The sequence below is a fragment of the Cololabis saira genome, chromosome 2 (genome assembly GCF_033807715.1).
Source record: "Cololabis saira isolate AMF1-May2022 chromosome 2, fColSai1.1, whole genome shotgun sequence".
NCBI lineage: Eukaryota > Metazoa > Chordata > Actinopteri > Beloniformes > Belonidae > Cololabis > Cololabis saira.
The window spans coordinates 37,016,627-37,087,795 of NC_084588.1; the positions used below are offsets into that span (position 1 = coordinate 37,016,627).

The window sequence follows — 71,169 nt, forward strand, 5'->3', positions numbered from 1 at the left end:
GTTTTGGAGCACACCCAAGATGAACCTGTCCAAGGCAACAGCAAGGAGATAAATCCAGAAATAAACCTCATCAGCACGACGGAAAAGGCGGTGACAGACATTAATATGAAGACAGAGGAGCAAAGTAAAAGTCCAGTTTCTTTTCAGAGTGTCCAAAAATATCCTGCTGAAAGTGAATCAAACATTGGCACACAACAGAAAAATGTTCATCCCAGTCACCAGGAGAGCTCCATGGTGAAGGAAGTCTTGAGGTCTGACTCCTTTGCCACACCAACTCCAGAGTCAAGTCCGCTGTTGAAGAAAAGAAACAACATTTCTCCCATACCGTCTGCTACTCCACAAGAGCTAGCCTCTGGAGCACGTCGCAAAATCCTGCTGCCCAAGGCCAGCCCTGAAGAGGCTGCAGAGACCACATCACTCACCGATGCCCAAACCGAGAAAAAGGAGGTACTGGTGCAGAGCAGCAAGCTCTCAACCAGTTCTGTGACCCTTTCCTTGTCTCCGGGCCTGTCTCGGCGGTCAGCTCTTCTTCAGCCACATGCAGACACGCTAACGTCTCCAGTAGAAAGGCGTTCTCCACTCTTGAATAGACGGAAGGCGCCTGAAACCCTAACAGTCGCCCAGCCGCTCACCGAGAAGATCCACGCTGAAGAGAAACCAGTGGAGAAGGATAAACATGACCAATTTAAAGGTAAAAAAATGTAATGATAATAAAAAAAACAAACAAATTATTGGCAAAATAATCAATGTCTTTAAACACGACATGCTACGGAGCCCCTAAAAGGACACAGATTTGTTTTTTTTTTTATATATAATGAGTTTTACGCGCGCGCTTGAAACCTTTATGCGCTCGCGTAAAACCTTTAAGTGAGCACGTAAAGTTATTCTACGTGAGCACGTAAAAACAAGTACATGGGAGTTTTGCTGGAACAGGAGACCCTCCAGTTGCGCCCTGCTCTGTTTATGAATGGAAATGACATTACAGGATTTAGCTGAGGTATATTTTAACCTGGGACTCCATTATAAGGACATTACCACTTTGCTTGCAAGTAAACAACTTTACGTGCTCACTTAAAGGTTTTACGCGCGCGCGTAAAACTCATTATAAAAAAAAAAAAAATCTGTGTCCCTTTAGGGGCTCCGTAACATGCAGAATGTCTGATTTAGTCAAATTTATGCTTGCACAAGTTACAGGATTTTAATACTCTGGCACCTCTAGTGGTTGCATCAGAAATTACTCTGTAGACCTGAAATGGCCCATTTCTGAGATACAGGCAAGGCTTTTTGTAAAACTATGGTTAGTTACTTGCATACATACGTCCACTAAAAGATTGTTTAAGGAAAATTGGACAGACGAGATCTTTTGCCATAATGCTTAGTGTAATCAGTTTCAAGTTTCAAGTTTCAGTTCACGTTTTTTTGTCTGATATGCTATATAGACATACAGCAGAAATGAAATTACAGTCCTCTCTGACCCAAGGTGCAAAGTACAAGTAATAAAATAGAATAAAACAAGATCAAGAATAAAATAAAAATAAAATAAACAGTCCAAAATTAAAGTGACATTAACTAAACTTGAATATTTACAGGGAAATGTACATGATATAATAAAATAGGGAATAAATAGATTTTAAAATAGATTTAAGTTCTTGGGGGGGGGGGGGGGGGGGGGGCGGTGTACAGTCCTAATCTGTAGTAGGGGGCAGAGGATGGAGTGACGGTAAAGCAGGGAGGGAGTTGAGTCTCCTGACAGCCTGGTGGAAGAAACTGTCTTTAAGCCTGCTGGATTTGGCCCGGAGATTGCGCAGGATGTTTGCCGAATCAGTCCACATTAACATAAAAAAAAAAGAAAAGAAAAGCACATAGTTATTAAGCATGATGATGGAAAGGTCATGATGTGTGGTTATTTTACACCCTAAGATCATGGCATTTGCTGTCAAAGCATTATATTATTGAGTTGAATGTGAGTTTCTCTCTCTGACAGCTAAAGTTTGACAAAATTGAGTCATACTACACCACAACGAGCCCAAGAACAACAGTAAATCTGCAACAGAATGACTGAAAGGAGAAAGTATTCAAGTTGTTTCAGCAAGTCCATACGCCAGTCGAACTGAAATACAGCAGTAGGATCTTAAGAGATCTGTGCAAAATTACTTGCGAGACCCCTATCATCATAGGTTACATAGTTTTTCCTACACATTGCCTCTGCCTTTTAGCAAAGTTTTGGCTGAATAAATAATGATCTTAAGCTTTCAATTTTTCATTTTTGTTGAAACTTTTGACCACTGTCAAACACTAAAATATTACCTCAGTTACACACAGATCCTTGTGATTGCCGCTTTGCAGAACATAAAAAACTGTGTGTTTATCACGTGGCCTGTGTTGGTTTTCCTTGTTTCCAGCTCCTCAGGTTATCCGTAAAATCCGGGGCACGGCCTTGGCTGACGGCTCGGGACACTTGAAGCTTTGGTTCCAGTTCTTCAACGTTCTTAGTGACTCTACCATCAAGTGGTACAAAAACGAAGAGGAGATTGCTCAGGTGAAAAGAAAGTAAGCTCTCAGAAAAACTCCAAATGAAACAGCATGAAAATAAATGGAAGACTTTTTGAAGTTCTTTAGATCCTTTTGAAATGATAGTGAAATGTTGCCCTTAGTTAAAGTGTAAAGTCATTATAAAGGATTTGGTTTGTTGTGCGTGTTCCAGAGCGGGGGATGAAACTCAGGCCAACCTCGCCGTTGTTCAGGCGTCCTCCGTGGACTCTGGTGTTTACGGATGCTCGATAACAAATGAATACGGAACAGCCGACACTGACTTCCTCCTCAGTGCAGATAGTATGTATTTTCATTGATATATTTTAATTTATCCATGTGTCAGTGGACCACAGCGTGACTTTTCTGTCTTCACTTTCACCGTTTTGCAGTCTTGGCTGGAATGTACCTACGTGAGGACCTCAGCGGTAAGATGAAGTTTATATGCTAAGATAAGTCATGTTCCTGGACTTTTTCCCGCAGATTTCTTATATTCTTGTTTCTTTAGTTGGGGAGGAAATCGAAATGACGCCCCTGATATTCACCAGGGGTTTGGCTGATTCTGGTGTTTGGGCAAACAAATTCTTTGGACGCATAATGATGACAACATCTCGCATTGGCGATGGCTGTTCTCATAAAGTCTGGAGAGCAAAAGTTATCTATGGCCTGGAGCCCGTGTTCGAGTCCGGTAATACGTGTATCATTAAAGTACGGAGCCTCCTCACCTATGGAGGCAAAGAAGACAGCGGTGTGTTCGAAAGGAACCTGGAAACGATGAAGCAGGTACTTGAGATGGTTTGATTTTGTCATTTAGCCATTGGGGATTTAAAAAAAAAAAACATTACTAAGGCCCGGTTTCACAGACAAGGCTTAAACCTAGTCTCAGACTAAAATGCTGTTTGAGCTGGCTTAACTTTAAGTCACTTGCACAGACATATCTTAAAATAGTCATAGATTTAGTCTGTTCTGGATTAAACAAAGCCAATTGCAAAAGGGTGGATTAGAGCTACTCTAGGACTAAATTTAAGTTTATATTAATCCTGCAAAGAGGCAGGTTTAACTTCAGCTTAGTACTGTTTGTGAAAGGGAGCACAGATGTTTTGGGAGCATGGAGTATTTGGAATATCTAAATGAAGACCAATATTCGCTACAGAGGCCAGCCAGACAAATACTTGTGGATAGGAGTAATCCATTGAATCAGTTTGATGAAATAACTTTCCGAAACCGCTTTCGTATGTACAAAGAAGATGTACTGGAGATAATTACTTTGCTTGAGCCTAGACTTTCCTCCATGTCTCATAAAGGAAGGCCTGTACCCAGCTTTCTCCAAGTTCTGATAACTTTGAGATTCTTGGCATCTGGAACCTTTCATCGTGAAACTGGTGATTTGTGTGGTGTCAGCAAAGCAACAGTGTGTAGAATAGTTCACAATGTCTGCAGTGCCATTTGTGAACTGAGAAATCTGTACATTAAGTTCCCTGATGCTGCTGAGCAAACCAACTATAAATCGTGATTCTACGAATATGGGAACTTCCCAGGAGTGATTGGCTGTATTGATGGATGTCATGTTGAAATCAAGTGTCCATCAACTCCTGATGCTGAGGAGTACAGGAACCGTAAGAACTGGTTTTCCATCAATGTTCAGGCTGTATGCACTCCCAATTTAGAGTTTTCAAACATTGTCGCCCGTTTGAAGGGAGCAACACATGACTCAAGGATTTTTCACAACTCTTCATTGTGTGCTCAGTTTGAGAGAGGGCAACATAGCGGAATACAAATTGGTGACAGTGCATATGCGCAGAGTTCCTATTTATTCACACCTTGGCCACATCCCACAACAACTGAGCAGCAAAGATGTAACAAAGCTCATATTCGCACTAGAGGGATGGTCGAGCGTATGTTTGGGGTGTGGACAAATCAATTCCAGTGTTTATGCAATACACTTCATTTTGAGCCAAGAATATGCTGCAAGGTGATCATTGCTACAGCTGTGCTGCACAACTACCTGAAGCTGTACAACTACCTAAAGCAGTATAATTGTCCTGACCCTCCAATGGAAGACCAGAATGATTCAGATGTGCCCATGCCAGTCCAACGAGGACTTGCACTCAGAGCTGCTTTCACATTGCAGTGCAATAGTGTGCTGAAAAATTAAATGAGAAACTCAACCAAGGCTGTCCTAAAATTTAGGTTGTGGTGACTACAATACTCACACTCTTGTCAAGTGTATTTCATTACATTACATAGCTATCTCATGCATCTTTCTTTGAACAACTCTCTCTTCTAATTTCATATCCAATTCGACCTATAGAATTCTCATTTTCATGTCATGCTCTTCTTTCAGATATTTCATTTTCTGCTCATGAACTTCTAAGGCTAACTTTTCATGCATTGACATCCTTTTTGGTCTCTGCTGGAAGGTTTTGGCAGCATCTTTTCTCTGGGATGCCATGCCAGATGTGGAGGGTGCACAGTCACTGTGCACTGGCTCTTCCACCAGGGTTAGAATAATATCCTCTGGGAAAAGAACACCGTTAGATACAAAAGTGTGGTTACATTTTAATTTGCATTGAATTCACTGCAAATGGCAGCCCAAGCATTGTTCTTCTTATGTTCAACAGCAGCACTATGCCCTTTACTTTCAATAACAGCATGATTTCCCAAAATTAGTTTAAGTAGAGTTTTTTTTCATACTCAGTATAGTTCTTTGAGCGTGTTCTTTTAGCTTCAACCATGTTTGGTGTCAAAATTCCCTCCAGCAAAACTGTCCTCAATTCCATTCCAGGTTTTTGTGAGCACCATTAGGCTAACAGACTGTGCTCCCACTTAAGCTAATGAGGTGTTCTGCTTTAAGCTTACTCCAGGACTCCACAGTCTGGGACTAACTAAGACAAATATAAGCCACGCTCATGCAAGCCACTTAAATTACCTAGCTTTACTAGTCTGACTTAGGCCTACTCCTGGCTTGATATAAGCCTTGTCTGTGAAACCGGGCCTAAATATACTAGCAGTTCCAGCACTAAGATGAGTCAGGTGTCATATCTGTCACCCACACAGGATTACTGACTCTTAAATCAAATTGTAATTGAATAAATGTGATGCTTCAGGTTGAGTGTATCTTTACTGGCCCTGTTCCAATGTTTTGTGCACAGGTATGTAAAATTCAGAACTTAGCTCGGGAATACTGCAAAGTCTTCGCTGCAGAAGGAAGGGTCCTAGAAAACTTTGGCCCAACTCTTGAGTGAGTACAATCAGTTTACTCTGGATGAGAAAGTGACCAACAAACACAGAGCAGACGCCAGCGATTGTTTCTGAAAGCGACTTACATTATGACCCTCTTTGCTCGTGCAGGGTGGTTCCAGTCTATTTGATGTATCGACCAGCGAATGCTGTTCCCTACGCTACAGTGGAGGCAGATCTCCCAGGAGTGTATAAGAAATATTCAGTCCTCCATCATTCAGGGAGATTAGACATGAGGACCGGTTCAGAGGTGGAGCAGAAGTGCTGCACCTTGCAGCACTGGATCTTCCAGTGGACTAATGGCAATTTGCTACTCACTCGACTGGAAGGTGAGCTGATACTCATGGCATTAAACTTAACCTGCGAAAAAAATAAAATAAAAATGCCTACATTAATAAAGAGAATCAGATCAAACAAGATTTTTTTTAATGTATTTATTTTATTTTGAGTTGTAGAGTAAATCCATCCATTCATTTCTATTAAAATGTTGACATTTTAAAATATACTCATTTTAGATTAAATATATTTATCTCATTTTTTGCCATGATTTCTTGTGCAGACGAATCCCTGTTCAAAGCTGTCACACCTAAACATGTGACCACGACAACAAAGAGTAATTGCATGTTGTTATTCCGCAGGTGTTGACACCAAGATCACCAATGTGGGAATATCCGTTAAATCGACGGGGTTGGTATTTTTGTGCTGCGATGCTTCTAAAAACAAAGCTGTAAAAAACTCATTTTACAGCCAATTTACTTTTATCCAGATCATGACTGTAACATTTACTTCTGCCGTTTGTTGTGTCACTGCAGGCATCAAGGTTTGCCTGTTGAAGGGAATCCCAAAGTTTTCGAGCAGTTTGTCTCGCAGCACAAGTGCAACTACTTCTGCGGCCTGCTCGGCCTCAGGTCTCTCAAGGTTATGGACTCTTTGTCGACGCCGTCAAAGCCGAAGGGGTCCAAAAGCCCCTCACTTCAGCGAAGGATGGCTGCTGGCTCCTCCAGCCCCCAGAGCACCAGGAAGGCAGCTGGCAGCCCCAGGCTGACTAGGAAGGCTGAACAAGATAGAAGCACAACCCCCACTAATCCAAAACCAACAGAAGCACCCGGAGTGGTTAAGATGCCATAAAAATAACCACACGGAGGAAGAAAGAGACTTCATGATGACATGGCTCAACTTTTGAATCGTAACAGCCACCATTCCTTGCTTTTTGCTGTAATACATCTCACTTGTGTGCGGCATTCTTGTTTTAACTTTACAGCTGAAGTGTGTAACAAGAAGCAGAGTCCTTTGTGGATTTTTATTCTGTTGCTTAAACACCATTAATCCCGTTGAAGATTGTGGGTGACAATCTCAGGTCAGTGTATCTTTACGCTATGAATGTGTGACATTTTGGGCTTAAGTGGGATTGATTTTTACAATCTACATTCATAATTTTCAAGGTTATCCTTGGCTACTCTTGTCAACTCAAGGGAAAACAACTCCATAAGTACTGTAGTAAGCTTTGACTGAGGTCACACAACAGGAAATGTTTCTTTTTCTTGTTCTTTTAGGAAAGTAACAAGCCAAATGTAGCTTCACATGACGCTGTGTTTACAGTGGCCGACATTGTTGTGTCTTTATGTTGTTACCTGACTTGTTTACTTGCTCTTAAATTTTGCACTTTGCATTTTTAGCAACTGCACCATTGAATTCAACTGGCTGAACAATAAAAGATATGGTTACACGTGTGTGCTTTTTAAATTCTTACTGCCACTCTTGGTATAAATATGCATCTGACATCAGCGGGCTGAAGTCAGTCCCTGTCATCATTTTTTCTGCATTGAGCTACATCGTTTTGATTGCTCACGTTAACTTAGAAGACTTCACGTTTCTGTTTGTCTGATGAGCATTAAAGATACACATTTTTATGTGGATGATGCTCCTGACAATTTGTTGGTTTATTATAGTCCTGCCTGATGATATAACAAAATATGTGACAAAGAGCACAGATGCAACACATTACTAAGATAGCAGCTATCTTATTTTTACTTGAGGTAAAAATAAAATATAAAAAAACTAAAGGAGCCAATCAAATGTCACAAATATTGGAGGACTAAGTGTTGTGTGCAGTTTCACAGAGTGAAAGGCTAACTTCATCACGATAATCATATGTGATTTCTAGTCATTAGTGACTCATCGCTTATGCAATCAGTAGCTTCACACGTGTGTGATCAGTGCTGGAAGGCCTTTAGTCAAAGACGTGTACGTCATGTCACCCCTGACGTTGTCCCGTAGAACGAGAAGGTTGGAGGGGTTTGAGAACAAAAGAGATGACATATTGTGTAAATAGAAATATATGAATAATTCATACTTTTTTACCTGTTTATATCGAGTATTTTTCATGCTTTAGCACCACATGTATGTGATTTTAACATTAAAGTCACACATTTATGAGGCCTACAGAATGTTGTAATAGGTAATTGCTTACAGTTCAGGGGATAAAGGTATCTAACAACAAAGTTTTATCTGACTGTAAAAGGAACAAAAACCTGACTGGTATGTTTCCATGTATCTCCAGTGTGATCAGTCGAGATGTCACCAAACTTCTATTTTAACTTTAATACTTGATTCAGTGTGACTGAGACGTGAGATCAACATGGAGAGCATCAGGCCCTGTGACACAACACTCCTGCCACCTACTGTCAGTTAATCATCATGCCACTGATGGAAAAACTTAGACGAGCAAAAGGCTTGCTCATGTACAACAATCAAACTGAACTTCAATCTATCTACGTAATTTTTTGAGGTAATTTGTGTTTTATAATGATACTAAATTGGCTAAATAATTACAATGGCATGCAGTGCCAGCAAAAAACTATCCTCTGAGTGGCCCAAATATCAATTCAAATTGATAAATGAGGTAAAATGATCCCATTTTAGTCCAGAGGTCACTTTGTATGAACTTTTCACAATGTGAGTAACAAACCTCTTAGAGGAGCAACGGCAATAATTAAACATGATACGATAATCACGATGTTTCCTCCAAGACATTAAAGACCAGAATTATGAGTGAAGAGGGGAAATTACAGAGAAAAGATGTATTGGCACAGCTCTTGGTGAGTGGCTCTGACAAAACGCAAAAAAAAGAGACCACACATAGTGATCGCAACATTAATACCCATAAAAAGATACAGCAAATGAAAGAATTGTCAGTCTCCAACCGCAGACATTTGGCATGTACATTACAGGCCAAAGCGATTCCTATTACATTTAATAAGATATAATCTTGAGTTAATGTGAATATCCAGCCCTCAACATGCAAATCTTAAGCACATTAAACACATTTACAGGATTCAAACTCACATTCTGGTTCATTAGGAGGCAACATGTAAAAATATGCCTAACATACCTCATTTAGAGGGTTTTGACGTCATCATCATTTGTAAGAGAAAATATCCCCCATTTCATTAAAGATTTGCGTTGTTATGTAAAGTAAAATCTAAGCTTTAAAGTAATTAAACAAACACAAAAAAGAGGAGGGGGCCATGGAGCCCAACTGTGGCAATATATGTGCAGGGGTCGCTGTAAATCTGAGCCCATTCCGTTGAACCTAATTTACCCCTATTACCATGAGCAGACCAGTGCGGTTATGACCATTTAGGAAGATTGTATGAAAAGGATCACACGTTCCTAAATGCCACAGACAAGATGGCATTTGAAAAAAACTTTTATCTCCACTTCTCCAAAAGTCGCATGCTGCCGCTGGTCTCAGTGCCATCCCTAAGTTGACCGCAGTGCTATTTTAATCTACCATAACCGAGCAAGCTGTAGCTGACCACGATATTATGACATTCTGATAAATATCGCACATTGTTTTCTCTCGAAGAACATAAAGGCTAAATCAGATTGCAATCTCTGTTGGCTACATACTCTACCTTGTGGAGGAAGGGGAGATAACAATGCCAGATGCATGGAACGGAACAAAATTTTGCACAATTTAAAATGCAAACAGTTTATTTGATACAGTCTTTTAAATAGATGAATTTGGCAAAAAAAAAAAAAAAAAAAAAAAAACAGTTTTTACAGAATTGTGGGAATCTGGACAGCTTTCCTACTAAAAATACTTCAATGAATTACCCTTATTATGTTTTTTTTCCCCAACATCATTCATAATTCTTACAGGAATGAGTTATTAATAAATAAAAGCACAATGATCACAACTACTGTCCTCCTCAGAGTGGGAAGATCCACAACTAAAGACCATGCAGTAACCACAGCGCCTTTATATACTATATACACTTCGAAATTCTTTGAAAAAAAAAAAAAAACAGATTTCATGTTACATATTAAATAATGACCAAAGAAAACTGAAAAAAAAGACAAACTCAAGGTTCAATCAATGTGATGAAAAAATATCCCTTGACTTTGTAAGGCCTTTTGCACAGTTCCTAGCATCTGTAGCTTAACTTGATGATTGAGTTTCAATCTCATATACAAAACATTTATCATCAACCACTGCAAGTCTTGGTCTCTGTGTTTGCTTAAGCCTGATATGCCCCTTTTAATTAACGTGTAAGTAGATTTTAACAAAATCAGACACATATCTCACCGTGCACACCAGTTTATTAATATTTACTATCAACAGGGCTGATGATGTCAAAAAAGCTATGAAAAGCTTTGAAGTTAATTTTGGATTCAACAGATAGCAAAAAGACCACTGCCGAACAGGAAGCTGCAAATCACAAGCTTGTTTCGGTTTTGTACATGAGTACAAATAAGCTGAACCCACGTTTGTTTTAACATTGTAATCAAGCTCAACTTTGAACATAGCTGCAGGATAAATCTCAAATGCTGAAGTTTAGTATTTTGTTAAAGAGCAGCTATGTTAGCTTGCCTTTGCGCTATCTGGAAGTAAAATTGTCCCATATTATTTTAGAAGCTGTTAAACAGACGTTAAGGCTCATGTCATATTATTCTGACATATTTAAATTTTTTTAATATATTTAAAAAAAAAAAAAATTTGTAAACAAGTTGGCTTTGTCTCAATTTCGATCAAGAACACGTACATTACAAAAATCATACACAAGTGCATAACATGTAAATCCGTGGACTTTATTTTCATACTCTGTGGTTTTTATATGTAGGATTGTTCTTCTGGTTTTCTTGCTTGTGGCTTTCTGATGTGATATTTTCTTACGCATCAGTCGGAGCCTTGTTTCAGTTTGTGGCTTGATATTGTTTGACAGTTTTATACTCTTGATTGATATCCTCAGTCATCCTCCTCTGTCACCTGATTTCCATTTCAACACCTGTTACCGTTTCTCATTAGCTTGCGAGCTTTCACTCATCTGATCACTTCTCACCCCTTTTCCACCAAACCGGTTCCAGGGCAGCCGGTTCACAACTCGTTCAACTTGCGAACCAGCTGAGAACCGGTTTGTTTTTTCATAGCTCGGGCTCTAAGGTGAGCCATGTCATCACATCACTGTAACGCTGCAAACGTCAGTTACGTCACTGCGTTCGAATTGGTGCGAAAATTGAAGCAACAACAACGTATTTGCTCTAATACGGACTTGGCCATGGAACCGGTTTGGTGGAAAAGTGCACAGTGAATTTTCCATTGTTGTTTGGCATTGGTCAGGTTTGGCATTGCTGAGGCAGATTTGTTTTGGTTAGTCCCTTATGTTCCGCCCTTCGCCTAATCTTTGAGCTTTCTCGTTTAGATGTAGCTTTATGCTTTGTTTGTAGTTTGTTTGATTTATTACAGTGCTTGTATTAAAGTCTTGGAACCACTGAGTGTTTGCATTCTTCCATCAACTCACCTTAGAGAATCAACCAAAGACATGATCAGCAGCACAGCTGTTGTTCCAGCTATCGCATGTGTTTTATTAACACTCCTGTGTGTGAAACTGGGAACATATATGCACGAGTGTGGATCCAGGAAGGATGTGAAGACACAATAGCTTTTACATGTACCAACTACAATAAGCACATGTGCAGCACGTGCTCAGTAAAATTGTCATTTATGTATTGTCTTGACTGGCATAACTGTCAAGTGGAGCTCTTTTAAAATGTTAATCTAGAAAAAAAACTATTCCCCCATTATCTATACTCACTTCAGAAGGTTCTACTTGAGCTTATCTCAGCTGTGTTTGGGCAAAAAGCGGGACACACTGTACTGTTGAACCCAGTGTGACCTCTGTCCTATATTGAGTTTCACAGCCAGCCAAACTCTCTCTTTTTATTCTATCCTTCAAGGAACAGACAAGTGCTGTACTTGAACTGGATTCAATACACTGAAGTGTGAAACTGAAAAGGACGTATAGAGAAAAATATATTGATTGATAAATAAAACAATTCCAGTCACGTGTGAATCAGGATGACCAATGTAATACTCTAGATCTACATAAATGCACAGGTAGTATTGTTAAATAAAGTAAATATTGTATATGTATTAAACACAATGATGAGGCAAGTTATATGGCTAGAATGTAAAAGAAATATACTGTAATAAGTATCAATTGGGTAAATAATACATGTCACAACATTAAAAACATCCAAAAATATATTCATATGGAATTGTAAAATACAGTTTTCTTAATTATTTAGGTGATATTTAAAAAAATACAATTGATCTGCCAAAAAAATGGTACTTTCATAATTTGTAATATTTTAATACATGAAAAAAAAAAAAAACACTGTACCATCTGCACTGATTGCTATTGAGACAGAGTCAATATCTGTTCAGCATGATTACATACAATTTTAGACAGCACTGATTTCCTGACTCCTGACAATTTCGGTTGAGTTAAAAAGGAAAGGAAGTCCACAGTGATTAACGAGTAACTGATCTCTGCAGTGTGAAGTGAACTTGACAGCTTCTGCTTTTTCCTGCATTTGGATGTTCACACATTAGATATGTGCTGCATACAACTGAAAAGTTTGGTTTCAAGAGTATACGCCCAGTGCGTGTGTGTGTGTGCTTGCGTGCGTGCGTGCGTGCGTGCTTGTGTGTGTGTTTGTGTGTGTGTGGATGAATATAAACATAAACTAAATGCTTCAATATTCTTTTTTAACATTGCCACTGATGACTACTTATCCTTTGCTAAATGCCTTAAAATTCAATGAAAGAATAATAAAACTTTTAAAGCAAGAATTAGTTTTTTGATAATACAAACTTTCATCAGAGCATGTCATAGAACTTTTCAATCTTTATGTGTTTACTGAAAATGATTGAAAACCAAAGCAGAACAGAAATAACTGAACTAAGTTCCTCTTTTGAAATTAAAGTAATAGCAAAAATATAAAAGATTACTCAAATGCAAACATAAACCTGAATGTTCCAAACACGTCACATGTTCAGTATGTGCTTGTCATAATCTCCACTGAGCTGAGTCAACATCACGCTTGCAGGTCTGTGGTCATTAATCGTGTTATCACTTACTTATTCAAACAGACTTCCTTTAGGAAATTAGTGGAAAAACAGTTATTGTCCAAGATTTGTTTTTTGTTTGATTGATGAGAAGTGTTAATTAAGGTTGCAGTTGAAAGTAAACTCACCTTGTCTCACATGATACACACTTGTTTGCAGAGTAAAGTTTATCCCCTTAAAAGGTGGCAATTCAAATGCCATGAGTTATTAATTCACGTTATTTATTGGTTGGTGTTTCCTAATGACATAATTCATCACAATATATCACTCATAAGCATTAAATCCTCTATTTCATTGCTGAATGCACATGGACTACTGTGTTTGTATGGTTAGTATTTAAAGCTGCTCTCCTTATCATGTTATAAATTAAGCTAAAGAGCCAAATATTAACTCTTCACTAAAAATCTTGTTTAGTGAAATGGTTATGTTTCTTGCCTCTCTGACTGAGCCTTGCTAACCAAGTGACTGATCCCTCAGCTTTTTAGCTTTGACGATGCAAAATGCAAAGTATGCAAAGTATTTTAAAGATTGATTAATCGACACACATAACCGTTTTACAGTTCACCTCGATGCTTCTGAAATGAATATGTTCGTAGCTACTACTGATGAACCTTTTGTCCTTATAGTCTCTTATTTTGTTTCTTTTTCCAGTCGTCGAAGTAGCTGCATCAAAGTCCATCAGGTACTGAAATTAATTGGCAATATATCCAGGGTGTAACCTAAATAGGACTAAGCAGGTATGGGTGATGGACAGATGGATGCTCTGTCAGTTTCTCTTATTATATTATATATTTATATATATATATATATATATATATATATATATATATATATATATATATATATATATATATATATATATATATATATATATATATATACCCCTATATATACAGTACTCAAGTTGTAAAAAAAATCAGGGGGGATGGTGGATTTTATCATATGGGGACAGATAATTTATGCTGATTACAAATAATATAATATATTACAAATAATAGCACTGAACAAAACACCTGCAGAAATACTGCAGGAATGACATAGCAGCAGTTAAATGCAGCCTTCTGTAAGCTTTAAATATCCACTGGGCTTACACATCAAATACATCAAAACACAACAATAAAAAACTGTTTTCTGAACTTATCAATATGCCTCTGTTCTTCACAGGATAAGTAAAATGGATCACTGCAAAAACTCAAAATCTTAACAAGAATATTTGTCTTATTTCTAGTTAAAATTTTAGTAAAAAAATCTCATTACACTTAAAACAAGACTTATCACGGGAAAAAACAACAATTTTCACCTGTTTCAAGTATAGATTTTCACTTAAAATAAGTAGAAAAATCTGCATGTGGAACAAGATTTGTTTGCTTGTAATGAGAAGATAAATCTTGTCCCACTGGCAGATTTTTACTTTTTTACTTATTCAAAGTGACAATTTACTTGAAACAGGTGAAAATGGTCAAATAAGTTATTTTTCTGGTGATGACTCTGAATGTTGAAATAGCAGTAATAACACATTAACACATTCATTGATGAAATGGCATAAGGGATGGAAAGGGGCCCCCTTTCCATCCCTTATGTTCAAAAATCATCACGGTCAATCATCAAAAATCATCACGGTCAAAATCATCCCCCCTTTAAGTTTTTATTTCAGGGGGGATGCCATCCCCCCTCAACTCGAGTAGTACTATATATATATATATATATATATATATATATATATATATATATATATATATATATATATATATATATATATATATATATATATATATATATATATATATATATATATATATATATATATATATATATATACATGCATTAGACCTGTAACATGTGATATGCTCTTTTTTACTCTTTCATTGCTCTTTGGTCCTCATATTACCCACATCTGGGATATTTCTTGATCACATTTTTGAAGGCCCAGAAGAATTAAACTGTTACTGCGGAATCGGTGCTCCTTTTTTCCTTTTACAGTAGCAGAAGTGAGTTCTCTCGGGCAGAGTTGTGAGGTGTTTGTTTTTAAAACCTCCTCTGTCTCAGATCTCGTATCCTGGGCTGACAGCTCACCACAGCGCTCGAGCGCGGGGCGGGACTTCCGCTCGCCCGCACCCGGAAGTCCCGGATGCGAGAGCCGCTTCTCTTCTGCATCCATATGCTCTCTCCTCCGCGCGCTTTCATGTGATTTGGGTGCTTTCTCCTACACAAGCATTCGCAAAAATGTTATCCATAGACTTTCTGGACGATGTCCGTCGCATGAATAAGCGACAGGTAGGTATCAGAGGTTTATTTTGAGCTCTTTGTGATTGAGTGGAGCTGCGAGCTAACCTCAGCTAGCCGCCGAGCGCTCTAACAGCTTCATGAGTTTTGAGAAACCTACTAAGTGGAATGTGTTGTGATGTCGTTTTTTGTCTTTTTAAACTGGAAGGATAAATGAATAGTATAAGCCGTGTAAAAGCAATGCTTCCTACCATATTGATTAGCTGCTATTGTTATTGAACCGTCAGCCTAACGACAGAGACTGACAATTAATAAAACACTTGGTGATTAAATGTTATAACTGAGTCTCTCATCAGCACCTGAGCTGTATTATCGGGAAAAGAGTAAAAAAAAAAAGAGAGAGGACAAAAAAAATGTGTTTAAGCAGAATGGTTCCATGTAAAATGTTGTGTTTTGTTTGCAGCTCTATTACCAGGTGCTGAACTTTGGTATGATTGTTTCTTCTGCTCTGATGATCTGGAAAGGACTGATGGTTGTCACCGGCAGCGAGAGTCCCATCGTTGTTGTTCTCAGGTAAGTTCATCATATGTGACTTTGTTCCTGTTGTTTTCACATGCAATTTAACATGTTTTAGGCACAGATTTGAGAGAGTTGAGGACCAGAGAGCTAGACTCCCCTTGTTGTTTCCATCCTGAGTAGGGCTGGGTATCGATTCAAATGTCAAGAATCGATTCCGATTCTTAATATTCAGAATCGATTATCATGATTCGATCCGATTCGATATTGATTTGGCTTAGTGTTATTTAAAATGTTTTTTGAGCTGTTGCCTGAATTATATGACTGTAAAATAACTAGTGAAATAATAATTTCACAGTAATTATTGTGAAATAACTAAGAAATAAATAACTCAAACAGGCCTTTCAATATCCATTTAAAGTGCAAAAAAGAAAGAAATTGCAACAGTTCATGCAGTAAACAAATCATTTTAGCTTATCTAATTTATTCTGTCACATAAGCCCAACCCTCCTCCCTTAAGTAGATCAATTTGAATATGAGAATGAGTATACATTTCCATGAAAACTGCTCATTCAAATGGATAAAGCAAGTGGAAAAGAAACAACAAAAAAACCCATCGACTGTGAGCTTGAGACACACATTATTTAGTGGTATTTCCGCCGATTTAAGCCGTAAAAGGAAATAGTGTAGTGTGTTGTGGTTACCTATTGCATTATGGGTGTTCTTGTTAGTTGCTTTGTACTGCTACTGTATAGTTGGGTACTGTCAACTGACAAAATGTGCATGGCAATTAACACATTTTGATGCCAGGTCAGACATGGTACTCAAAAATCTACACAAAGTGAATTTTTGAACACAACCCGTGTGTGGAAAATGGTTTACGCTAGTATTTTTTGCACCACATTTTTTGTACATGAGGCCCCTGGTCTGTCTTGCAGTGCACCAGAAGTAACCTCTTGACTGAAGACACCATTTTGCTTAACCACTGGTCTGGGTAGAGGATGGGCATTCATTGTACTGTGTCCAGCTCACCAATAGATCTAACATTAATTGTTTTATTGAAAAAAATAAAAAATAAATATTACACAGAAAAAGTTGTATAAGTTGGCAGGAAGTAAGTTGCAGTAAAAAGTTGTGAGCACATCTGATGAGGAATGCACACACTAGTCGGGTTTCCATTACACTTTTTTGCAAAGGAAATTTGAAACTCTGAATTTGTAATTCAAGGTAAAGCTGCAGGGGGTCTGTGTTTCCATTGAACAGTGTTTTTTCAAAAGCGTAATTCTAGTAACTCTGTATCTGGTCCTGCGAGACTGCCCTTCAAAACAACAAAAAAAGAAAATCTCAACATTGAAGAAAATGGACAAACATTTTGACAAATTATTGCAATTGCTGCTACCACGTTTAAGAAAATAGTTGGATGATGACTGCAGCGTAACATCATTCAAATGATTATTCTGAGGCAGAGTAATGAATGATGATTAAGTAGTGTTGTAGCACAACTGCATGGTATAAATGAGGCCAAAAGACGCTGGAAACTAGATTTTGATGACTTCCGATTGACCGGTATGTCACATTCAGCACTGCCAGAGATCTGGAAATGTGCAAAAAGCGTTTCACTGATACTTTTGCGATAAACTTGATTATCAATTTGCCTGAAAAACCGTCTTGTGAAAGTGTAAAAAGGTTTTTGTAATATTTGGGAGATTTTTCGATTCAAAGCCGTTTCCATTACATGGGAAAACATTAGGATCTGAGCCCATTGCAGATCTTTGTCTGTCACCCAGCTTAGTGTAACAGTTGTCATTGTGAGGTGGGGTCCCTGTGGCAAAAAACCATCCACTTTGGCTTCACTGTTCGCTGGATGCCCATAGTCAGGGCGGACTGGCCCAAAAATCTATAGATATGACATCAGGATCCGTGAGTTTCAGTTTTCAGCCTTCCCTTGAAATCTTGATCTCAATGCGGTGCTGTGAATTTACCCCTGCTTTCTGTAATGAGAGTACCCAGAGTTTTCTCACTTTTCTTCACTTCTGTCTTCTGGTGGGAAGTTCAGAGTTTTAAAAATGATTTGACTTGAATTGAGTTCTATCACCGCCCATTACAGCTATCAGGGCAACAAAATTTACATCAATACAAATCAACCGCCTTCCCTCCCCGAAAGGAACAAAGTACATAATATCACATACCTGACCTGAATAAATCCCGTAACTGCAACATTATATTTTATTTTTTTTGAAGATATGTGAAATATATTGTATACATCACCTCATCAAGTTTCATCAAGTTTTTCTATGAAGTTCACTGAAACTTTTTTCTTTAAATTCTGCAGTTGTCTAAAAGGCCTACTGTAAAACATCCTTTTAAAAATGATTTGTGATAGCATTAAATGCAGCTCAACAGGTAAAGTAGGTTGTCTTCCAGCTGGAAGGTCGTTACATTTGCTAATAAAAATGAAACATGCTCATTTGTTTAATTCCAGTGGAAGTATGGAGCCAGCTTTCCACAGAGGAGACCTCTTGTTCCTGACCAACCGGGTAGAAGATCCTATCAGAGTTGGCGAGATTGTTGTCTTCAGGATAGAAGGCAGAGAGATCCCCATAGTACACAGAGTCCTGAAGATCCATGAAAAGTATGAATGCATATTTCATTACAGTAATTTGCCCATGATGTTGGGCTTTTAGAGTCAGTTTTATGTTTATCAAACCTGAGATTTAAATTTTTAATTGGGAGTTATTTGGTAAACTTATAGGAAATTATTTTTAGAGACAGTTTAAAATTGGATGAAGTCTAATCCAAAGTGAATGTTCTAAAAGAGACTTGGTGTCTCTTGTGATTTTAAAAATGGTTTTGAAACATATTCACAGGGAAAATGGAGACATTAAGTTCTTGACCAAAGGAGACAACAACGCAGTGGATGACAGAGGGCTTTACAAGCAGGGCCAACACTGGCTGGAGAAGAAAGACGTGGTGGGACGAGCACGGGGGTAAGGACATTGGTTGAAGAAATAAGAAAATGATAGCCCCAATATGTTAAAAACATATTAAATACAGATGAAGTAGTCTATTGTACTTAACCCTTTCAGATACAATATCTCATTAAAAAAGGATTTCTAAAACCTGAGTGTTTTCTTTTATTTAGAATAAAAGAAAACACTCACTTTTATCACATTTAAAGAAATTAAAGACATGCAATAAAACCATATGAGGGGTTAACCCATTGACTTTCATTGTACATGACTATTCCCCTGTGCAGTTAATTATTGAAGAGAAATAAGTATTGATGTGTCTTGACAATGATTATAATCCTTGTGGCACATCAGGCTTGTAAGACAAAAGCCCTTGTATTCTGCTTCAGGTCTGATTTCCCAGCAAAACATTGCATCGTACTGAGATGATCATTGTTGTCAAATGAAGTGTCCCATTCATGTGAAGACCATGTAGTTTGGCAGTTATTCTCTATTTTTTTTAGCATGCCCCTTTTAGAATTAAAAGGCTTTTGCCCAGTCACTTAGCTAATCTTTAACAGTGATCAAAAGGTCTTCTTTTCATTTTCTTCTCATCTTTATACTATTTGGTTAAATATTTATATTGCATTTATGGTTGTAAATTAGAAATGCTTTTAAGATATTTCTAATTTTCATTATTTTAGTTTCAGAAACTAGGGGTTCCCATTTGTCTTATCGATTGCAGAGAAGCTTTTAGAGTGTAGTGAGTTATTAATCAGTCACACTCAAATTCTCGTTCAGCAAGTTTTCCTGCTATGGAAGATGAGTTTTCCACACAATGAATACTAATAAATGATTAATAATGCCAGTTTTTCAGTTTATTAAAATTAATTTGTTTATTAAAATAAAGTGAAAACACAAAAATAAAGGCTGCATCTTTAAGTTATATGCAATATGGGATTTGTTTTCAAACAAGTGATATGCTCATATTTTCATACTGATTTTGCCAAATTTCCCCCTGACTGTAGAGCGTTATAATTTTTTTTTTTTTTTTTTTGGCCAATACATATACTGACCCCAAACTATTGCATCTTTAATATCAGTGGGGTTTTTTTTAAATTTGAAATCTAGCTAAAAAAAGAGTAGCAACAACAAAACATTCCTTGTTCCACTCAAAGACTGATGACAGTTACAGCTAACTTTTAAGTTTATATGTTTTCTTCGGTTTTTGTTATCTATGGACACAACTAAATAAGATGACTGTCCTAGATTTTGACACGTAAAAAAGTAAATCTTTATGAATTATTTTCGTTTTCCTTTGAAGAATCAATATTTTGGTCTGCAATAAAATCTATGGTCAGAACTTCTTTAGTAGATCTGAAAAACAAAAAAAAAAGTTTTACTTAAATCCTAACCTCTGCGCTGCCAAGTTCTCCCAGTTGAAATGCTGCGTGATGAATAGACCGAACGATCAGATCATCTAGCATGTTGTTTCAAACTGAAAAAATATGGTTGGCAAAATGTGTGTCGAAGTTAACCTGATAAAAGCGCTTTTTCCAAGGTTAACTTGATAAAAGCGGTTTTGTGTGACTAGTTGTTTCCACTCAAAACTCCACAGAACAAGTGTAGATTACGTAGTTTGCTCAACACTTGGAACAGAAAAAAAGGAACCAGAATTCTCCTTTAAAGCTTACGCCTAACAACTGAATGAGTGGTCTGCAATGCAAGATTTGCCATTTCATTGCCTTTATTTTGTTGATTTAATTGTTGTGGAGTTTTTCTATTTTTAAATGTACTTAATCATATAATACAGCAGTAAGATCTTTTGATAAGCACTTTTCTCATCTCCAGGTTTGTGCCATATATTGGAATTGTAACCATTCTCATGAATGATTACCCCAAGTTCAAGGTTAGTTGGCTCCTGTTAATCATTTTAAACTACCAAAATGTCTTAATTGTTTCAGGCTTATAAATAATGTTTCAATCGTATGTTTCCATCCCACAGTATGCTGTGCTCTTCATGCTGGGTCTCTTCGTCTTGGTCCATCGGGAATGAGGTGCCTAAATTTCTGCCCTCGAGAAGGATAAACAACGTCCAGGAAACCTCAGTCATGCCTTTCAAAACAGAACTACATTACACTTTGTCAAACCCAGCTGGCTTTTTTGTACATTTTGTTTGAACATTTTGTAGAACTAGGGTGTTTACATATGAAAAATACAAGCTTTAAAAGTATTTTTGTGAGAGAACTAGTTTTGGTTTAGTTTGAAATTAATCTTTATTTGTAATCTTAGAATGTGCAGCCACATTCTTGGAAACAAATTCTTGTTTCTTTCTTATTAAATCCTTGTGATCGAAAAATATGTTACGTATTTTATGACAATTGAATATGAATATTAAATATGAAATCTGGTTGCCATCCACAATGTATTGTTTAAATTTTTGCCTCCATTTTATTTGAGCCCTTATTAATAGATCTCAGTTTTTATGTAAATGAGTCTAGTTCATTCTCATAAAACAGTATTTCTTCTGTTTCCTGTGGTTTATCATTTCTGCATATGTTTTTGAAAGACCCCACGTGGGAACATGAGTTTTGTATCATTGACACTGTTGAGGAAATACATTAAAATCGATCTTTTGAAGCAATTTTGATGATTTAATATAAAAAGTCATGTCTCATATAATTTGAAAAAACAAAACAAAAAACATGTGAAGATTTCATAATAAATGTATAAATACAGTATTTTCTGGACTATAAGCCGCACCTGCATATAAGCTGCATCTGCTCTATTTTTAAAAAAATAATAAAAAAAAGATGTACAAGCCGCACCTGCATACAAACCGCATCCGCTCTAGTTAAAAAAAAAAAGATGCAAGCCGCAGATATTTATGTTAGATTAGATATTTACTACATGTACAGAAGGATTTTGAACTGTAAATGATGTACATGTTTGTACCTAAATAGATCCTTTCCCAACAGTGTCTTTTAACACGGCAGCAACTTTGCTGATTAAAACGGGACAGAACCAAGAGAAAATAACCGGTATTTATGTATCTGTTTGAAATCTGCTTCTACCTACTTCTGTCTGCTAAAGAAGAAGTAGCGTATTCTTCTTTGCATTTATTTTGTCTTAGTTTTGATTCTAATTCCGGTTAGAACGCCCCGAGCGTTCGAAGAAAAATCCACAGAATAGCTGTACCTTTGTATAAGCCGCATGGTTGAAAACCTATGAAAAAAGTAGCAGCTTATAGTCCGGAAAATACAGTAGTTGCTTTTTATTAGGCTAGCTATATAACTCACCATCCAAATATTGTGAAATCATCACCAACTGATGAAAACATTTGAAATGATGTGAGATTGGATTATTTTGTGTACAATTTGATTGGGTGCAGACTGTCTGCATGTGTCCACCGAGTCTGATGCTGAAACTTTGGAAGTTTGTGTCCGAAGTCCAGACTGCTTTACTCCACATCTGTAAATGAAGCAGCGGACAGAAGCAAGAACAATTGTTCCAAGCATTTCTCAACAATTGCCTCATGAATAAACTAAAGAGGTTCGATTTGGCTCTACAATCAACTGTTTTGAGGCTCGGTTCATTTAACCTATGAGCTGTGATGTTGAGGCCGTCTCCTAATTAGACTGACATTCAGGCACCGCGCAGAATTTATTAAATCTCAATATGCGTGTTAATGTCAAAGGTTATTAAAAGAGCAAGACGGAAGCTGCAGCTCTTCCCCGATACCTCCAACTTTAGCACCCTGAAGTGACGGAGAGGCCATCTGTCTTGTCGGCTCTAAATTAGCAGTGAGAATCAGCAGGTCCTCTGATGGTGATGCAGTTGCATGTTGCAACTGGCCAAATGTCATGTTGCTTGCTTGGTGTAAAGGGTCCAAATTTGGCCCTGGGGGCGAGGGAACCACGTGACCCCTTGACCTCTTGGTCCATAACCACGCAATTTACACTATTAGTCCAGAATCTAAGAGGAATGACTTCAGTGTTTGGCAGTTTATAAAGCTTTTTACAAAACATATTATTGCTTTTAGTGTAATGCGTAAAAAATAACATTGATTATGAGCTTTGGGTGTATTTGTGATGATTAAACTCAGATAAACACCTACGTTAACTCAGGCGAGCCATCCTCAAAAACGTCCACACTGAGAATATACAATTTCCCACTCGGCTTCCCGCAGTGATGCTTCTCTATTCTGCTCTCTGCGCGGCCAGATGCGGTTTGGTGCGTAAATTACGCACAGCCGGAGACGCGGTCCGTCCGTGGGAACGGAGACAATGAATCCACCGATTTAATCATAATTTACGTAGCAGGTTGAACAAAAGCTGCACGCAACATAAACAGAGCCCACCCCGGACAGGAGAGCCTATAAAAGCGTGGTGCGTCTGAGAGAGCCAGCACTCACAGCAGCATCTGGAAACTTCACTCTGGAGGAGAGCTCGACACTCCGCCTTAAGATGAGAAGACTCACACTGAACAATGTTTGCCAATCAGGCTTATTTACTTATTTTTTCTTGTTTGCTTTCATGTCTTTGACCACTGCAGTTAGTTTCGACTTGACTGAGCTAAGGAATAAAGTTGCAAAAATCAAAGTGAATCCCAGAGGCAACCTTTGGGCTACAGGTAAGATTTTATTTATCTATTTTTTAAAGGGGAAAAAAATGATATATAATATTATATATAGGCTATATGTGCTTTGGATCATTTAATGACCATGCTGACTCTTAACCCTGAATCTGATGTCATTGGAGGTCTTCTTATCCACATTTCATCACATAATGACAAAGAGAGCCTAAAGGCTGATTTATGGCGTCTGTGTAACGCGGATCGATAAATCAGCCTTAAATGAGTGTTTGTCTTGGTTTAACAGGACATTTCATGGGCAAGAAGAGTGTGATGGACACACCTCTGCTGGCCTCACAAGAGGACCAGGGCACGGGCACTGTTGGAGTGCGCGTGCCCGCGGAGCAGAGCGCGCTCCGGGAGCTTTTCCAGGAGTTTCTGCGCGTTGCGCTGCAGGCAGAGGTGGACGCGCAGGAGAGTCGCTCCAGAAACCCAGTGAGTCGCCGCGCAGGCTGCCCCAGCCCAGAGTTTATTTGAAATACGACCAGGGGTGCAGATCCGATGTCAGGATTGGGGGGGACACCAACGTGATTTTAATTTTAAATTTTTTGCCAATATGCAACTCACCATAACCATAAATTGGTAAAGGCTCGCCAAAAAATACTGCACAGGGAATCATTTATTGTGCTTACCTTTCTTGTTTATTTGTCCTAAACAGCCAACAGTGTGTGTCACTGCTTACTTAACTGTTATAGGCCTATTCGTAAATCATAATTTTAAGGGTTTTGGGCATGTAGTGTCTACTCATCTCAAATTCTTCTCACCATTTTCCTTTTATCCTATTGGACTACTTTATGCATGATCAATTGATATATGGATGAAATATGGAGCCCTAAACAAGTTGTTTAAACTAACCGATCATGTTTTAACACAGTTATGGTGGTAAACAGTTCTAAAAAAAAAAGGACCCATTGCTTTCATTCTGTACACCTAAAAACGCACTGTGGATGTATTATTTTTTTAGAAATATATTTTTAATAAATATTCTACATATTCAACCTTTAAGTCTGAAAATACATTTGTTCAATTTTGAATAATTTAGGGTATTTTTATTGGTGGGGACAATCCATGTTTTTCAGAAATTGGGGGGGACATGTCCCCCCCGTCCCCCCCCGGGATCTGCACCCATGAATACGACACCTCAGCAAGGTTCGTTCCATGTTTTGATTTGATCTTCTGCACCATTTGTTTCAGGAGGTGGACTTGTTGACGAAGATTTTAGAAAGCTACATCCGAAGCAGAAAGTGATGCGGAGGATGGCAGTCATCTGGATGCGAGGTCACCTGGCCTCGTGGTGTAAAACAGATAAATCACAAACAGTTTACAATATCCTGCTCATCGACTGTAATTTACTGTGACTGTCGTAATAATCCATTTGCAATCAGCTACAGCTTTTTTTCCCCTTCATTTATTTTGCTGGATTTTCTCATGGCATTGTTTATTTAAGCTATTTATATCAATAAAATAATTATTTGCAATGCGTTGACTGATGTGCAGTACATAAGTTATACATGTATATTTGACACCTGATCCCATAATGCACAGGAAGCAAACTTGTGGATACATACAGCCATGGGGCTCTTTTGATTGTTCCCAAAATGTATCTGAATGAACATGCTTCAGTCTGGGCCCATAAGACTTTAGTGAGAGAAGTTTGACTCAACTTTATGATCTTTCTCTTGTGAATAAGATTGCATGCATTCCAAAAACGCTCCAGGTACTTTACTTACAGGTCAGACTTAGGACTTTCCTGAACTTCCTCAATTGATTTTCCTCCACATGGGGTTTGGTAAACATGCCCTTCATCTCTTACTTATAGGCCTGTATAACGTTTCATTGCTGAGCCTGAGCAAGACCCTTTTATGTTGCTAAAGTGTCCGAAATAACCCTTATATAAATCCAAATGTGGGCAGCTTACATAAATCATATTTCTTACTTTACTCACTTTTTTCCACAAGGAATCAATTTTGTTTGTACTTTTTCAGTCTTTTTCATAAAGGGATGATCTGGTCTCTCTATCAATAAAAGAGCAGTGAGATGGCCCAGCTTTTTTGCTATCTGTTTAAGACCACTTTCGCTTATGTTTACACCTTATAAGACATAAGGAAGTCAAACAGAACAGTGGCCTCAGAACAGTGTTCTGAGGCCCTATGTTGAGTTTTGGCTAAAATGATTTTTGACAAAAGTGTGCATGAAGGTTAAAGTCTTTGTAGTTGCAGTGCTTTTGACTGGAATTATGTTATGTGGTGAGAGGTTTCTTTGTTGCAACATTTTCTGCCATAAATGGGATCACGATCATCTTTAAACTTCACATTTTTGCATAAAACTACAGAATTTGCCCCACGTAAACATCCCTGACAAAGTCTTGCTTCTGCTCTGTTTAAAACAGACCAATGTGCAGGTCCATACCTGTTTACACTTTTTTAACAATTTCTTTTTTGGCAAAAAACTGCCGTGAGATTCTGGAAATGTCAGGTGTACACTGTTGCATGAAAGTAGGTTGTAGAAAATTGGATTCAATTTAATAAATGAACCTCCACAGCAGGTTGCAAAGAATTCTAGGAAAGTAATTCACACACCTGGGGCTTCATTGTGGGTTCAGTGGGGAAACTGAATAAAAGAAAATTCATTTTCTCAGAAAAGGTGAGGGCAAACATGACCCTTTTCTGCACATAACAACAGTTGTGTGTGTGTCTATCTGAATGTCAAGAGAAATTTGCTATTCAACTATAACTGTTATCTTTTTTCATGAACTTGAAATGGCAGGAATCTGAGTCTGCTGCAAGGAACAGCCTAATTGGCTTATATATAAACGGTATATGTTTTTGTATATGGAGTGATGACTGTGTGATGATAATAATAATAACAATAATAATAATAATAATAATAATAATAATAATAATAATAATAATAATAATAATAATAATAATAATAATAATAATAATAATAATAATAATAATAATAATAATAATAATAATAATAATAATCTTTCCTGACATGTAGAGTTGCAGGTTGAGGCATGTTGCTGATTCCTGGTGTTGATGAAGGTGATGTTTCCACGCAGCATGTATTTCCTGAACCTTGTGGGAATGACTGATTCAATTTTGCATCTTTTTGCTCTGTGTTCACTTGAGTTTGCTCCATTGCTCATATAAATATTTCATTCTTGCATATGCTCAGATGTAATCCTTCTTTTTATCATCCTACACACATAAATAACACTATGTTTGCTTTCAAAAAAGGAATCCATGCTTGCCAGGTAGAGGATAGAGATTATAAAAGGTAGAGATTATAAAAGAAAATATTAATGAACAGAAATTATATCACTCAAATGTTCTTTTTGGTTAAAGATAATGAAGCTATGGGGTTAAGTTGTAATAAGGCATGTGGCTTAGACAAAATCAGTGCCGAGCATCTTAAATTTGCTGATAAAAAACTTTATGTCCTGCTTGCTATATGTTTTACTGGATTCCTAGTACACGGCGTTTTACCTGATTCTATTTTATCTGTTTTATTAGTGCCTGTCATCAAGGATAAAGTGGGTAAACTTAATAGCTCAGAAAACTATAGGCCTATTGCCTTGGCTAGTATTTTATCAAAAATTTTGGAGAAAATTTTAGTGAATAGATTGGAACTCTATATTTTATCATCTGATAACCAATTTGGTTTTAAACGAGATCATGGCACTGATTTGTGCATATTTGCCTTAAAGGAAATAGTGGATAAATATAGGAAACTAAACTCCACTATTTTTATGTGTTTTATTGACGCATCAAAAGCGTTTGACCGTATTAACCACGAAAAGCTGTTCAGAAAATTGAGTGTGAGAGGTGTTCCTGGTTACCTGGTCAGAATTCTGGTGTACTGGTATGCACAGCAGACTATGAGAGTTCAGTGGGGAAGCTCTGTATCTGCTCCATTCCATGTTACCAATGGGGTTCGGCAGGGAGGGATTTTGTCACCGGTCCTGTTTAACTTTTATATGGAGGACCTTTCTCTGCAGCTGAATAAGTGTGGAACAGGCTGTATGATAGGTGATGTACTTGTCAACCACCTAATGTATGCGGATGATCTTGTTATTTTCAGTCCATATAGTGCTGGTCTCCAGCAGCTGCTGAGGACATGTTCTCAGTACGGGTCTGAATACGACATTAAATACAACACAAAGAAGACCAATGTGATGATTGTCCGTAGCCGGGGAGATAGAAAGTTATCGTTTCCTGACTTCTTTCTGGCAGACTCTGTTCTCACCGAGTGTGACGAGGTGAAGTACCTCGGTCATTTTATGAGTAAGGATCTCTCTGATGACAGAGACATTTATAGACAGTGTAGAAGGATGTATGCCCAAGCGAATATGCTACTGCGCAAATTCAGCATGTGCTCAGAGGATGTTAAGATTTTTTGGTTTAAAACATATTGTACATCCCTTTACACTGGCCACTTGTGGTGTCAGTACAAGAAAAGAAGCATGCAGAGGCTCACTGTGGCTTATAATGACTGCATGAGGCTGCTTCTTAGAGTCCCAAGGAGCTGTAGTGCCAGTCATTTGTTTGCTAGTGTTGGAGTTCCAACCTGTGCTGCTGTGCTACGGAAGGTGATGTACAAATGTATGTGTAGAGTATCTAACTCTATAAACAGCATCATCACCTGCTTAACAAATCCTGCACTCAGCTCAGTCAGGTTCACATCCACGTTGTGGAACCACTGGCGGTCATGTCTATACACTTGTGCCTGACACTGTCGTTTTATTGTGTCACTGTTGTTCTTTTTTTTAGTCTTTTGTTGTTGTCTTTTATATTATAGGTTGTTGTCTTTTATATTGTGTATTTTATATGTATAATGTTTTTTAATGGTACTATGGACCTCTTCTTAAGATGTGTCTTTAATAAAGTATGAATTGAATTGAATTGAATTGAATTGAATTGAATTGAATTGAAGCAGGTACAATTATTTAGACTTTCAAAATCCCCTTACATAAACATCTATCAGGTTGGAAGGAGTGAAGCTAAACTGAGTTTCTTTCCTGACAAACTGATGATGTTGTTTATTCTAAGCTTCTGGCAGGATAGTCAAAAACATATTTGTATTCTTAATACAGAGAGAGTGTTAATGATGAGATACACAAAACAAGCTTCAGGAGGGAGCAGTCCTTCTGTCTTCATCACCCTCACATCCTTTGCTTTGTCCACTCAGAAAATTACCATTGTTGTAATTGCCAGCAATGAAATTTCACACATCAAATTAGTTTACCATAAAGTGGTAATGTCATGTAATTTTCAAGATCAAAAGCCCATGTGGATTGGCAAACATGTTGCAGGTTGCTGTGACAAATAACCTTCTCCCTCTATTTTTTTCACATTTTGATGAGGAGCAAGTGATCAAGTGCTATTCTGTTTTCGTGCATGTTTCCTCAACCGCTCTGTCTTTCTCCAATCATGGCTGATTGATACGATGTGATCCAAAGTTATACACCTCTGTGCTTTAGAGACTTTAGTGAGATATTGCCTTTGTTTTTTCAGTGTGCTTCTTTTTATTGTGCTGTTTTTGATGGCCAACAGGTAAACTTGATGGATAATCCACAATGAAGGTGTATGCTGTGGCAACAAATGTAATCTCAGCTTCTTCTGCTGTGTGATAGTTTCACTTTAGTTCAGTTTAAACGCAAACATGCTGGCAGAGACAAATGTGGTACGCTTTCACTCAATAAAATCAAGACTTCTGCCACTTATTCAGGCCATTATTGATTGAGTACCTCAACTTATTTTCAATTGAATAATCTATCTTGTGTTTGAAGGGGACCCATGCTTGACATGGAGGCACACATCTTGTTTATGTTCCTTCATATTTGCCTACAGAAAGTATGGGTGCACTGGCTGTTTATTCATGTCAGCCTGAAATTGAACATCTGAAAAATTAATATTTGTCAAAATAAGGATAATCATATGCTTGTTGGATACCAACTTTATTCGCTGAATCTTCCTGTGAATTGAGCATAATTGTAAAACTAGAGATCACACACTGCCCCCCTCTGGATTAAAAAAAAGCGACACAGCAATGACAACCTGGTACAGAATCTCCCTACAATGATTGTTTTCTTATTATTTTTAGGAGGCTTGAAAAAAGATGCAGAACAGAATATTATGAATACATTTAAATAATGTTGTTAATGAAAAATTAGTATAAGTTCTGGCAACACAGCCACAAATAAGAAAAAGCTGATGATTTAGAAAATCCAAATTGAAAATTGCAAGTATTCTTACATTTAAATAGATATTAACTTTTTACAGATAATATTTGTTTTCCTTTTCTGCTTAATTTGTCAATATAAATCTATCACAATCAACTACCAAAATTCTCCGTCTATAGTGCATAATATCTTTAAACATTTCAAGGAATCTTCTGCTCAAAAAGGGCGCAGCCTCAGCTTGACATCTGTGATCTCTGATCCCTCACACGGCTCTGCACAACAGACCGCCATCATGGAAACCTTTGTCAATTGCTATGATGTGCATGGAGCTACATTCACAAATGCCACTTAAAATGAGTCAATATTGACATCTCTTTGCTTGGAGGCACTTGGGATAAACTATCCTATAGTGGGCAAGTATAGCCTATTGAGATTAGATGGATCAGTATTCCAAATCTTTAATGGGAAAAATGGGTGTCCTATGCTCTGAACCAATGACAAAAAAGGACTATCCACACTGTTATTACCAAAGAAAATAAAACAAACTACTGTAAGTCAAAAGCACTACTCTGTGATAGTATGGGATTGTGTCATTGTCCTTGGTAACGGCCATTTACACTTATGTGATGGCAGCATAAATACATTTGAGATTTTAAAGCAATAAAACCGAGAAAGAAAACGACTAATACCCCACACTTGAAGATGTATTAGTAATCTTGAAATGCAAAAATGGATATACATAAATTAATTAAAGTTGACAAAGCATTCATGAAATTTCTTAGATTCACAATATCTCCAAAGAAACAAAAAAGTAAAAATACATTTTACATTTTCTTCTCCATTCTACAATATTGTATTTCTTTCAAAGAACCCCTTCATAAAAAAAGAAAATGTAAAAAAAAAAACTGAACACATCAATTTTTTAAATGTTTTTATTAACGTTAAAATTGCTGAGATCAAGTATTTTCTGTCTAACAACATTGTTTATTGTTTATTGGATGGAACATGAGTTTTTACTGTTTCAATATAGTGTTAAAACATGCAATTAAAGAGCTGAGACTGTGGAATAACCTCACAAACAAATAATAAAGCAAATAATCTCCCTTAAAGACCGCATACAGTACACTGTTAACACCAAAATGAAGTATAGGTCGTAATGGGTGGTATTGTTAGGATCAGCATTCAAATATCTTCACTGGGTTTGTTTTGAATGATGATGTCACAGTAACACGTGACCTTGGGCTTTTTGTTTCCGACGATTTGATTGGTCGAGCCGGGAAGACTCCGCGCGGTCGAGCAGACCGAAGCCATTTTATTATTTTAACACCAAAGGTGCAGGTGCACCGAAATTATTAAAACAGAAATAGAACAAAAACACATCTTGTTCACACTTTAGCAGCGACGATACCATGGGACAGTGTGGCATCACGTCATCCAAAACCGTCTTGGTTTTCCTTAACCTCATATTCTGGGTAAGAAAAGCGGCAGATGTTTCTCCGTGTGCAGCATCAGAGGGAGGGATGCAGGGCTCTAGCTTGCAGACTGCGTCAGAGATGCTCTGCAGGCTGCAGCGTATCCATGCTAGACTTGTCCTGTGAGGCCCGATATGTGCAGCCGTAGCATGATATTTGTCTTCATCGTGAATTAAGAAACCCGTGACTGCAGGAAAAGCAGGATTCAGCCTGTGTTGTGTGTATGTGTGTGTATGTGCAGCTGCACGTCAGAGCAGTGATGTAATGCTACAGCCGCCAGGTAACAACAGCTGCTGAACACCTACTCCAGTCAAGGGACCAGCAGAGCTGGATAAATAACCCCCCCAATAAAGCACATTAACTATTTTGGCTAATTCCGGCACATTTTACATTGGTTTAAATCTGTTATTAATGTGCATTCTCCCTGTAATTTAAACCTTTAAATAAATAAATGAATAAACTGGAAGTTAAATACCTTCGGTGGTGTATTCTTGTACATATGCAAGTGTAGGGCTGGGTATCGATTCAAATGTCAAGAATCAATTCGATTCCGATTCTTAAGATTCAGAATCGATTATCATGTCAGAATCAATATCATTCGATATTGATTTGGCTTAGTGTTATTTAAAATGTTTTTTGAGCTGTTGCCTGAATTATATGACTGTAAAATAACTAGTGAAATAATAATTTCACAATAATTATTGTGAAATAACTAAGAAATAAATAACTCAAACAGGCCTTTCAATATCCATTTAAAGTGCAAAAAAGAAAGAAATTGCAACAGTTCATGCAGTAAACAAATCATTTTAGCTTATCTAATTTATTCTGTCACAACGCACACATATTGCCATGAAGCACCTGGCATTTTTCAGAAGTGTCATGACAAACTGTGTGTCCGACTACTGGGATTAAAGTTCACCTGGCGAAATTGATGAAAAAAAATAAATAAAAATTGATCTTTAGACATAAGAATCGATTTTTAGGAATTAATATGAGAATCGATTTAGAATCGGAAAATCGATTTTTTTCAACACAGGCCTATGCAAGTGGTGAACCTGTCTCTCCCGAGTCTAAAGGTGTTTTTTCATGCCTCCCGTGTCTCTGTGTCTCTGCAGGCTGCAGCTGGGATCTTGTGCTACATTGGAGCTTACGTGTTTATCACGTACGACGACTACGACCACTTCTTTGAGGATGTGTACACCTTGATTCCTGCTGTTGTTATCATAGCTGTCGGGACTCTTCTTTTCATCATCGGCTTGATTGGTTGCTGTGCAACAGTGCGGGAGAGTTCATGCGGCCTGGCAACAGTGAGTACTGGCTTTACTGAAACCTACATCTCTGGGATTTTACGGGATAAATCACGTAAATTACAATTTGCAGGTTTGTCTTAAATACAGGGATGGAGATCTTTTTTTTTTAAGCTTTTTTTGTTGCTTTATTGCCTAAAGTAATTTTTTTATACTGTTAGTAAACAGATGATTTAGAAAATCCAAATTGATTCTTACATTTAAAGCGATATTTACTTTTTACAGATAATATAAACCCAAGATTTTTTCATTTTTAATTTCTCCATATAGATCTATCACAATCAACAACCAAATTTCTCCGTCTATACTGCATAATAGCTTTAAACGTTTCAAATAATCTTGAGAAATGTCTGCTCAGCCTCAGCTTGATCACAGACCATCATCAAGGAAACCTTTGTCATGCCCTATGATGTGGAGCTACATTCACATGCCACTTAAAATTTGTCAGCAATATTGAGATGAAATGCTCAAACATCAAAACAAAAACTATACATAATCTCTGGATGCAACAGGGCTCTAACCCTCCCTGTCATTCACTGTGAGTGAGCCTAGCACAGTCAACATCAGAGATCTTGAGATCAGAACAAGCATTTACCGATCTTGCGGTTTCTGGGGCAGGTCTGAAGGAAGAGGGTTGAACATTTTAAATGCTTTCAAAATCTTGCTGACTCTTACTTTTCTTTCCAACATCTCCTTCTCAACCTTTTAACCAAGGTTTCAGCTCCTTAAAAGGTCTCTTTTCAAAGTGGTTTTATGGTAATGGGAGACTATAAATCTATAAAAGGGCCATCAACATTTAATATGAACGCTTCAGGATTCCCATGTGTTTGATGTCACCTAAAGTCTTTTCTCCACTTCTCTCTTTACTCGTAACTAATATCTAATGCAACTACAGCTCATTTGTAAAACTTGTAAAACACAAATTTCCTTTTGACTTTTGATTGAATAGCTATGAAGAAAGTATTATTTAAACTTATGCTTCAATTTTGGATTGAAGGAGTATTTTTTTTCATTTTCTTGGCCCATCTCTTAAAGTCTGTTTACTTTAAGAAGAGATCTAATAAAGCCCTTTACATGTTTTTATTGGCATCTGATTCCTGTTTTAAAACAACAAGCAGCTTGTGCTTGAAGATTAGAGGGGGGGAGTTGTGGATGGCATTCATTAAGCTTATGTTTCTATGTAATCTCTTCTGTGTTTATCTTCATGTCAGTTTGCTGCAATCCTCCTGTTGGTATTTGTGACGGAGTGCGTGGTGGTGGTGCTTGGCTACATTTACAGGGCAAAGGTAAGTGTTGCCTGCTGAATTATTTTTGGTGTGGGTCAGAGTTTGCATTTCCTGTATCTGCAGAATGAGGGGAAAAACGAATGTGGGTTTAAGAGTTGAAGATGAAATCACAATCTTTTTAAAAATAGTTTCCTGTATTGTAGGTCGCCTTTCCAGTTGATGTTCAACTGTTTTTTTTCATCTGTCACAGGTAGAAAAGGAGGTGAATCACTCCATCCAGAAAGTTTACAATGAGTACAGTGGCACCAACACTGATGCTCCCAGCCGCGCCATTGACTACGTGCAGAGACAGGTGAGGGACAACCAAGGATCCATTCAACATGTGCTCCTTGGTGCCTTTTCGTGGCTCATCGTTCTTGATTACCCTCCCTGTAGCTTCACTGTTGTGGGATTCACAACTACTCCGACTGGAGGAACACCCGCTGGTTTAAAGAGTCCAAGAACAACAGTGTCCCAGTCAGCTGCTGTCAGCCCAACATCAGCAACTGCACAGGCACTCTGACCCGACCAGCAGATCTGTACCAAGAGGTACACACACACAATGCAGCTGTGAAGCTCTTGCTTTGCTTTATCTCAGCTATTTGCACATACTTGAGCTGTAAACTGTTCTCTGGTCCTCTTTTCTATGCATCCTGCTATGTTTGGAGCGTGTATACAGGACTGTCTCAGAAAATTAGAATATTTAGATTTTCTGTAATGCAATTACAAAAACAAAAATGTCATACATCTTAATCTTAAACTGTAAGCCATAATAAGCTATATTAAAATAATAATAAAAGGCTTGCAATATTTCAGTTGATTTGTAATGAATCCAGAATGTATGACATTTTTGTTTTTTTAATTGCATTACAGAAAATAAAGAACTTTATCACAATATTCTAATTTTCTGAGACAGTCCTGTATTTCTGCAAAAGTCATATAGTACATTTTTTTTTCTCTTTCTGTCCTAGGGTTGTGAAGCTCTTGTTGTGAAGAAATTAAAGGAGATTATGATGTATGTCATCTGGGCTGCTTTAACTTTCGCATCTATACAGGTGAGGAGTAAAAGGCTGAAAAGCCTTTTAGATAGGATGTGGTACATGCTGCATTCACTGCAGGTGAGAAGAGCTCAACGGTGCAAATCATGTCTATGTTGGGCAGTTGTTGCTATGCAACATTTTAGGAAGTGGTAGGCGCATATAAACCTTTTTCTTTGAAGTTGCATGCTGTATCTTTTTACTTGTCCTTGAATAAAGCTCTTTCTGGTCAGTAGGAGGCCAGTGTCAAATTTGCACCATTCAACACAGAAATGACAGAGTAACAGAGCTCCGAGGCGTGTGCAGCAATCACCGCATCTTGCTGAAGGCTGATGCTCAGATTATCTGTTTCAAATATATATTCTTTATATCCCCATTTAACACTGACCTGCTGCCATCCACATAATATAAAATGCTGTGCTTAAGTCAGTGTAGTTTGTATGCAATTAAAGCAGTAATCTCTGTCAGCACAAACGTAGCTTGCAGCAGCTCTGACCTAATTGTGTCAAAGTATTTCATGTGTGCTTTTGTGTACGTTCAGCCACACGACAGACCACTGAACATAGTGGGGGATTCAAAAATGTGGTATATCCTGTGTGGGTGTGAAAGGAGGGCAGTATTGTATTCTTAGACAATGCAGTTACGTGTGTTTGCAGAAGAGAAAGTATCCCAGTAGATGAGGATGCTTGTTGAAAGCACGTAGAAAAAAGCATATCTAGAAAAAAGGCAATTAGTTCTTCCCTTTTTGTTCTTGATTTATTACCTATAATGTCAGTTGTCAAGTTAACTTGAACTTGTTTTGTGTGTGTCTGCAGATGCTGGGCATGCTCTGTGCCTGCGTGGTGCTTTGCAGGAGGAGCCACGATCCAGCCTACGAACTGCTGGTCACAACCAACAGCTACGCATGAAGGATGCAGCCGACCGACACAGCACAGCACGCCGAAAATCAACAGGAGCATCATCGGACATGTTCACAGTAGATTTCAGCTGTAGTTATAGGTTATAAGCTCAAACACACACTGCACAACTCAAGATGAAGTAGCAAACACTGACAATGTGGTTTGGGTGGGACGGGGCTTAAAGGGGAAGACCAGTTATTTATTGACATCCTTTCTAAGTTAATGTTCTTTTCTTACAAAAAACGGATCATATAAAAGCCAAAGTTGTATACGGCTACTTGGGATTACCCTCCTTTCTTCTTTTTTTCCCCCTTTTTAATTGTGGATTTGTAAAATTTCCGTTCATTCCAAGAGAGGATTATGGAAAGTAATGTGGAGCTTCAGTGTGAATATGTCAATGGGAATGTTGTATAGAATGTATTATCGTGTGTGCACATTTGCACTATGATTGCAGCTCTGGGTAAAATGAATGGCTGTTTAGATGCATAAGCTATGCTGAAGAGGAAACTTGTACACTTTAATTCTGGTTTGAACAGACCTTTTTGAAAATGTACAATTATTTTCATTGTAGAACAGCTCCAGGCTTTTTACCTCGGATGCTACAACCTTTCAGTCAGTGTTTCAAAGGTAGACTTCATGCACTAAGACAGTGTTTTTTTCTCCTTGTTTTATATGTTTTTGTGTAGCTCGATATATTTAGTTTTTTTTTTTTTTCCTTGAACTATGTTTGCTTGAGAGAGATCCTCACATTCGCAATCAGGTTGTGATTAACGTCTGTTTTGATGTGGAGCTTCTCCGACTCAGGCTTCACTACTGAGGCATCATCACTACACACTGAATTGTGAATCAACCTTTTATCCTCCAGTGCTGTTCGTAGGATTTATTATCAATGCTAGCTGAGGACTTGTTTGTGTAGATTCTGTTTCTCAAAGTCACAAGTTTTCTGTTTAGTTTGTTAGTTGGAAACCCAATGCAACATATTATGTCACATTATTTTATACATCTTTGTGAAATTGTGGCCATTTTAATATTTTTGAAATGCTAAGTTGACACCGTAGTTGTTTAGCTAGTGATAGAGAAAAAAAAGTATGATTAAATAAAATTGTGTTTGACTGGAGACAGACAAAAGACAAATAAACTCAATCATTTCAGCTGGACTGTTTTAATTGTAATTTCATCCTCATTAGACGACTTCATATTCTGTACTTCAGTCATCTGCATCACATTAGCTTTTACGGTGGTGGTGGATGGTTTATCCAGAAGAACCGATATTGTGGACAGTGAAACGTGCAAAACCATCATTTGACTTCTGCAGCTGATATTTATTGTACTACACTAAATTAAACCAAATGTTTATATGTACTTGGGGAGTCATTGCATTTTAATTTAATAACAAAGTACATAGGACAAACTAAAATAACGAACTGCAAAAACGTTTAATCTAAGTATCTGATGTTTATTCATGGTTTAATTCAACTCAACAGACAGTCAAACAACAATACTGAGTTTTCTTAAGCAGAGAACACGCATGCAACACTTCATACATACTTATATACAGTATATATATATATATATATATATATATATATATATATATATATATATATATATATATATATATATCAATGCAGATACAGTATGAGCATATAAAGACATTTGCAATTTGCTCAAACTTCCTTCTGGAAGTTATTTCCAATGAAGTAGCAAATACTGAGTCACTGATGATCGTAGAGTAGGCCAATTTATAAAGCCTTACAAAAACTCGTCCGTAGCGCTCAGTTGGTTGCCTCTCGCGTCGTGTGTGCACTGATGCATGTGCTTGCTTGTTCTGTCCCAGCATTTGCATCTTTTTCGGTTTTCTTAGTATGTACTTGTGAACATGTTGGAGGTGCGAAAAATGTGTTTTAGTCACACCCAAATATAGGAAGTCCCTATTCCATAAATAAACAGCGACCTATGAGTAAGACCAATATGAGTTTAAGCTGGGATAAGTCTTCAGAAAAAACAATATATTAACATGATTTAGAAATGAGAGAAATGTGAGAGTGTCTGCATTTGTTTGGATCTTTGTGTGTCTTTGTGCGCTTGCATGTTCAAATTTTGCCCAGATAGTTTCCTGGCACGAGTCCAGTGGGCCCGTTCCTCTCCACCGTCCACCAGCCGTCTCCTCCTTGCTGCAGCACTCGGACCACGTCCCCTCTGCTCACCGACAGCTCGTCCTGTTGCTGCTCAGTCAGTGTAAAAACGGCAAAACCGAATAACAGACCCATGTCATCTAAATGTCTACATCTGCTTCTGAATAATCTCAATGTGTCTCTTTGAAATGCTTGGTTCATTGCAAGTTTGCAACAGTTTGACCAGAAAAAGGCAGTAGTTCTCACCCGTGCCTCGTAGTCATAGAGCACGATATAGCACCCTTCATCTGCTGGAGATGCAGGCAACGCCGCCTCTACCTGGACGCCTGCAACAAGTTCATATTCACTATCTGCTGACTCACCTGGAGGCAAGGGAAACACAGGAAGTTACAAATGTCAGATACTAGCTTTGTGTGCAGTGTTTGTATGTTGATTCAAGTGTGATTTGTGTAACCTCCTTTATTTGGATCTGATAGATTCACTGTTGTGTCATGGGACTTGTTCCCTCTTTAATGTTTAGGTTTTAAAAACTACAATTTGTTTTTCATACATGAGTGTAATCATCCATTGTCTGATTCATATTCAGATATCCTGAATATAAAGTCAGTAGTAATGAGTGGCTGATTACCATATTTACCATCTGAAAATGAAGCCAGCGGTGATCGTGGGGGTTTAGGGCTCTCAGTGTTGAAGGACATGGAGAGTCTGAGCAGCGGATCAAAACACCTGTGTGATCCAAACAGAGACACATGTCACACAAGTGACGACAAAAAACAGCTGCCCGATTCTTTCTTGTTGTGGTAAAATGGGATAAAAAAAAGAATGACTCTAAACGTATTAAATTTATCATGGACCATGAAGAGTTCTGCACCACTGCTTTGTTAGCCTTTCCATCAGATTTGACTACATTAATCACCAAAAGAAAATTATATTGTTGCATAAATTGAGGTTGAATAAATAATAAACAATTAAATTAGTGCAAAAAGTTGATGGCTCTGTTATGAATGTACAGGGGGTTGAACTTGTAATTTCACCACAACTGAACTGATGAAGTTAAATACAGCGCTGGCAGCTAACACGGAAAGACTGCAATTCAATATGTGGGGTGCAGAGATGCTCCTTCACAGTAAAATGCCCCAGGATTACACTATCTTGCACCACAGTCCTCTTCTCTTCGGCCTTGCTGCTCTGTTGCAGTCTCTGTCTAGTCTGAGTATCACTGGAGCTTCGGAAAGCTCAGTCAACTGATCCCACACGGTAAACAACTTTGAACTCATCATGGTTCATCATCACAGTAGCTGTTGAAAAGGGCCACAATAACCAGCAGGGATCCTTTAACCCAGGCATCCACATTATGGGAGAAGTTTTAATTCTTTTCATAGCAAAAACCTCAACAGAAGATCAGAAGTCACTCATACGTTGTGCTAATCTATCATGAAGCCACACATGAACTAATATTCCCACATAGTCTGCATGTCACATGGGTTATTCATTCACCGTGGTGTCTCTTGATTCCTCCTCATGCTAGTTGTGTCTCCCCTTCTTGTCAGATCTTCCTCTGAGAAACGAGGTTGACCATTGCTTGTCCCGATCCTCTCGGTTTGGTAGTAGTTTTCAAATGCTATGGGCTCTGAAAGAGGAAGAGACCCAGTTGGAGAAGTCAAGCATTGCTTTCTGTTTTAGTATCACTGGAAAGTGAAAGGGTAGAAGTTAAACAGCCTTCTGAACTCCACTATTCTGCTGTGCTACCTCTTTGTGACGCTGTGAAAGTGGAAGTGAAAGCTCACCCGGTGCCCTTGATCCTGTGCTTTTCTGGAGTATGAAGGCATTGTTGTCCACGGTAATGTCACACTGTTCCAGGGCCTTCCTCACCTCCTCGTAAAGCTGGAGGAGGTTGAGGAAATCAGTAAACCAGCTAAACCAGGACCGGACATTGTTCCTGTTCCAGGTCAGCTGTGCAAACATGTTTGTGGTTTAAAGTATTTCATTCAGTGCAGCTTTGCTAAAGATGAATGATGATAATTATGAGCAAATAATGAGAATGTCTGAACGTTGTTTCAGTCCACGTATACATACACACACTAGTATATTCAGTTTGATGTTGTTCATGGTATAACATAAATGTGTGGTAGAATATCCCAGTATTGTTTGACCTGTTTTGGTAACCGTGATGTATAGTCAGCAATTAACATCATAAAATATAAATTCATTTGCATGCTTTCTAAAATAATAACAAAATAATTTATTATAGATAAGGAATAAGTGCCCACCTCATCGTCCTTGACGCACTGCATGGAGTAATGATTGCAGTGGTCCCAGAGAGCACACCTGAGCACATTAATGCGATCCCCCTCTAACTGCTGGAATACCTAAAATGCACATTTCAAAATTTTTCAATCGTTGCATTTCAAACTTATCAATGCACTAGGAGTGAGAGTGTATCTACAGAGATGAATGCTGACCGTGTGAGCAGCACTAACTTTGCTGGCGCGGCCTTAAAAGCATTTGACCGAACGAGCCGTGGTGTGTGTTTCAGCGTACAGTGACTATGAATGTGATTTTTGGTTCTTTCTATGCAACACAGAGTGCAGGTTTTCGAGTTATCAGCTAAAGGAGGGCATTATTCTGGCACTCGTTGTGGTTTTGCATTTTTTCTGTGAAGTTATGAGCCTGAATGCAGTCCTGAATACAGGAATTTGTCATTTGTGGTACCTCGCATGTGCTTTTGTGTGTCTCTTCCGAGTCTTGGCGAACGGTTTCTAGTTGATCAATGTTGTTCAAATACTGCTTCTCTGCAAAAATAGAGCACATTGTCATTATCATTATCATCAGCGTGAAAAGTCAACCAGAACAATTAATAAAAATTGCACGTTTACGTGTCCTCTTGATGCAACGGATGCATCAACAAACACATGAATACAGTGAACCACAAATGCTTGAAAGTCAATCATGGAACCGTACCTGCTTCATTGGCTGCTTGTCTGCATTGTTTGGCCCTGTTACGTACCTGTGAACAAAATATTAATCTATATACATGTGTAATGTTGGACTAAAAATAGTTCTGTTCATTTCCCTGAAAAAGTGCTTCAAATGAAGGAGGTGTGCAGTGGTAGCACATGAGCAAACTTCAGTTCCTCCTTGCTGCTCTTTCACAACTGCAGAAAGGTTCCTCTAATAAAATTACCCCACTTTTAGCTGGAGACTTGTTGCATATGTCCAGAACTGAGCACATTGTCATTTAAGAAACAGATTTAGGATATGATATTGCTTAAAGGATAGCATTGCGATTCATCTTAACAAGGAGGCAAGTTGCAACACAAAGTTATTGTCAATGTAATCTTGTACTGATGAGCTACTCCCTTGTCCCTTCCTGTTTAATAAAGATTTAATAAAATTATGACTTGAAAATATGCCCAAAAGGTTTTACTTTTCATGGTAATGTCTGAGCTGACTCATACATTTATTGTACCTTTTCAGGATTTTTGGGAGCAGCATTTGCTTTGTCAGCCCCCTGCTCTGCCTCATCAGCATCTTTGCATTTTGCCTCATAGCTTTTCTTCGACTGGGACAAAAAGACAAACAGAAAAACAGAAAGCTCAGGTTACAAAGAACAGAAACAGCGCCTGTGTCGTTGATGAAGTCCTGCTTTTCTTTTGAGACGACACAAGTACCGTACGTTTTGTATTGAAATTTGGCTTTGCACACTTCAAAAGTTCTTATAGTGACTGTAGTGGCACTGTTGGTCTATTATATTTAATACTTAAATGGATGCCTCTCAAACCTTCATGAGCTTAAAAGACATGGCATGAGTCCTTCACATAATTCAGAAAGGCTGGCAAACCTCATACGGAAAAAAGCTTAACTTCAAATTATTGGTGCTAAAGCTGGCCTGTAGTACACAGCATTAAATGTGTACAACACTTTTGCACTTTGGTTTGGTTTCTGTGCAAGAAGTGCCGACATGGTGAAATGTGTCGTTGGTTTGAGCTTGTATTCGTTTGGTATGGACTGTTACATAAAACATTAGAAATGGTGCCACAAAAGCTTCCAAAGTTTTGCTTTTGCATTAAAAAAAAAAAAAAAAAAAAAAAAAAAACTCACTCTGGTGCAGAAACTAGAACATGAGATTTCAGCAAGAAAAATCAGCTGCATGTTTAATATTATAAGCTCATTCATTGGTTTTACCACGCCAAAGCTCTTGCTGTCTTTAAAATGCAATGAGTTCATCTACAAGCTTCTTACCTCCATAGTCTTCTTGAACAACAGAACTTTTTTCTTCTGAACTTTCTCCATGATGCTTTCAAACTATAAACAGAAAGAACGCATGAATGGTGATCTTCATTTCTCACTTAGCAGATAAATACAGTGTCTGAAATAACTTTTAATGTACACAAGGACAGAATATAACTTTAGTTCCCTGCCATCATTTCCATCTTAAATGACCCTAGTGGGAACCAGATGAGACACCCATTTTGAGCCCATGACCATTTATGGCTCATGTGCCAACATGGACAATCTCATATGGGCACATTTTTCAGACCATTTGTGTCTCAGAAGGGCCCTTGCATACAAATGTTGGCTGGCTTGTGAGTGAACTGTTTATGAAATTCCAGTTTTCCTTGTACTGGTTGTTACAATGGCAGTTTATTCATTTTAAAGGTAGGGTAGGTGATTGTACACGATTTCTAATACTTTTTGTCACTTTCAGTAAATATCCCCTCTCCATCTGCTACCTGCCACCTTAAAAGAAAAAAAATAACTTTTTTATACACAGCCCTGGCTTCAGAAACTTCAGAGTGAAGGCAGCTTGTCCCCCAAACCACAAGAAACGTTGCTCCGGTCAGTCACAAACAGAGGGATGCTTTGTGTTTGTGCACCTTCATACCTGTTTTGATCGATTATGACATTATCCTTAAATCACACTACCTTACTTTAAATGAAAACACTTTAAAAACACTCAAGTTCACTAGTTTCGGGTATCTGCAGTTACAGTCATGACTGTTTTGAGGTGCATATCATTTTTAGTATCAATAAAAACATGCAAAACACTTTTTAGGGACATTCGTTTCTCACTGTCGTGTTTTTGTTCAGAGTAGCATAAACTGTCCAGTACCTTCTTCCTCTGTTCTTTCTGGCGTTCTCTGAAAGTCTCAATCTTTTTCACCTCCTCTTTCAATTTATCGGATAATTGGATGTGAAAGTTGCCGATGTTCTCAATCTCTGCAAAAAAAAGAGACTCCATTCAACAAATCATTTCACATTTTGAAGACAACTTGGGTATGATACATCTGTAAGACCAAAGCACCCACGTGTTTTCAGTTGCTCCATGGACGCTCGCAACGTGCTGGACGAAAACAAAAAGGTACTCGTGATCAGAATTTATTTCTTTCAAACACTGAAGAAGAAGAATTAGTTTTTATTTCTGTTTAAAAGAAGGTGAGGTAGATTTAGGTAATCTTCTTGACACCTCTCAAACTTTAAATAGTCTGAACTTCACACCTGAACTTCACACCAGCTACACCAGAGCAATACAAGAGCAAGATGAAGATTCAAACCCAAACTCTGCAACTTTGAGCTCCTTTACCATTATTATCCCCTTAGCATCTCTCACAATCAGGGATATTTTACTTTCAATGATCACAAATGTTTCTTTTACCCGTGAAAATGAACAGGAAATAAACCACAGCTCATGACCTACTGTGTGTTGATAGGGGGGGTGCAGCAAGCATGCACCAACACAGTTTCTCTATTCTCTTTCTTTCTTTAAATTAGCTCTGCTTCACACATCTTCCACTGAAAAAAAAGTGCCTTAATGTTGCCATGTCATGTTGAGCGTCATTCTGATACTTGAAAAAAACTATTCCACCAGATAAGATTGTATCTGTTATTTTCGTTATTCTGTAAAATGACACCTCATCAAAGCGGGTTATTCTCTGAATACAGAAATGCTGAACTAATTTCTCTATATTTTGAAAATAAAGCGATGCTTTTCACCTGATCTCTGTGTGTCCAGCAGCTTTGCGAGCAATAGTCACCAGTTCCTTTCCGTACCTCTCCTCCGCCAGTGCTCTGTGCAGTTTTAACAGACAGACATATCATTACGGCACCATTACAATCTTGGTCACAAATGCATGAATATAGTCATTTTTATTTAATTTTTTTTGTGATCATTGCATAATTAAAAGTTGACTGGGCTCTTAACCCAACTTTAAATAATCAACAACACACAAAGTCGTTATCTGTTGAACAAAACCAAGACAAAATTCAGACAAAATGTGAGAAAAACACTCTTACTGCTTCTATAGAAATAAAGGAAGTGATTAGTACTGCAAATCAAATGTACTTAATTATTTAACCATCAGCCAGTAAGACCAGTGTCCAGTGTTGGCAGTTTGCTGATCTTAGATATTACAGAGGTAATTATTACTGATCAACAGTCTGGGAAGGGTTATCAGGCCACTGTGAACACTTTGGAGTCCATCATTCAATATTAAGTAAAAATTATGTGCAAGTGGAAAACATTTAAGACAGCGGCCAAACTTCATTAATGTGAAAACCTTTACTGTGTGAACACGGAAGCATTACTTCCATATTCTTTAAAAAGGAGGTTAAAGTGTGGTTTAAATTTGCAAAGATGTATCTAAAAAATAAATAAAACGTGACAAGAATAAAAATAGAAACCCAAGTCCCATGGAGTGGAACCTTTTGATTTTATATGGATTGTTTTATTGTAGCAACCTCGTGTGACTGCTCATAGACAGAATGACATTGACAGATGTTGCTTGAGCCACCTGCTTCTGGAAGACAAAACATTTGCCTCTTAGAAGCAATCCAAGAACATTTTCATGTGTGAAACAGCTACTCTAATGCAAGCTCACATGGGTTGTAACGGTCTCTCCTTGTAAATAAGATACAATGAAATGCCACAGCCTTTTATCAACCCATCACATGCTGCGTGTTGAGTGACCGACTTCATGGTCGTGAATTCAACTGTGCCTTAACATTCAAACATATCTTGCTCCTTATTTCAGTCTCATCAGAAATGGTCTCATGCATGCTTTTAGTCCTGCTTAAAAGACATCATAGCTTTCTTTCTACAAGCTTTGTTTTGGTTTATGTGAATTGAATTTTGACACAGTGTATGGTGTCATTTGTTGTTTTTCTGATATTTTATTTATCTCATTTAAAGGCATAGTAAAAGATGAAAAAAAAAGTAAAAGATGATAAAAAATTATGTTCTGACGCATAACATCTTGGAAACATTTTTCTCTATCTTTTGACCTTAAACCCCCATTTACACCTTTCAGGTTGCAGCTGAGGCGTCTGAAAATTTGCCCTTTCACATTAAAAACACTGACGGTGTTACAAAAAATAAAGTTCCAGATTTCAGCTGCAAGAATCAGCCATGCATTTGTCCTTATGATAAACTCATGAACAGGTTATATTAAAATGATGATGCTTTTTTGTCATTAACTCAGTGATTAAACATTTTGGTCATCTAAATGCATTATTTTACTTTTATTGCACAATGAGAACAAGAAAAATCGCCACTAGAGACTCAATATGGAGCTATTTATTTTCCTGGAAATTGATTAGAGGATACTGTGAGCTTCAATTTCTTGAGTGATGCTGCTAAACATCTCCAGTGATCACAACAAAGACTCCAGTGGCCACAAATCTTTGCAAAGCCATTCATCACGTGGCAGACTGTGTGGTGCTGGACGCATGTGGCCTTGATCATTTTATAAACTCCACTATTTTAATGATCCATTTTGGTTTCAGTTTACTGAAATACAACCTCATCTTGAAGACGTCCTCCACATCTTTGCACATTTGCCTCCCATCTCGTAACCTCTGGATCAGGGCATCATAGCCAGCGTGACAGGTGAAATCAGACCCCTGCATTGTGAAGACACAGAAAACCCAGAAAATTTCAGAGGAATGCTGCAATAAAAAAACACACACTCTTGCAACATGTCTTCGAGTTGATCTCAAAGTCATTGTGTGGTAGAAATGCAGAACTAAAATAAAAGAAGAAAGGGAAAAAAAAGCTGTTTGTGACAAGGCGGAGTACTTGGCGCTTTGTCGAAGTGTGTTAAACATTTGAAAGCATTATGACCGTAGTACTAGCTATATACTGGTATACGCTCTCTTTATATGCTGCTTACATTATTTGGCAGCAGTTTAATGTAAATATGGACCATCTTTGGATACCAGTCATCATTTAACTACACATCTTACATGAGAATCCACGATAGTCCCCCAAATCTAATATATTTTACTGCTTATACGTATTTGTCCAGTTTAATGGTCACATTAGATTTGAGTTTATATTTTCCAACTAAACACTTTCTTGATTCTCTATCAGCTTCAGGAAACTATAAGACAACAAAAACAGACTTACCCAGAATAAATCTTTGAACAGCAAAGGGGGCATCTCTTTGGCTTTGATTGACAGGACTTTTCTGATTAATAAACTGTACGCCAACGAGCTAGAAAAAAAAGTTGCTGTGGAGAATGTTACAGTTAACCAAGTGAATTGAGTTGAAAACCTCAACTGGCCCAAATGTCAGCGAGTCATTCTGAATAAGGAAGTGCTTCTGTCCCATGATGTCACTGAGCACAGTCAGCTCAGCGGCTCAGCCCCAATCAGAGACAGAGTATCGATACTTTCATTTAGTGGATATGCATGCTGCATGTCTTGTTCACCTATTTCTGGCATCTGCATAAATAATGGTGTCTGTATTACAAGTAAACACCTCAAACAGGTGTCCTGTGTGGTTCCAGACCTGCAGACCCTGCTGTGAGTTACTCTGTGACTGATAACCAGCTGGGAGGTTGCTCTTACGGTGCAATATTGTATTCTATCATTACCTAATTCCGATTATATTATCATATTTGGACATAGTTGTTAAAACAGGGGCAGTTTATTTCTGCGTGTTCATATGTGAACATCAGGGTGGCTCATGCCCATCAGGTTTCTTCATCTCTATCAGTCTGGTTGAGGATGATTTGTTGACTCCAGTCATGTCTTCTGTTTTGACCTTGACTGTGTTTTAGGTGGTATAAATAACATTTTCTTCCTCTCACTGTCAAGCTTTGACAATGTCAGAATGCTCCCTTGTGAAGTATAATCTAAAATAAACACACAAAAAGACCAGTGTTGGCTTTCCAGTATCACTTCTTAAGCTTCCCTGAAAGCGTAGTTGAGTCTTTATGGCTTTAGTAACTCAGTCGGTACAACACAATGTTTTATCAAGCTCTTTTCCTTTCAGTCAGTTTTTTTATTAATTTTTTTAAATTAAATTGTCTTAATTCAGTCAAATGATGATCAAATCAAACAATAAATTATCATCTTCTCACATTTTGTAAACATTTTCAACAGTCTGTAATCGTTGTTTCCTGTAACGACCACAAGGGGGAGACATAAACCTTTTTAAGAGCAATTCCCACCACTGTATCATTATACAGCGTTATATCAAGGCCACCTATTGCACAGAGTCAACAGTTTTTAAATCTCTGCAGGGGGTCGGCCATAAAGAGCTGAAGACAAATCTGTGCCTCAGGCATCTCTCAGGGAAGACAGGACCGAGCACATAGAAGCTTACTATTGATTTTCAAAGTGAGGAGAAGAACTGCCTGTGGTGTCTCTCACCAGGCGTTCAATGAGATGTGTGAAAATCTTTGGCCCTCTCACGAAGACAGGAGCTCATTCTGTCACACACATAACAACATGTTAAAAGGACAGTGCAAATCAATAGAGCCAACTGAGAATGATGACACCTGCCCTGCTTAAGTGTTTTCCTTTGTACTGTGTTTTATGTCATTTTTGTGGATTATAAACCACTGAACCTGCACATATGTGGAATTTAGGATGAAAATCACATATTTCCAAGCATTAGCTTTTTGTATCTCAACAACATTTAAAGCTTTTCAAATATCTTTACAAAAACAAAAGAGTTTTCTTTGGCTTCATTTTTCCAAAGAGGAAAAAAAAACCTTTATTTCCAAACGGTGTTGAGTTTTTAAATAAGTGTAGATTAATTATGTAAAGATGATCATCAAGAAATATGACTCAGTTGTAGAATACATCATTTTTTATTATAAATATTTACAGAAAATAGTCTTAGATGGACACATTCCCAAATATCTTTCTTTCAACACTTTGACAACTGCGTATTGAATTCATCTTTATTCTGCTGCTCGATCAAAAGTCAGTAGTTATTATTGTAGTGGGCATCTTTGAGTTCAAAAGGAGAGTAACAATTCCCTTTTGGAAAACCGAACATCTACCACTTAGAGCAAAAATAATCCTTCCAGGCCTGGGCTTACAAGTTTTCTCATCTAGATGTCTGAGTCGGTGGTGCTTGGCCTTCGCCGTGACCCTGTTTGAGGCCTCAAATGGAAGGACAAGCCCTGGGAATCAGCTGTGCTTCCAGGGACTGAGCACACTCTCACACACCAGGGATGCAGAGTGCACACACACACATCATACACTTCCCAGCCTTCTCTCACTCGTTTTTTTTTGTCTCTCCCTCACACACCCCGGAGTGGCAGTTATTGAACTGTGACAAACGAGCCGTGTCAGACCAGCCCCCCTACCTGGGGGATTGGCTAAATGACCTTTCCATTACCCAACCACTGCTGTATTCCCCCTCCACAGATAGAGTTACCAGCGCAGCCACGCTGCCCATTTGCAGAGGCCAGTGTCACCACTGCTACCGTTTGCCACTATATCCTTCCCTCCATGCAATCAGATGCAAATGCCTTTGTATTTTATATTTGATTTCATGCTATTTAATTTTATTTCAGGCGGGCGGATTGCCTCAGCTGGAACACTTCACATTTATATTGATTTTGCATGTCTATATCCCACTCAATGGTGCCAGCCTGGACAGTCCCTGCACACTGAGTGATGAACATGTCATGCCAGGAACATTTTGTGGGGGATTGTGTCTGTTTGTGGTATCTGCACGTCTCTGCATGCGTCTGAACCTCTGGCCTGCATAGCGTGAGACTTAACTGATTTTCACACATTTTCCATCCTCCATCTTTGTTAATCCCCCGTTGACCAAATGCACCAGTCCCAAATCTCACCAGATCCTTTAGGGAACAAGCCTGTGGAGTTGGAGACGTGGGGGTGAGAGAAGTAGAGTGGAAAAAGGTTAAAAGTGGACGAAGGCTGGGGAGAAGATGCAAGAGGAAAGGGATGAGGGGAAAAAAGTGTTCAGATAAAAATGAAAGACAAGAGGCAGGAACATGATAAATGGAGGGAAGTCAACGACAGAGGAGTGACAACAGAAGAAAGGTGAGGTTTCAAACAGCAGGACAGAACAGTGTTTGGTTGACTTCTGATGCCTGCGGGATAGGAATGCAATGAAGTGAGTCCTTGGCCACATTAGTGGGAACCTGTTAGGAAACTGACAGATGGAGAGCTAATGATGTGTAGGCACAAGGGTCGGGCCTGTAGTTGCTAGTGAGACAATCTGTAGTGCTTGTCATAATAGAGCTAAAAAACCAACAGCTGAAGGAGGTGGAGAAGGAGCAGTAGGAGGAGACGAAAGGGCAGAACCACACAAACACCACCGAGCGAGCCGAGGCCCGGTCCCACATCCCACCTACACCTGGCCCTCAATGAAAAATGTATTATTTGCTTTAATCTTCACAATATGGTTAAGAACTTTGGCCCAAATCAATTTGATCCTCGTGTGTCTTTTTATTCCCTGATGGGCCTCTCCGGACACTGGGGCGGCAGCGGCGTGGAGCGTGTGTGCACACACACATGGCTATTATCCATGTTTATATGGATTTTTCTTTTCTCTTATAAATATTTGATTAGCACAGATGTCCCATAATGTGATCATGAGGATGTTTCTGTCTCTTTGATGACTTTAAAATCTGCACAGATGTCCGCGTATGGCACGATGTTGGCAAGTGTGTTGGCATGGGCAAGAAGAAATAGAACTGTGAGAGTTTCCATGAATGCAAGTGTTCATACATCTATATGTCCTGCTCTTCTCTCCGCCGGATCCTCTCATCCTCCGTGGCCAATGCTGACGTTTCTATTGAGCTTCTTCTTCCTGCCCTCCATTCCTGACCATCTTCCTCTCCTCTTGCCTCAGTTTTCCCACCTTCACTCTTTTCTCGATGTCATCATCTCCCCCTCTCTTCTCCACCTCCCTCACACGCTGTTCCCCCCACCACCCCCCCATTCTTCACAGCGTTCCTCCTCCCTCCAGCCCCTACATGTTTCTAGTCCTGCTGGTCTCTGCAGGCATGGCCCCTTTACCACCCCGGTGCTGCTTGTTTGTGCGTGCAGAAGTGTGCACTTGCACATACCTGTATGTGCAGCTTCCGCATTATGTGTTTGCACTGTGAGTCCACGTCTGTCCAAGTTGTGTGTTGCAAAGCCAGAGAGGGAAGACTGTGAATTTGCTAAGTGGTTTTATCCATCTTACACGGGACAGAGATTCTGCTTGGCTTCACTCCTCTGATTCGGGTCACAGGGGGAGTAGGAATCCACCCAGATGGAGGCAAACCCACGGGCCACTCTGTCTGGACCAGCTCCTATTTTGGCTCAGCTATACCACGACTTCAAAGAGCACAAATGGATTTCTTTTTTTTTTTAGACCTTAGTGTGTGTGTATGTGCGTGCAGGACTGTCTGTTTAGTGGAAGGTAATGGATTGTGTTTGCATGCGTGTGTGTGTGTGTGTGTGCGTGGGCCTGTCCATACTCTCCTTTGTTTGTGTTAGAAAGGTTTAAAGGGCTATAAAGAGAAAAGCAGCCTGTTATTTGACAAACTGATAAAAGGCCTCAGGTTTGTTGTCTTTGGCTTTGAGTGTGTACGCCGCACATTAAGGTGTTGACCACCAGCTTACTGGTTTGACTTGTTTTAGGATCATTTAGATCATTTAGAATATTTCAAATAAGATAAATCTTGTCTCAGTTTTGACAGGGCTATCCACACCATATCCTGATGACACTGTAACAGTCACGTGTAACAACAAACAAAAATAGCACCGACACCATTTAAATCTAATGGGTGTCATCCAGACACGGGTGGATGGTAACCTTGTACTTGTATTATTGAGATACTTTACTTGAGTATTCCTAATTTATACCGCTCTATAATTCCACTCCACCACAGTTCACAAGACATATTGTATTTTTTGTATTTCTTAACATTGAATTAACTATAAAAACAAACTATAAAAATAGTGTTTAATTAAGCAGCTTTGAAATACAGCCATTTAAAAAGCAGTGTGTAGTCTGGATCAGGAAATCATCGGAACGAAAAGACCAACGGAAAGATTTCTTTTCAAACTCTGTTATAGTGACATTTCAGCAAAGGTTTCGGAAAAAAAAAACTAATAATAATAGGAAAATGCTGCAGATGAAGTGCACCTCTGTATCTAAATTCTTGGTATATAACTTAGTTCAAATCAGATCTACTTTCTGCAACAATAATAGTAAAATTTTGCTCATACATCAGGGTTTTTCTTGTAATAAGCTACAGATGTAAAAATATAAAAAGATACTCGTCAAAAAGGTACTACTTAAACTAACACTTCCATGTAAACAGGACTCGTTTTATTTATTGCTGCTAAATGAGGTTTAAATCAACAACTTTTTTTATGAATGAGGATTTTGACAATATATTAGTTTGCAAACATCTCCCACTGGATTTTGTTTAAATAGTTTTTGCAGTCTATTGACACTTTGTCGTGCGTCTGATTAAAAGTATGAGAAATCTGTTCCCGGGGAAGGTGCATATTTCAAACAGCAGGTGGAGCTGTTGAGTTTCCAAATTGACTGATTGAGTTTGACGCTTCAAAGTTCTGCATCTATTTCCTTCGTTATTTGTTCAGCTCCACAGCAAGGCCTTCTCTGTCCACCCCACACAGGGAGGACTGGCAACCCTTAACACACAGCTACTGCTTTCAGAGGCAACTTTTCAAAACCAAAGATGTGAAGAAGGTGCACAAAAAAGGACAAGTGCACTCAATTGATCTTATCCAGCTGATACAATCTTTTTGGGGTGGCAGTAGCTCAGGTGGTAGAGCGGGTCGTCCAATGATCGGAAAGTCGGTGGTTCGAGTCCGTCCCAGTTTGCTGTCATAGTGTCCTTGGGCAAGACACCTTACCCACCTTGCCCCGTTTAAATGTGTATGAATGTTTGGTGGTCGGGGGGGCCGTTTGGCATATTTTGGGTAATCACATATCTTTGCAAAGAGTGGCTTTTTCACAGTTTAATAAATAAGGGGAGGCTATTTCACAACAAGTAGACTGAAACTTGATTTATTTTCTCTACTGCTGTCAACAGCTATATTTACCAATAGAGAGAGGATTTAATGAACCATAAAAGGAAATCCCAACCAGGTGTGTCATGTGTTTTCATTTGAAAGATTTCAGCAGCATTTAATCCATCCATCCATCCATCCATCCATCCATCCATCCATCCATCCATCCATCCATCCATCCATTTTCTTCCGCTCATCCGCTACCGGTCACGGGGGCAGAGGTCTTAACAGAGATGCCCAAACTTCCCTCACCCCAGACACTTCCTCCGGCTCTTCCCAGGCAGGCCAAGAGACAACATTTAATCATGTCCAGAAATGTAAATTCTCCATTAATGACCAGATGTCACTGAACTTTGTGAAACTCGTGCAAAGTAGTCCAGTGACCAATGTTGGCAGCTTTGTGTATCAGTTTTTCACATTTGTCATAGTAGGGGTGTCGTCCTTTATCCACTTTGTAGAGGAAGCAAAGTATGTGGCTATGAATAATTGATGCTATGCATGACAGGAGAGCATGATATGGGCAGGATATTTCAAATTTTAAGTCAAAATGATCTCTAAAATCAGAAAAACCTTCACTGTGGTCACTCTCAAACATCTAAGAAAAAAAATCTATAATTCTTTTGGAAACATACCTCGCAGATTGCCCTTATAATAGTCCTGCTTCAGTGGACTAGTGATCAGAAATGTAGTCTTGCGTCAGTAACGCCACTGTAGAATTACTGTATCTTGTATTCCTGGGCGTTCACGTACATCAGATTGCAGCACATTATTGACTAGTACTTATTTTGAAATGTAACAAATCTTCCATGGGATATGCAGAAAATAGTCCAACTATTATATTTTTGCAAACATAAAATGCACCTGTACCCCGTTTGTCAGCTATAGATATTGCTGAATTAATCATTTCAGTACTTCAGTTTATGAGAAATTGCCTATTGTAGGTTCTTATCCCGTCTTTATTTTCCTTCCTCAAAACAAAAGAAAGAAATATTCAATAAATATGACTTTATTTCCATACAATGAATTACTGTTAGTGCGAGTGTGGCTCCATCCAGGCGTGTTTGTTTATGCAGGCGGGCAGGCGGGCCCAGGTATCGCAGTTACAGTGGTGTTGTGCTATGCGGTGGTGTGCATGATTATCGACCAGTGTGTCATGCAGGATAAGGCCCAGTGTGCCTCTGTTGACTGCTTTGTGGTCAGCACTGCAGGGAGCAGGCTTGTGGTTAGCCTACAGACAGCCAAGACTGTGTAAGAAGATCAGCTGGGTGTGTGTATGTGTGTGTGTGTGTCTTCTACTGATACTCTGTTCTTACTCTGCTGTCATCAAACTTTGAATCTCTGACTTTATGTACATTCTTTCATTTGTTATCCATCTTGAGTTTTTATGTTTCTTTTTTCATCTGCTGCTCTCTTAATTGCTTCACCACTTCCATCCAGATAAAACACACATGCTCTTTCCCTTTCAAGCATTTAGAAATTGCTCGAGGCTTCAAACAAGCGACCCGCTCTAATAGCCCTGCTGAGCGAGAGTCGATACCGTGTTTTCAGCTGACATTCATTCACAGATAAAATGTTATAGATATCACATCATCTTGTTCTTGCTCATTATCATCTCTCTCCAATCTTGTCCATCTTCTTTTCATAATTATTTAGACCCTTTCTGCTCTCTTCCATCCGCCCATGCACAGACCGTGCACACACTTATCAAATAGGCCGCAAATATGTGCCAGAGTCGGGCCCTGTGGCTGGAGCTAATGGCTGATTCTCATTAATGCCTGGAGCTTTCCAGAGGAGACAGAGGGAAGTGGCCTTTGCTCTGCTCTGATTCTTCCCCGGCGCGATGGTTGCACCATTGCAGAGAGCTTCATCAATTCTTCATGGAGCCATGCACTAAACACAAACAATATCTGACGGAGGTTTGCCACAGGCGTGCTGCGAGCACCCTAAACCTCCTCTTTTGCTGTCCTCTCTCAGGATGTTTCGCAAGCTTGAGCAGTTTCAATACACCTGTGGTGAAAAGGGGACATCTCATCTAACATCAAGTCAATTGTTTGAAACGATGTACTTAAGCGTCATGACAGTCCGAAGCTTTCCACTGCGGTTTTGTTGGTGCTGTAACATTTTTACATAAAGCTCTGATATTCTGGGACTTCAAGTGTACGCATTAACTGGAAAAAAAAAAAAATTCTATGTAAGCATTTGACTATAACACCAAATAGCAACATTTCCGATTATGCACATATTCAGAACACAGGGGAGCCCCACTCGGTTCATCTCCTGCTCAAAATAAATCTAACTCGGTGGAAACAATGTGGCTTAATTTTATCTTATCTAGTAGCCATTCTTACTTTCTAATCTGCGTTTACCATTATTATCTTTATGATGCACCATAAATTATGATTAACATTTGGTTTTAAGTCAATCTTCCTTGGAGCTCCAGCAACATCAGCAAAATGGTCTGCATTATAGCAGCGATGCTTCTGTCCATATATCTTCCACTGACATGCACATCATGATTAATGAATTTGTTTGAATAACATTAAGACTCCTTCAACCCAGAGCACAAATTTCTAATGAGTTTTTATCAAAACTATCTCTTACCTCGCCCTGATTTATGTCGCTTCATGCATTAGAAGAGACAAAGCACTTCCTGCGTCCACTATTTGCTTAATTTGTTGCAAGACGGAGGCCGGACTGTCACAAAAGTCATCCATATTCCCTCTGAGTTAACGAGAAGGGAAGACTGCTCCCGTGTTGTGACTGGAGAGATCAGCTCATAAACAACATCTTTTACTTACACTAATAGAAATAACATCGTTCCAACAGCTGTCTCATGGTGAAAGGTAGTAACTGTATTGATTTTAAGTCTGTGGCGGTGATTTCACTCATCTGTCTCTGCGGCTGGTTGCTGGTGATGAGGAGTGCGGTGAGATCAAATGTGTCGCTCATTTGTTTTCTTGGATGAAGAGGCCATTTCTGTATTCAGTTATCTTGACAACTCTTAATCGTTCAGGAAGCAATCGGTCGAACCACAGGCTGTTGCGTAACGGGTTAAAGTCTGGAGGCAGGAACCAAGGATTTGGGTCTTCCAGCGTTACCAGCAGTGATCAAGATCCTTTTAATTAGTTTAATCTCTTTTTCTCACCACAGGAGTATTTACCTGCATGTAGCCAAAGCAGAATGTATCAGTCACAACTACTCAGACTATAATAAACAACAAACATGAACTAAATCTAGACTCTGGTCTACCCAGGATGCTCTCTGATTGAGTTGCGTTAGGAGGGACATTGAGAAACGTGCGATTGGCTTTCCAACGGATTTCACGGCCAGTTACAAAAAATAAGAAAAAACAAACAAAAAAACTAAAAAAACGTACAGAATGAGAAGCTTCTGAATTATCCCGTTGTAAAATGGAAGACTGGGCTTAAATTTATTTGATTTGATTGATTGTTGTTGATTAATGGCAGTCAATATTTTGCTCAGGTCGGATGAACATGAATTTAAGAAGCAGCTATTAGTTAGCAGCGAAGGCTGCATAAGAAGAACTGGACAAACTCCTTTAATGTCACCCACGTGTTTTCTGAAGAGGCTTTTAAAGCTGTTTTTGCTACTCTGGGGTACTGTGTTGTAAATGGGTGAAACGAGCCGATTGGGAAGCTAGCTAGAACATGATCACCTCAGGGCCTCGAGTTAGCTATTTTAGCTTAGATGGCATAGCTTATGCTGAGCTATGATCCAAATAATATTACTTTACATTAGTTCTGATGAAATCTGTCAAATAATCCTTATTTCAAGTATCGCTGCCAACATGCTATCTGAAAATAGTTTTGGCAGATCTGAAGCAAAGACTAGCCGAGCTCTGCAAGGACCCACAGTTGTCCGACCAGCTGCTGGCTTCCAGTTTCTGGCGGAAGGACGTCCGAAGCGCGAGCTCACATTACAGATGTTTTTCAAATTAGTTTTCAGTGGCAACATCAGAAGTGACCGCTGCCTTCAGCCTTCATGGTTAGTTCAAGCTTCCTGCTCAGCTAAGGGTCTTCCTTGGACGTCCTCGCATCGGTCCGGTTGTACAATGAACAACACAATTAAACATCTCTTTATCTCTTCATAACATGAACGATTATGTCATACCAGTCCATGTGCCCCTTGGGATGTTGTGTGTGTTGTGCTCTGTGTATTACAATTTCTCAGTTTGGGATAAATAAAGTATATCTATCTATCTATTCTGTCCCTGCATAGTTAAAATTAAATGTACATTTGGTAAAAAAAATAAATAAAAATAACTAAATAAATAAAGCCTGCAATATAAACAATCAGCATGTTTGATTACAAATGTCATAAGCTATGAACAGTGTACCAGCCAAATTATCATTATTATTTTTTTATTGCCATACTTTAATGTACTAAATCACCATTTAAGTCCTCATCAAATTAAATCCAAAGTTCAAATGTCTTTATATTTGACACCTCTTGCACGCTTCATTCAATCTCAGTTATCTGGTTCTGCAATGAAAAGATAATAACTTTGTAGCTGTTTTGAATGGTATTTCAAAGCCGTTTGTTCCTCTTGGTAGGAGAGTCCGTCTCTCCGGCTTCTGCTCCGTTTGCAAGAGACGTTTAAATATTTGGACGCAATTCCTTCCAGTTGTTTAGAAGACGGGCTTTCTGAATACCCAATGCCAAAACTATTATACCTACAGCTCAGGGAACTGCCAAGCGCCCCATTCTTTCTCAGCATCGCTCCTCATTTATTGCCTGATGAGTGTTCTCCGGCACGGCCCTCTTCCCACAGTTAACCAGCATCCATAATAGGAAGCAGTAAGGGGGCAGACATCTTTCACCAGTTGACTCGTCATTAACTAAAAGCATTGTGGAGCTTTACTCCCAATTACCACTCCTCTCACTGCTCCCATAAATCACGCATAGTCGACTTTCATGAGCTGCAGTTCTATCTGATTTTCCCTCACATCCCAGCGCGCTCTCGGCTCTGCAGGGAACCTCTTTGGCCAGCGTGCCATGTGGATTTTGAAGCACCGTCATTCCAGCGAGTAACTATACCTCTCATCTTGTTCCTCTTTCGTATCTGGAGGAGATGGTGCTTTGATCGCCCGAGTTTTAGGCCCGAGCAACAACAGAGACCTCATCGTTTAAGCTGTTATGATCTTTTAATGATCTTCTATTACTGTATCGTTATCCTAACAGCCAGCACTGACTGCTGTGGGCTCTCACTTTGATATCGCTTTCATTAAGAGCAGGCCAAGATCATTTGTAATGGCATTTAAGTCATTTGTTGAGAGTGTGTGAATATGTTTGTGAATGTGTGTGTGTGTGTCTATAAGGAAGACTGGCTGAGGTGTAGTGTATTTTTATCTGGATCATCGATCTGTTTCAACCTCTCCTCCTCTGCATCTGGGCGTAGAAGATCTGACCTTCACTGTGGGAGGTATCAGTGAGCAGTGTGACCTCTGCTGCTGCACAATTTGCTAACACACACACAGTCATGCACGCTTGCTTGCTCAAGCGGAAATGCTGTAATGTAGTACATCCTACAAAACTGTAGTGGAAAAAAACTAAAATACACTCTGCGTTGTAAAGGTGCAAAGTTCTTCCTCCTTTCAAGTCTGTCACTGCCGTTGCTGCTCATGCAGAAGCGGTTGTCCTGTTTGCTCTTTTTGTGCACCTTTGCATGCGCGCACATACACACAAGGTGGGGTCAGGGTCTCGAAACACAAGATTTCTGTTGTCTTTGTTTGTCGTCAGCACCTTCTCAGGCGGTTGAAGTTTCGCCTTCTCTGGAACCAGCCGAGCGCTGCAAGGGGGTCCGTCTGTGTGTGTTTGCACGGCCGAGTGTGAGTGTGTGTAAGGTATTGTGTGTCTAAGTGTATGTGTTGAGGAGGAGGAGGTGAAGAGCTCAGTAGCTGCAAGGCCCTGTATTGATGTCCGCTGCCCCCCCCCCACCCCAGGGGCCGGCTCTGTGGGATAGTGTGTCAGTAGGACAAAGGCATGGCGCCATCCGTCCTGCTCAGCGGGCCAGTAACTAGAATTAATTACAAACCAATCGAATCCGCTGCAGCCAATTGGTAAACTAATTGGTAACTTCAGCTGCACATCTAGTCACGGATGGGCATCTAGCTGCGGTCGCTGGTGGTGCTGATGGAGGTGAAAGCCCCTCTTATGGACCTTGTCGTTTTTTTCCGTGCCTGGAGAAAGTGCACCTTTAAGTCAAACCCCAGAATCCCAGAAAAATCCCAGCAAAGCAGACTATTTTGCAATCATTTAGAGTTCACTTTTCTCACACTGGTGCCTCTGATTCTGTTGTTGGGATTTGCCATCTTTGTTTTGTTGTTGTTTTTTAAACTCCTGTTATGGTCATTTATCGTATCAATCATTGTATAAAGCTTTGTTAATCAAATCCTTTTTCATCAGTGGCATCTGCATCAAAAATCTGTTCACTCATGCTGAAATGACTGCGGTGGTAGGAGCCTCGTGCACACCAACACTAAAGTGCAATTACACTTTTGAGGCTTGTCAGAAAATCAAAAAAGCTACTTATTTTGCCGTAGCTGCATCACCTCCTGTGCTAATTGTTATTTCACTGCAATCACATCATCATTATCGCTCCAAAAATTGAATTCACACCAGTCATGAAAGTGAGGGTCCTCTCACTTTCACTGGTAAATGATTTATGAAAGAAGCAGTGATGTTTCTAATTCCTTCATAACTGGCTCCTTAGGAACTGTTATTGGTCCAATAAGCTTGTTTTTGAAAGCAAAAGCTTAGCTGGTAGATCCAAGGTTGATTGATTAATATCAAGTTAAATGAGCTTCTGTTTGTGCATGCGCCGATTTCATTTCATAACTATAAAGGTTTCAGGGGAAGACTTTTTTGGAATTGCAGGAGGAGGAATTACAGGAAAGGCTCCTGAATCCAAGACCTTTGACCCCCTTAATGTGACTCCTGAGTAGGAATATTGTTCAGTTTGCTCCCCTGTTGCATAATTTAGTTTGCACTTACTTTTGTTTTTATTTGGATAACTAGTGTAAAAATGATTATTACACTATAACTGCTATTTCTGTGCGATGCAAAAAGATCACGTTATTGCAACAGTTGCTGCTTTAAAACACTCTAACTAACTAAAAGCAATCTACTGAGTTTTAGTTTAAAAGTCTTTTCCACTTCAAATGATTATGAACGTATACTGTATTGTAGACCTAAAAAGAGGAAAAACTAAGCTAGAGAGATAAATGTACTAATCTAGCTAATCTCTTAACACCCAGCCAGTTGCTGATTGAAGTGTATGTGAAAGATTTAAAAGTCCTAGTCCCAAAACGTTGCAGTCTTAAGTTGGAGACGTGTGTGCGTGTGTGTGTGTGTGTGTGTGTGTGTGTGTGTGTGTGTCTTATTCAAACCAACAGCGATGGCCAGGACACTTCTTGTCGCTTCTGGTTCAGAAGGGGGAACATGCGATTTAGTTTGAGAGTTGGCAAATCCGGCTTCAGAAAGTAAAAGTCCTGCCATATATTTGTTCTGTCCATTCACTAAAACCAGGTGAGTTCACTAATTAGCTCATCTACCTGGCTGAAGAGCTGTGCTGATTAGAATCAGCTGGTTGAGTGAATGTGCAGAACAAATACATGGTAGGACTTTTACTTTCTGAAGCCGGATTTGCCACCTCTGTTTAGTTTACTTCCTGCTCCTACAAGGCCTAGCTATAAGGGTCATGATCAAACTACCACCTAAACATATCCCCTGCAGACATTTCCCACAGATATCTTAGTTAGGGCTGATGCCTTACTCTACCGTCCCGTTCAAAGATCCAGCTTCCTTTCAGCATTTCCAAAACCCCAGTAATCAAGCAATGAAGCAAGATTAGTGATGTGAAAAATATAGTGCATAGACCTTCTGACCACTTGTGGCTTCTTCCCCTTCGTCAGACCACTTCATGCACTACATGCACATTTAAATCAAGATATTGTCAACAATCTAGCTAAGGATTAAACTGGAGTTTTAGAGAAATCCAAGTAAACATGCGCGAGAAGACAATCGATTATTGAGTGAGGTGCGTTCCACTCTGCGGCACTAGATGGCGCCACACACACTTTCGCGTTGGCATTCTTCCAGTACAATTAGTAAACAAGCTTGAAGGAGGACAACATGCTAAAAAAAGGACGCTAATGATGCAGCAGCTCCGTACATACTAAACCTGATCATGTTGCAGGTAAAATGCACATAAAGTCTCCCTCTTCTTCTTCTGTTACCGTGTTGTTGTGATGCCGTGACTATTATTATTCCCGCTCCCGCGGCTCGTCACTTCCGGAAGGAGGAGTCCTGGGGACGTCAGTAGCTCGGCTAAGCGTGGGTTGGTAAACATGCCGGAATAACTTGAATTGGAACCGCATTATCTGGCACTAAAAGCTCGATCTCGAGTGCTTCAATTCGGCCCATTTAAGGTGTATACATGGCTTTTAAAAATTCAAAATAGGTCGGATTAAGGCAACAATTCAACTTTCTGTTAGTGCACGTAAACGTACTGATTGTCTGGCACTAAAATCTAAATCTCAAGAGCTTCAGTTCGGTTCGACTAGAGCCCGGCTAAGGTGTATACACGGCTTTTAAAACTTTGATATCAGTTGGATTAAGGCAACAATTTGAAGTTCTGTTAGTGCATGTAAATGTACTGAATGTCATCCCTGTTTTTGACTTGCGGAGAAAAGTCCTCGAAAAAAGGACAGCTCCGTGTGTCCCAGTAAGCCGTCAACATGTCTGGCTCGAGCCGTTTGGGAGGAAGTGCACGAGGGAGGATGAAAGGCACGTCAAGGTGCCAGGTTTCTGGATGAACATCAATCTCCCAATTAGGCTTGAAATAACCTGGGCTGCCCTGACACTTCCTGTCTGCCGGAGGAGAGGGAGAGACAGAAAGAGGAGTGGGAGGAAAGGAGGGCAAAGGGAAAGTGTTAAAGATGAAAAATAAACCTGAACAGAGGAGAGCACAAGACCTGTCAGTGAAATAAAACAATTAAGTCTGTACAATAAGGAGCTTTTTGGCAAAATTATTTAAAATCTGCTCTTGTGCAAATTTTGGTTATTTTTATCGACCAGTAACATCGGTCTTTGCTAGAAGATAAAAGACAGTTTATGAACATTTCAACTTGTTTTTCTTGTTGTTGTGCATTATTTGATTGTTCATGTGTTAAAAGGACCTTGCAAAACCAATTAATAATTTAGCTTCAGAAATTTCAGACACAATATATTTAGTTTGAGCGTGCAGAGAATACTTCCTTCTGGAGGGTTTTTTTCTAACGTCAACTCTCCATGTGCACATACGGGGTGGAACTCCCTTGTGTGCTCATATTTTCCCGGCAGTACTCATACTGCACTTGTGCCCGCTGACATCCCGCTCCTAAATCCAGAGATTCTTATTCAGAATTCCTTTCCTCAGATGATAACACCTGTAACCGCCTGTAAGAGTCGGCTGCATTGACCAACTGACCCACTCTCACCGTGCATGTTCTTAGCTCTTCCAGCAGTGGCACTTTCCACGTCCGTTGCCTCATAAAACTCCCTCACCCATTGCTACTTAAGTGATGATGCTTACTGATGTCATGATTTATTTTCTGTCTGTGATTTCAATTTATTAAACACTTGTATGTGTACACACTGCACTACATGGTGTAATCTAATAGAACTAATCTACTAGATTCATGTCTAGAAGGTTGTAAAATGTCAACACTTGATACATTAATTAGTAAAGTCTATCTTCTGTAAGAAATTCCCCTTTTGGAAAGGGGAATTTCCCTTTAGGAAAGGGGCATTTCAAATTTTGGTACTCTAATCTGGGCACTAAATACTAAACAAAAAGCCTGCTGCCATAAAATATGTTCACTAGTTCACAAATAAGTTCACCAGTTAGCAGCTTGGAGAAGTTTCCTCCCTCTCACTGGTTAGCTTCTCTCTCCTGCTGAAGCTCCCTCTTCTATACTGTAGTTGCTATGAACATTGCCGACTCCAACAGCCACATGGAAACTGAGGCCAGCGCAGCTTTGTGTTTCCCACAGAAACAACCAAGTTGAAACTTTATTTTTTTCATTGGCTTTTTCTCAGCTCTGAGTTTTATTCGGTGTGCACTGAATAAAAGTGACCAGAGACATTAAGGACTTTTGGCTGACTGTGGACGATGGAGCAAGGGAAGGGACTATTGAATATAACATCGTAATGTTTTGTGAAAGTGCATACTGGGGAAGGAACGTTGCCTTCCTGGGATCAAAGTGAATGCACATATAGAGGGTGGAGATGGAATGAAGATGGGCTTATCAGTACATGTTTTTGGCATGACTGCTGTGTAAATGTGGTTTTAGTCATTCAGCATATAGTAGCACTTTGATTTCTACACTACAGGGTCTAATGTCTCACCCTAGAACACTTTAACTTATGAAAGTTAAAAACGGAATCAAATCGAAGTCAATTGAACGGAACTAAATCCGATCAAATCAAATCAAGTCAAATCAAACCGAATCAAATCGAAGTGATTGAATTGAATTGAATTGAACTGAACTGGATTGAATTGAATTGAATTGAATTGAATTGAATTGAATTGAATTGAATTGAATTGAATTGAATTGAATTGAATTGAATTGGATTGGATTGGATTGGATTGGATTGGATTGGATTGGACTGGATTTAATTGGTTTAGAGCAAGCTCAAACATGAAACAAGGGTGATAGTTTTGACAGGTCAGGCTGCAACCACTCCCTACTCTACATGCAGCATCTTCAGATTATAAACCAGATCCATTTGTTCTCTGGCTCCTCTGACTCCAAAGATGATTGTCTAAACAAAAAAAACTCAAATTTATAAAATGGTACTTCTCAAATCACTTTTGCAGTCTGTAATTTGTACTGATATAAAAATTCCTCAGTGATGCGCACAAGTATGCAGAATCCTTATCTTATGTTATTTCTAATGTTCTTTCTGAAAATGATCCATTCCCTTCAGGACCGTATTGGGAAATCCCAGCTTTTAACATTTTTCTTCATGTTTTGTCATGCTCATAAGTGTAAGTACCCATTCATCTGATAAAACATCACTGTAATGAGATTATTTCATGGAAATTCCTTCACCTTCATCAGACTTCACCTGCTTCCACATGAGCTTTAACTGAAATCCATGACTGCACTGAGCGCAAATAACTAATATAAATCTCAAATAGTGAATGACACCAAATGTTTGCAGAAAGGTTTGGATCACTTCATGTTCTAATAGTCAGGAGCTGATTGAATCGTTGTGAACGTCGTTTGAAAATGTCTTTCGTCCATTATTCGAGGGCAGTTCTATATGAGTTTAAAATGCTTGTAGGTCTGTCTTGCTTGTCAGTCTATTTATCTTTAAAGAATAGAAAATAGTAATCTCCATCATCACATGATCACATCCTTAATAATAAGATCCAGCGGGACACTGGGGCCTTTGTACCAGTCACAGTGTCAAGACTGAATCTAAACAGAAAAAACCAAAACACACACACACACACACACAAACACACACACACACACGACCTCTGTAACTTCCATCATAAACACTGGTGGTCAATGGGCGAAGCAGTATTTCAAGGTAATCCACCAGTTTATTGGCTTAAACAGAATGACCAGTACACCCATAAATTGATTAAAGCATAAAAGTGGAGGCTTTTAAGTAGCCCCCCCTCCCCCACCCATACTTGTGCTTTTAGCACAGACTGTACATTGATTGCCTTACTAGTACTTTGCATGCATTCTGGCGTTTTTTTTTGTTTCCCAAAAGGGAAATAACTCACTTTACTGATGTAGAAAATGCATTTTACATGAGCTGGCTTGTAGTATTACAAAGTTTCCCAGTGGGTAGAGGTGGTAACATCACAACCATAATTCCTAGTCATGCGTTGTAGCAAAGCTTCCTCTTGATGAAATCTTATTATTAACTGCCCTTCAACGGACAAATCTGCCTCAGGCAAAATAAATGGCTTCTGTGTCTTTGATCTTGGAATGCCAATGTGAACTTAACTCTTTCCCACAGCTAGGGACAAGATGACCAAAATCAGGTAGATCATGAACCTCCTGATTTACAGCCTTCACCGACATGGCAAAGTGTGACCTGACCTACACTAAATTTCACAAAATTAGTGCTCAAGAAAGTCATGGAGGTAAGTTGGTTTTATTGAGATCACAGGTTAGAGTTTCTGGTTTCTAAAGAGTTAAGGTCTCAAATCAAAAGCCTCCATCCCCAGCATAACACATAAATTCAGTTTTATGGTAGGTTTTCTCAGAGTAGCAGTGAGACCAAGACTTTCCACCAATTAAGTTAACCCTGCTGATCTGTGCAGGATAAACAGGAATCGCAAACCACATTAGAGGCGCATTCCCTTCTCAGATGCCCAGTCTGCACTGTTAGGATCTCCCAGTAAAGCCAGTGGAGCAAGATGAATGATCAATGGCTTGCCTGAAAATCATTTGTTTAATCTGATTTGTAGGGATTTTCTCTCCTTCAGCAACGGAAACATTGGATAGCTGGGAGAGAAAAACTGTGGTGGGGAGTCTGCTGAAACGTCGGTTCAATACGGACATTATTCTGAAACCTGACACCACAGGAAATAGATATTGATCATGATGACCATTTACTCACTCTGCGGCTGCACAGGAGGCAAAGCGAGACCTACCAAGGAGTTGTGGAGAGCAGGCAGCACAACTTATAGGAGACTGATGCGCTTTGATTTTTCCACTAAAGGACGAGTTTAATTAATTTCTATATACAGGATTTCGTATTTCCAACAAAAAGCGCAAAAAACTAAAACAAAGAAGACATATATAAAAAAACGATTATCATTTGCATCAATTTTATTTGTTAAAAGTGTTAAAAAAATGCCCAGGACTGGCTAGGTAGGAGCACTGGGTGATAAAATGGGGGAAAAAACCTGGATAAAAATATTAAAAAAAAAAAAAAAAAAAAAAAAAAAGGGTTAAAAAAACAAAGGAACATAAATAAGTCAAATAAGATACTCAGGTGCATCAACTTTGACCCTTCAGTCTTCCCCTAGTAAAACACAGGTGTAAAAAAAGGCACGACAGTGACAGTGTAATAACAGTTGCTTTGCACTGCTTGCTCCACAAACCCCAGTTAACTTGCACTTTTATATATTGGTTGCTTTTACCCCAAACAATATTGTTAACTCTTGCTTTTTACGGCTGTTTAAATGTACCTCTTGAGAGACGGTTGAGCATGGACAGTGAGTATTATGAGTCAGTTTCAAATTCAAACCTTTGTGCCATGAGCCGTCTAACGGAGCAGCACATATTTTTCTTCATGCCATTAGCAGGAGATGAAGCCACACTCTTCTTCTTCTCTGAGTTATTTATGTATTTTCTGTCCTGTGGTTTTTACATTATTCAGGTCCCTGAAATCTGTCTGACCAGACACTAAAACCTGAGCTTTCAGCTTTGGTGGAGTAGGCATTTTTTTTCTTTTTTTTTTCTCCAGGCTACTGAACATACCTGTGATCTTGAAAAATTAATTGGAGGGTCCAAATGCACCGAGCCAATGCGTATAAAAAGGACAGGCTAATGCCCTTTCGTAATCCTCTAGCCATAATAACAGGCAGGGAATTGATCTTTTTCTTGAAGCATCTCTTCTCAATTCTCCTCACAGCAGCCGTAGTTTTACATCTTATCTATTTTATCTGCTATGTGAATCAGCTTCTCTTTCCGCAGTCTTTGGAAGTTCAGTGAACAAGTAACACCAATAAGTCATTCATTCATGCTACTACCATATAAGGCTGCATATATTCACATGTAAGTGAGACAATATTTCCACCACTCTCATCCAGGGAATTCCATCAGCATTGATCCGGAGAGCAGACGAAAGGATGAGGGCATGAGGAAGAAGGCATGGAATTCAAGAGGCTTAATCTCAGTCGGTAGTCTATCTTTTAGATGCGGTGACGTGACGGTAGATGATGTGTGAGGAAGGACAGAATATCAGATTTTGCATACGTGTTTGAGAATGTGAAAAGATCAATACTGTAAAACAAAGTAGAAAAAGTGTGTTTTTCCTGTTTGGGTTGGTCATTGAGCTCTTGTCTCCTTGTGAAAGGTGAGAGTTTTACACAGCGCTGCATTGTGCAGAAAGTGTTCTCTGGAAGACGGCATTGAGCCCTAGACCAAATCCTGCATGCAACATTTAAATGTAAAGAGTAGCTTTAGCTTCTGAAGGCAAACTGGTGACATGTAGGCTACTGTTTTGTTACTGCTGAGATTATTTAAAAACAATATAAAGTGTTTATGCCAGTGCTTGCTCCACTGTGACGATGCTTCAAAGCTCCATGGGATAATTCACTGTTATGATGCTGTTACCCCCAAACTTGATGGTCAAAGTGTTTTAAATGCAGATGAAAATGGTACTACAATATGAGTCATTTTTTCAGAGCATCAAATGTTGCAAATTGACTGTTTTAATAGTCAAATTCCTGTTTTTGGTAAAATTATATATCAAAAATGCCTAACACAAGGAGCAAGATGATCATGTTGGCAAACGAGTGAAAGTTCTGCTCAAAGTCTCTGGCTCAGCTGAAATAAACTCAGTTGCATTTCGTCTATGGGCTCAAAATAATAGTAATACTTGTAGAAGTTTCCCCACATTGTTTAATTTTTTTTGTAAATCTGTACTATACAACAACTTTTTCCATTGACTTCACAATGCTGCTTTTGGTTAAATCTTTATGCTGACACAGTAAATGATCATTCAAACATGTTGATGTCAGTTGTAAATGCTCTTTATTTCTTTATATCGTCATTCATAATAATAAAACAAACTTGATTGCAATTTTTATGTTTAAAGTTTCCATAATGCTCCACTACGCTTTTGTTTAGTTTGATTACTGATACATTTACAGATGTTGTTTTTTTCATTTAATATTTTTTAAATATTTTTTTCATTTAATAATTTTGTGAGCTTTATGATTTGGAAAGCAATGCATTCTGTTTTTCTGTTTGTCTCTTTGCACTTGCAGCACTCAATAGAAAAGCCCCGTAGTGAACGTAGAGGTCTTAGTGCAGCAAAGTAATACCGGTGGTAAATGGATACAGTAATGACTGTAATGTTTTGATAGGTCAGATTTTGGTTCTCTCATTTAGGTTTTCTAAACAGATATAGCTCTTTTAAAAACAGTTACTATTGGCAGATCCAGCAGTGAAACTCAAGACACTCTGAATTGGCACTGCTTTAGTCAGTAACTGTTTGCTGTAGCTAATTACAGAGCGTAAATGATAACATCTCTTAAACCGTATAGTAAATGGAGTCTTACAGTGTCATGAAACATATATAAGCAAACACCCAAGCTGGTACACAATAGACCTCTTAGCACTGTTCTGCTGAGATATTTTCGTCTGAGGGAGTAAAGAGATGAGGGCTGAGGCTGCGTGGGGGTTGAGTTCACTCCCACAGGAGACTGTGACGCCTAAACAAATTCGATAACCTAACCTTGTTACCCCCAAGTCGCATGGTACTGGCCCCCATAATACCCCCTCCCTATTCAAAACAATAGCTTAGGCAGACAGGCAAGACAAGTTGTGCATAATTTACACTGATGTGCACGCCTGCTCACACACTGACAGCCACAAGTGCACACATGCACATGCACACTGAGGATAATGAATGAGTGGTTGTGAATGGATGACTATGTGCACTTAGTGCGGGGTGCAGCTAGTCTCAACCATAGATGATGAATTGACAGCAGCTTGTAGTAGAGGTTGACAGGCCCTGGGTAACAGGAAAGGACACAGGAGGAGCGCGAAGGCAGTGAAAAATGGAGAAGGAGAGTACTCACAACTGTGCAGGGCAGCTGAGGAGAGGAGATGGTTGTGGGGACAGGTTCGGAGGAGAAGAGAGAGGAGTGCGGGAGGACTCCACGGGGAAGGTGATGAAGCATGCAGCTCAGGTTTCCTGTCTCTGATGTAAGGCCAGTCTGGATCGATGGCTCCGCTGGGGCTCGGCCAGCACACTCCAACCTGCCCGATCTCTACAACTCTCACTCTCACCCTCCTTTGTCTCAGTGTTTATCTCTCTCTTTTCCTCCCGCTGTTGTTATCAGTTCTCTTCTCCACTCTCTCCTTCAGATGCCTGCTCTTGATACAGTAGCTTCAGTCATAACCAAGGCTATGCAGGCCATGGTGCATGCATTTCTTAAGTCTCGATGGATAAGCAGGAACATTTTCTGCATCAAATTAAAAAAACCTCATGTCCTTTGCAGAGGAATATGTGTATGCATACTCCCAGAGAAAACCAGATTGAATCAATTTTAACTTTCTGTATTGTATTGTGGTATGGCAACTTGACAGTGCAGAACAAAAAGAGGATGCAGGACATTGTCAGAGCAGCCAGTAAAATCATTGGCACTCAGCAGCTCTCTCTGACTGACATCTATGAAGGTCGAGTCCTGAATAAGGCACAAGACATCTTGACCAGTCCTGATCACCCTCTGTCAGAAGAGTTTGTCCCTCTCCCTTCTAGGCGGCACTATAGGCTTCCCAAGGCCAATACCAATAGGTATAAATTCTCTTTTATACCAACCGCTGTTAAGTTGATCAACTCGCATAAATTTTAATGTTTTTAATATATTTTTATCATTCTGCCTGCACTGATGAAAGCACTTTTGCTTTTACTCATTATTATGGTTACTATGTCATGTTTTAATGTTTTAATTGTTCTTTTGGTATGTCTGTGTTTGTGTGATGACTGTTTACCCAGACTGCTAAAAGAATTTCCCCTAGAGGGACAATAAAAATGACTCTGACTCTGACTCTGACTCTGAGAGTGATACAAAATAGTTCTGAATGAATCAATCCACATTATTGGTACTGTTGACGTGATAATTAGTTTCAGCCAATGGTGCAGTCATTACAGGATATCTGGTTTTTAATTCAACCCAGGATTGAGAGGAAACAGTTTCTATTTTTTTTTTTTTCGCTGACCAAACCACAAAATATCTGGAACAAAGTCCTTTGCTGCAAATGTCTTTTGACAGATGTCTTTGATGTCTTTGGACAGACCAGAGTGGAGATGTTTGACCATAAACAGCCCGTAGCAGCTGATGATGACCATGGTGGCGTAGGGCGGATGATCTGGGTCTGTTCTGCAGTCATTGAACCGAACATGAACTTCTTCGTAAGACAAAGTATTTGAGTCAAAGTTGTCAAAAGTATTATTTCTGGAAATCAAGCTGGAAAAACATTTTAGGACTTTGTCTTCAAAGTACAGAGGGTTTTGTACTGTAAATATCCCTGAAAAACATCTTGACTCCTGAACTCTTCAAACTTTAGTAGCACTCTTGAGATATTTAACCTACCGCTGCAGAGTAGATAAGTATGCTAAAACTTTCTAAGTCCTTATTTTAGCATTCATGCCGTATTCTGCCATCACAAGTGCTGACCTTTGTGACCTGAACATTTTAGTCCTGTATACATTTAAATCATATTCTGCATTTATGAGTAAATAATTTGATTGTATTTTGTCCATTTGCACACTAAAGGGTTAAAATAAGACAAGTAGCACTTGGGCTGCACATGACCGGCTGCCATTTGTATTGAGACAAATGGCTTTTTAATAGTCTTAAGGGATTGATACTAATCTAAGGAGGCTGGTCTGGCTCTTTCTCTCAGGGTGGGATAGGACTCCAGAAAGTAGCAGCAAGGACAGACAACCCATCAGTGTTTTGACTCATCAGTGGGTCCCCAAACAGCCACCCTGACTAAATATCCTCATAATGGTTGTAGAAATATTTTCAATAAAAACAACTAATACAGTATTCATAGTCTTGAAAAACTGAATTAGTTTTTCACATATATCATAGGTCACGTATCACTGCGCACTGACGGCACTTTGGACTTAATTTGAATACAGAATGTCTCACAGTGGGTGTTTTCTTTGCACTATTTGTTTAATATGGTCTGTAATTGCCTTCTCGAATGGTTTAAACATATTTTAAATCAATATGTTTTTATACATGCTTCCATAGAAGTCATTAATGATGAACACAAAACTCAATCATTTTCTAGCGTTTAACCCTTCTCATTAGTAAATGTATGTCTTGCTCTGTTGGGGAATAGACCGTCAATATCAAGGTATTGTTAAGTCATGCTTCATTATATTTTTACTACATAAATGTAACATAATGTGTTGTTGGCAGGGCAGCTTTATTCAAATGTGAATTTGATTGCAGATTTTCTCCTTAAACAACGGCCAGTCTGCTAAAGCTGCTGGAACTATTGTTAGGTGGCCTTCGTCTCCAGCCTCATCTGTCAACAGCAGGATACGTGTTTCAAAACTAAAGACATGTGGCCCTGACTGCTAGCGTCCTCAACATCTTATATTGGAGTCAATCAAAAAAACTAATAAATAAAAGAACCTGTCAGCTACTTATGAGAACTATACCTTGTTGTTACCCCAAATAGTTTATTCAAAATTAAGCCAGACTTGTAGATAAGTGCTATTAATAAACTACATTTCAGTGGACTGGACAGATCCTCTCCTCTTCTTGGAACCTCTCTTTTAAAGCTATGAGGTTTCATCCAGAGAGAAGACGATATGAGCTCTGGCAGACTGCGGTACGCTGAGACGGCCTATCTCTTACTATTTTCCTTTGAGAGGGGCCTTTCGTCATGCTCTGATCTAAGCCGTTCTGACATCTAACATAACCACAACTGACACATCAGGGCTGAACTCATCTGTTTGTGGTGTGCATTCATCTACTCACAAATACACAACAAGACAGTGAGGTGCCCATGTGCACTGGTTAAGGATGATGACCCCTAAATATTTCACCTAAAAAAAATGATAATATTAAAAACAGAATGTCAAGGAGCCAGCAAACCATTCATACCATCCGATGTTTAACACATCCTCGATGCTTGTGGTCCCACTGGGTTGTTTGGTACCGCTGGGGGAGGTACCAGCAGGACAGAAACACAGGGTTTTATTGTGTACTCTGTGTATGGTGCCTGATGCTCTTACATACAGTTCTGCTGTAGATGCAAACCAAAGGCTA

General features: G+C 38.9%; 5 protein-coding genes across 5 annotated transcripts in view; 4 read left to right on the forward strand and 1 right to left on the reverse strand.

The window, feature by feature from the left end:
* alpk3b (alpha-kinase 3b) overlaps positions 1 to 7,497 on the forward strand; it is a 14,692-nt gene extending 7,195 nt beyond the window's left edge. The window contains exons 6-14 of the mRNA XM_061744872.1: positions 1 to 691; positions 2,403 to 2,550; positions 2,705 to 2,832; positions 2,922 to 2,957; positions 3,038 to 3,312; positions 5,682 to 5,770; positions 5,881 to 6,098; positions 6,408 to 6,456; positions 6,582 to 7,497. The exon at positions 1 to 691 is cut by the window's left edge and continues 1,368 nt beyond it. Coding sequence (XP_061600856.1) covers positions 1 to 691; positions 2,403 to 2,550; positions 2,705 to 2,832; positions 2,922 to 2,957; positions 3,038 to 3,312; positions 5,682 to 5,770; positions 5,881 to 6,098; positions 6,408 to 6,456; positions 6,582 to 6,897 — 1,950 coding nt within the window. The 3' untranslated portion in view covers positions 6,898 to 7,497. The remainder of the gene's footprint in view (positions 692 to 2,402; positions 2,551 to 2,704; positions 2,833 to 2,921; positions 2,958 to 3,037; positions 3,313 to 5,681; positions 5,771 to 5,880; positions 6,099 to 6,407; positions 6,457 to 6,581) is intronic.
* Positions 7,498 to 15,303: 7,806 nt separating this feature from the next.
* On the forward strand, positions 15,304 to 21,517 carry sec11a (SEC11 homolog A, signal peptidase complex subunit). The gene is made up of 6 exons (XM_061710868.1): positions 15,304 to 15,457; positions 15,870 to 15,979; positions 18,405 to 18,554; positions 18,790 to 18,909; positions 20,722 to 20,779; positions 20,876 to 21,517. Exons 1-6 carry the CDS (start codon positions 15,407 to 15,409, stop codon positions 20,924 to 20,926), a joined length of 540 nt encoding a protein of 179 aa, XP_061566852.1. The 5' UTR covers positions 15,304 to 15,406; the 3' UTR covers positions 20,927 to 21,517.
* A 1,780-nt stretch (positions 21,518 to 23,297) lies between these two features.
* nmbb (neuromedin Bb) lies at positions 23,298 to 24,927 on the forward strand. The gene is made up of 3 exons (XM_061710869.1): positions 23,298 to 23,502; positions 23,750 to 23,937; positions 24,697 to 24,927. The coding sequence occupies exons 1-3, from the start codon at positions 23,337 to 23,339 to the stop codon at positions 24,748 to 24,750; spliced, it is 408 nt and encodes a 135-aa protein (XP_061566853.1). The 5' UTR covers positions 23,298 to 23,336; the 3' UTR covers positions 24,751 to 24,927.
* Positions 24,928 to 30,997: 6,070 nt separating this feature from the next.
* Positions 30,998 to 36,826, forward strand: LOC133463372 (tetraspanin-3-like). The gene is made up of 7 exons (XM_061744884.1): positions 30,998 to 31,161; positions 32,277 to 32,468; positions 33,680 to 33,754; positions 33,945 to 34,046; positions 34,130 to 34,282; positions 34,705 to 34,788; positions 35,586 to 36,826. The coding sequence occupies exons 1-7, from the start codon at positions 31,099 to 31,101 to the stop codon at positions 35,676 to 35,678; spliced, it is 762 nt and encodes a 253-aa protein (XP_061600868.1). The 5' UTR covers positions 30,998 to 31,098; the 3' UTR covers positions 35,679 to 36,826.
* Positions 36,827 to 37,696: 870 nt separating this feature from the next.
* On the reverse strand, positions 37,697 to 46,366 carry LOC133456525 (proline-serine-threonine phosphatase-interacting protein 1-like). The gene is made up of 15 exons (XM_061735023.1): positions 46,209 to 46,366; positions 45,603 to 45,703; positions 43,799 to 43,873; positions 43,114 to 43,148; positions 42,918 to 43,024; positions 42,047 to 42,109; positions 41,274 to 41,366; positions 40,766 to 40,811; positions 40,517 to 40,596; positions 40,075 to 40,173; positions 39,592 to 39,688; positions 39,302 to 39,434; positions 38,442 to 38,530; positions 38,051 to 38,193; positions 37,697 to 37,894 (listed from the first exon to the last, which is right to left on the reverse strand). Exons 1-15 carry the CDS (start codon positions 46,239 to 46,241, stop codon positions 37,763 to 37,765), a joined length of 1,326 nt encoding a protein of 441 aa, XP_061591007.1. The 5' UTR covers positions 46,242 to 46,366; the 3' UTR covers positions 37,697 to 37,762.
* Between the last annotated feature and the right edge of the window lie 24,803 nt (positions 46,367 to 71,169).

Excerpts from the sequence above, each read along its gene's own strand:
- sec11a (XM_061710868.1), top strand. The coding sequence starts at position 15,407 with ATGTTATCCATAGACTTTCTGGACGATGTCCGTCGCATGAATAAGCGA. Across the intron at positions 18,555-18,789 it reads GTCCTGAAGATCCATGAAAA|GGAAAATGGAGACATTAAGT; the intron begins GTATGAATGCAT and ends ACATATTCACAG. Across the intron at positions 18,910-20,721 it reads GTGGTGGGACGAGCACGGGG|GTTTGTGCCATATATTGGAA; the intron begins GTAAGGACATTG and ends TCTCATCTCCAG.
- nmbb (XM_061710869.1), top strand. The coding sequence starts at position 23,337 with ATGAGAAGACTCACACTGAACAATGTTTGCCAATCAGGCTTATTTACT. Across the intron at positions 23,503-23,749 it reads AGGCAACCTTTGGGCTACAG|GACATTTCATGGGCAAGAAG; the intron begins GTAAGATTTTAT and ends TTGGTTTAACAG. Across the intron at positions 23,938-24,696 it reads AGAGTCGCTCCAGAAACCCA|GAGGTGGACTTGTTGACGAA; the intron begins GTGAGTCGCCGC and ends CATTTGTTTCAG.
- LOC133463372 (XM_061744884.1), top strand. The coding sequence starts at position 31,099 with ATGGGACAGTGTGGCATCACGTCATCCAAAACCGTCTTGGTTTTCCTT. Across the intron at positions 31,162-32,276 it reads TCCTTAACCTCATATTCTGG|GCTGCAGCTGGGATCTTGTG; the intron begins GTAAGAAAAGCG and ends GTGTCTCTGCAG. Across the intron at positions 34,047-34,129 it reads TTGACTACGTGCAGAGACAG|CTTCACTGTTGTGGGATTCA; the intron begins GTGAGGGACAAC and ends CCCTCCCTGTAG.
- LOC133456525 (XM_061735023.1), bottom strand. The coding sequence starts at position 46,241 with ATGCCCCCTTTGCTGTTCAAAGATTTATTCTGG. Across the intron at positions 42,110-42,917 it reads AGAAAGAACAGAGGAAGAAG|TTTGAAAGCATCATGGAGAA; the intron begins GTACTGGACAGT and ends TTCTGTTTATAG. Across the intron at positions 40,174-40,516 it reads CACACAAAAGCACATGCGAG|GTATTCCAGCAGTTAGAGGG; the intron begins GTACCACAAATG and ends TGTGCATTTTAG.